This window comes from Rhipicephalus microplus, chromosome 8, assembly GCF_043290135.1.
Source record: "Rhipicephalus microplus isolate Deutch F79 chromosome 8, USDA_Rmic, whole genome shotgun sequence".
Taxonomy (NCBI): domain Eukaryota; kingdom Metazoa; phylum Arthropoda; class Arachnida; order Ixodida; family Ixodidae; genus Rhipicephalus; species Rhipicephalus microplus.
The window spans coordinates 116,154,755-116,226,843 of record NC_134707.1 but is presented as its reverse complement, the minus strand read 5'-3'; positions in this window follow the sequence as shown (position 1 = coordinate 116,226,843).

The following is a 72,089-nucleotide window of genomic DNA, read 5'->3' as shown; positions in this document are numbered from 1 at the left end:
CTAATACCCCAGTCACACGTGGCAACTCAAGTGCAGTTTAGCAAGCATATATAAGCTGACAAAGTGTCGTTCTCGCGGTTCGTTTGCAACTTGAGAAACAAAAGTGCACTTTGGAAATGAGGGCCGTGGAAATTTGCGGATTTTTAGCGCAACGCGTATTTGTTATTTTAGCGCCTGTGTCTCATTGCCTGACCACGTCGTCTCCTTAGAATTAGCACCAGTGGCATACGCCTTCGCAAATGACTGAAGAACGACTCGCCTACACGCGTGCAAGTGTGCCAGGAAGTAAACAACTCGACGGACGCATTTATTGCACACTATGTGCTGCCGCATCTCCCTTGCGGACGTGGCCACAAACTGCCTGACTGTGAAAGTAGCGAGCTTTTTGTTGTAAAACGGTTTGTTTTAATACATAGCAGTACTTTTCATAACAAAAGCAATGGGTAAACTTAGTAATAGCGCTGCTTTGGGCAACACCGTATTTCTGCAAAAGCCACTGGTGCCGAGGCTACACACTTCATCGCATGCAGCCGTCGCAGTGAAGTAGGGTGGCGGAACGCACTTGCCGGAGAGTGTACTTTGCAGCAAGTGACAAAAAAATTTCTTGTGTGACAGCGCGTAAATGACACTCCCGGAGAAGTCTACTCGCTCCAAGTGCACTTACGTTGCCATATGTGACAAGAGTGTAACAGATAACGGAAAGACAGAAGGAGGAAGGACAGGGAGGCTAGCCCTGTCCTTCCTCCTAGGGGGTGTTGATGCTCAGGTGTGCTCCGATGCCTTCGGTTGAATCATTGTTGGTTATTCCTGATTACTTTTGTGTTTAATAAAGAAAATGACCAAACTTCAGCAAAGCGATGAAAGGGGCTAGTTGATTCATGTCGGCTTAATGATGCACTTGCAATAGGAAGACGCTATAAAGGACACACTACAAAGTACGCAGGACATAGTGTTAACACAATGAGTGCGAAACTGAACTGGTTTTTTATTTGATTTCCATGAATAATAAAGAAAAATCATTCATTGCTGTGTCATAGGAATCAGTATAAAACAAAAGCAAAACGTCTCCTTAGACAAGGTTATTTTTACTGCACATCAATATAAGACAGATTATTCAATGTATCTTGGTGTTTCGCAGCTAAATCTCCGTTTAACGTAAATGCATTTATGTTGACGCTTAGTGGCACATATCTATTCCAACGACTAACGTCCTCTATTAGTGACTTATTAATGGTCAAAAATGGCCCTGTGGTTATGAATGCATGTGGTAGCTGAGGTAGCTAATGGTGAGGGCTGAACAAAAGGAAGCGGTGCGAGAATCAGAAACACGTGATCGACTGTACGCTAAACTTGTGCTTGTACTAAGGTCACCTAGTCGTGGCGTGTAAGAGATATTGAACGCAACTCTCTGATTAGAAAGAAACGCAACGCGAGTTCTTTATTCCTTGTTGGCAAGCCACTATTTTTTGTGAGGTGAGCGTAAGCTGGAAACGCTGAGCTACATTCAGGTGAAGCATGCGCGAGGCTCTGCGTTGCGTTGCTGAGCTCTCTTTGGTATGGATATATGCCATGAACCACGCCGACGCCGATGCTTTGAGTAAGGTTGCCAGCTGGGGGCGGGTGAAGGCGTCAAAAAAATTGTACATCTAGTATTGGAAGCGAACCCAATAGGACAGACGCGTAGGAAGGGCGCTCTGAAGAAAGTAATCATGGTTGTCACGGTCATGCTGCATTACTACACTTTACCAAGGGTACTGTGAGAGGGCAGTGGGAGATATAACAAGTTAGTTTTCAAAGCCTACATGGTATGTTACCATGGCGCAGTGGACACCGTGCCCAGAAGCTGCTACTGCCAACCGGGATGTCGTGGGTTCGACCCTCAGTGACGGAACTTTTGTCTGCTGATCATGCGCATTTTTTTTTCGAAGTCATTTCCGTGAGGGAAGTACGTCACTGAAGTTTTGGTGGATCCTGGCATGAAACATATTCGTGTTGAACATCCAGTTGATGTTTGCACTCGTTCTGTTAACACCACGTCCTGTGTACTTTGTATTCTGTCCTTTGAAGCATCTATATCGCTGTGTAAAGCAAGGCCGTATCGCTAGCTCAATATATACCGAATTTGGTATCTCGTGACGTGAGTAGACGACAAAGATAAATGACACATTCAAACGTGATTATTATGACATGGGGATCATGTAAAACATAACTAATGTGTATGCTCATAGCGTGCTCACGGCCGTTTCGCTAGCTCCGCATATACCAAATTTGGTATCACATGACGTGAATAGACGACGAAAGTAAATGACACGTTCAGGCATGATAGTCTCGACATGGGATTCATGAATGGATTCATTAACGTCCACCTCGTAACGTTGTGTTGATTTTAAAGTGACATATTAACCTCCCTCATTCGTGCTTCGCATATCATCAGTTTCCACTGTACGTGGATCTGCCAATTTTCGTTAGCAGCTGGATAGTGGCGTCGTTGCTTCCAGTAGTGCACAAGCACGCCGGAGTATTTGCTCGGTGTTGCTTCTTCGGCTTTTCTGGAGTCTGAGTATTGCTGCGGAGATGCCAGGAGTATATGCTCTTTGGCTGCAACATGTGCCGCTCGGTTCCCCGCCAGAGATTCGTGCCCCAGCGTCCAAAGGATACAATCATAATTGCGTCTTTGAAGTGACAGTTTAGGAGGATTTGAAGGACTGATTTGCCAATTTATTCCTTTTGAAACCAGCAACACGCTTCTTGTTATTTAGTCATGACTGTCACAGTCGAAGAACTCGAACTATATCATTGGTGGTTGCATCATTAACAAATGTCGAAGGGGCAGCCAGCTCTGTACCTATTTCATCCCCCCGCAGGTTACATATTTGTTTGTTCTTTGATGTATAGCGGCATTCGTGTATCGTATGCTCTCATTGTTGCTATAGTTCGCTAGCCTCTGTTGTAACACTGTGCCTTCTTTCTTTGTCTTCTTCCTTTATCATGTTACGGGTGCGGGCTCCTTGGTATTTGACACACAAATATTTTATCTTTCATTTCATTGGCAATAGACCGGAAAACATGGGCTTCTTTTTCGACCACATTGCCAAGGTTGTTGAAAAATGCTTGTCTCGTTTTGGTACGTTTGATTCTTACTAGTTGGTTCCCCTTCTGGGCTTCAATGAACTTTTCCCGGGTGTTATGGACCCCCATCTTGAAGATCTTTCTTGTGGACGTGGTCGGTGAAAGTCCTAAGGCTTCACCCACCACCTTGTTCATCTCATTACGCTGAGCGTTCTTTATGTCCACGTACACAATTTCGTATAATATGTTGCTTGTAATTAACACTTGCATCATAGCTATGCAGTCCTATTTTGAGTCCATGGCGTTTTCTGGCAACTCGCGTGATAGGTTTTCCGTGCTTTCAAGGTAATTACGTCTTCACTTCTGGGGTATTCCCTGAATTATATTACTTTAGTCTTTTTTCGTCAGCTTTATTCTGGTTTTGATTATTGCTAGCCCTATTTTCGGCCAATATTGATATTGAGTGGCTTGGTTTCATTGAGAGGTCTCATAATACCAAGCATGATCACGCCACAAGAGATATATGCACGGACGAGAACCTACCCAGGCAGCACGCCGCCGTTTGACCAATCTTGGACCAACATCGGCTAACATCGGCACCGACGTCGGAAGTGTAACTTCTTCCAATGTCGGGCCGACGTTCAAGCCAATGATGGGCCGACGTTTTAGCCAGTATGCAACCAACATTGGGCCGACGAAGGCCCATCGTATTGCCGACAAAGCTGCCAATGTTCGGCCAACATTGGGCCATATTTCAGCCAATCACATGCCATTTTTACGCCGATGTTTGCTGCACGACGAATATTGGCTACGGATGTACGACCGACATTAGACCAATCCAGAGCCACATTGCAGCCAATCAAATGCCGTTATTACACCGATGTTTCCTGCACGACGAATATTGGCTACTGATTGGCTTGCCATTATGTAACCATAATTAGTAGGGAATTTTTCTTACCGGCAGATTTAAACAATATGCCTCGATGACCCGCTCTTGTAGCTTTGCAGCCCTGTATACTTGGGGCAACAGAAAATTGAATGCTGATAACTGAAAGCAGTTACTCGATCTATTTCATCTTTTATACCTCATTCCCTTTGCTAACACTAGAAGTGTAGTTTATTTTTTTACCAATTTATCTTTTGCAATAGCGAGTGCTTTATTTGGTACTGGTATTTGGTACAGCAGATCGAAAAAAGTCGTTAGGAAGTAAATGTTGAAAGCGTATGTCCCCCACTTGCAATCCCCACATATGTCCCCCACATGGTAATCGAGAATATTCATAGTTTAGAGCATTTTTTTGTAACTAAAACATGGTGATGGTGCTTCCGAATCGGCATAAGCTAGCCGAACAGTGCACCACCGACAGTCTGCAGACTATTTATTCCTTGTTTTTTTTATTTATTTGGTACAAAAAAAATGTATACATTGAAAAATATATATACACAACTAAAAAAGGCCCGCTCTACTGCAGGTCAGGTTGCGTTGGGGGCACAGTGACAGTGGTGCTGTCAAGGCCCTGGCTGCTGTGGCTGGGCAGGAAGCCAGCTGCCGCGAGCAGCCGATAATCTGCACTCTGAGAGTGGGGATCATCGGGCTGCTCCACAACAAATGCTTCTCTGAAGCGCCGCTTCCTGCCCCCACAGCGATCACCAGACCCTGGCAGCCACCTCCTAATAAAGTTGAGGGCCTCCGCCTGGTCGCACCCAGCTTTTTGGCAGATGACATCGGCATACAAGAACAGAAATACCATAGTACACATGAAGCACTGCAGTACAGAGAATACACAAGGGTACACACACATAAAACAATGAACAAGTCTAACCTGTCACTAATCTACAGAGCCTCATGTTCACAAAGGCCCTTTTCCCTTTTCTGCCATGAAGGCTGTACAGCACTTGCACGTCATGTGCCAATACAGCCTTCATGGCATTCACACCAATTTCTCGGAGGCCACGTCCCCCAATCTGCAGGAGGTGCTTGCGCTGTAAAAAAATGCAAGAAGCATAGATGGGGTAAACGCAACAGCACATGGAAATGTTTTCATGATAAAAATCTGCAAGAAGAGGACACTGAAAACAACAACTTGAATTTTTGGGCATCACAACATTTCATTGTTTTTTTACGCTAACTTCAACTCACTTGACCCAAAATGGTTTCCACATCAGCCCTCTCACACTATGTGTGAGAACCTTTCAGAGTCCTTCTCTGAATGCAGTTTCGCTGTTATGAAATCAAATACAACACTGTTATAACCCTTAATAAATATTGATTCAAGCTATGAAATAGTATAATTACTTTTTTTTGTACAGTGCTCAAATTCCTTGTACAGTGCTCAAATTCCAATACACGTTTCTTCGAGGTTACAATGTCTTTGCCTGAATGTTGACCAGCAGTAGCTTCTACAGGTGAAAAACGATAAAATATGTGAAATTCAAAAAGAAGCTTGGACATGTTTTTAATCAATGCATTGTAAGCAGAGCACAACAAGATTAATGAACATGATCAAGGCATACTAAGAGGCAACCTTAGAGCGACCAAATCTTGGTCATAGATGAAACCGATAGAAAAATAAAGGTCGCACTAGATGGTCGCACCTTTTGCTGTTTATATTTTTCTGTGATAGCCAACAAAGAGGCATGTCGCTATAGAAATCTCATCACAATAAACAAAGGTGCATTTTTCTTCACACTGCGAAATTGGGTGCATGTTAGATTTTTAAACAAGTAAGAAATCGGCTAACACAAGGCAGGGTGAACTGTAGCTCAAAGTAGAGAGAGCCGCAGAGGACACGAAATAGGGTGATAAATGAACAAAATTACTGAATGTCTGTTTTAAGCAGGCTATTGCTAGTCACTGCCCATCAAACACACGATGCCGCCTACATCGTCTGCTAGCTTAGGACAGTTCACTCGGACTTCACAGACTATAGTAAATACAGCCGAATCTCATTAATTCCAACACACTTAATTCGAACTGACGCTGTGGTCCTATCAAAGCTATACCGCGCTCCGAAAATGCTCTCAGCACCCTACCCAATCCTGCGGTGGCACTTCAGACACCTCATCGCTGTGCTTGAAGAAGAAAATGAAGAAAACGAAAGAAAAGACTGCGGTGGAATGTTTGCCAAATGCCAATCTGCGACATTCCTGTGGCCCGCTTCGGCTTTTTCCGTCCCTGCCACGTAGAGACCCTTCTCCTCTTAACACTGCGCATGATGAGAAAGAGGGAAAAAAAAGCTGTCGCAGAGAGTTGGCTCTCTCATGCCGATCTGCAACGCGCCGGTGTCACGCTTCCCTGTTTTTCGTTTCTGCTATGTAGAGACTCTTCTCCTTTCAACACCGCGCATGAAGAGAGAGAAAAAAAAAAGCTGCCGTGGAGTGTTTCTCTCTCGAATGCCGATCTGGTTTTTTCCAGGTGGAGACGCTCCTCCATTCTCATCATGTGCTGGCCACGCTCCGGCTGCAGCGCAGATGGTAACAGTGGAAACACAGTTGTCTTCGAAGAGTGTCAGCACTGGACATTGCCGCGCGCAACTTCTTTTGCCAGGAGAATACTGAAGCCGAAGTACAAATGCTTTGCAAACTGCACGCAAAACTTGTTGACTCGTTGCAAGGCCAACGTGTACAGACATGTATTGACTACTTTAATTAATGACGGATGTCCTGTAATTTGTGAATAAAACTTCTCCATGAACATGCATCACTGCATGGTGAGCCCTCCGCTCGTTTACCGTATTTACTCTATTCTACCGCGCCCTCGATTGTAACGCGCGCTCGGTTTCCACGACAAAAAAAAAAAAAAACTAAGACATTGGTTGCAACGCGCACCCTTTTTTCTCGTTGGCCCGCTTTATCACACCACTCGCGAAAACGACTCTTTTTGAGAGCGTCTTCCGTTTAAATATGAAGTACAGGGGAAGCTTATGCCTATCTGACGTGCAACAGAGCATTGCTGTCACTCTAGTTTTACCGCGGCCCGATGTCAGTACACAAACTTGCTTTGCCCCCTTCTCCTAGACGGTTGTGGTGCCAGGCATGTCGAAGTAAAGAGGCATGTGATCGGCATTCCCGATTTCCCAAGCAGGTAGCCGTTGTTGTGCCGCAAGTTTAGGAGAAACCTTTGAAGACTCTGAAGCTTTTCTTCGTACTCCTCCGGCAACTTCCGGCATATGCCCGTTCGCCTTCGGAGGGAAAAGCCTTTTCTCTTCATAAAGTTCGTTAGCCAGCACCTGCTCGCTTTAAAATGGCTCTGCATTAGCCCTTTTTCTAAGGCTAACTGCATAGCCTGCACTTGGAGCAGTTCTGTCGTCACGGGCCGCTGTGCCGCTCACTGCTTAATCACATACTCGCCGAGCAGCTCTTCAATTTGTGGAAACCGACCCTGCTGCGGTCCACTGAAGCCTTTGCGTGAATCTTTGCTGTCGACAATATTCTGCTTTTGTTTCCGCCAGTCCCACACGCACGTTTCGGGAACTCCGAATGACCGCGATGCGGCCCGATTTCTGTCCGTTCCGGCACACGCGACGACTTTTTTTTTAGAAGCAGCATTGTGGTGCACTCGTCGAGTTTTTGGAGTCGGCCCTACCATGCCGTCGATGCTAATGTACTACAAGATGACGAACTCCTCAGCACACGTATGAAGTGCCGCGCATGGGAAACACATAGGCAGAAATGACCGACGCGCCATGCCGACGCACGTATGAGGCGGCCATTTTGTAAGTGGCGATGGCAATAGAATGACCATATTCATTTTTTTTTTCGTACTCGATACTAACACACATGCGATTTATGAACTCTTTTAACCGGAAAAAAGGTGCGTGTTAGATTCAAGTAATTACGGTAACTTTCATTATTTTGAACTTCTTTTAATTTGAACAAATTTTCTGGCCTCTTTGAGTACGAATTATTCATATTCGACTGTAGTACAGTGGCTCATGAGATAACCTGACTAGTTTGTTTCCCGAAACACAGTATCTTAAAGCAGTACTAAATTTCTGCATGTTACATAGGCATATTAAAAATCAAGAAATATACACCAAAGCCGCAGCCACAGCTTTACTCTGCACAGCTGCCTCTGCTGCCTCCACTTCTCCAATTGTACCAGCAGGCAGCCGGGGAAGGTCAGAGGGGCGCTGTGCTGGCTGGGCGTGCTGAGGCACGGACAAGAGCCGCACCATGTGCTTCAGCTGTCGCACCTCCTGCAGAACCTCTCTTTGTTGCTGCCGGATGCCAAGTTGGATCCGCAGGATCCGTAGCAATAGAGCTGAAACATACAAGAGTACATACCATATTTACTCGCACAATTTGCATCCTCACATAATTTGCTCACCAGTATAATTAGCCAGCCTGCTTTACTACAAGAAACTTTTTGCTCGCATACTTTGCCTTCCCCAACCAGCCCGAGCCACCTTGCCAGCACACACACAGACACATTTGACTTCATGATGCTCTGGTCAGGCACATCTCTTGTCGAGCAGGCGAGTGCAGTCTTACACAAAATGGACTGAGTGCAAGGTCCCTTCTTCCATGAACTTTTATGCTTTCCCTAGAATATCGAACTTGGAAACTGAAACCTCTTTATGTGTAGTCCGAAATGCCTAAAGGTTTGCCTCCTATCTTCCCACCTCTTCCACGGCAAGAATGTATTCCCGAGACACAGCACAGATGTTGAACGCGTGCAAGGACCTGTCACATCAACTAGATGAGGCAGGTTTTCGCACTCATTTTCTTTTCTTTTTTTTTCGGTTTCGCCATCTGGCCATTGCGTTTTTACCGTTCCTTGTGATAGGCTACAATAATTATGTATGAGGCAGATTGCTGTTATAAAGCTTACCGAAGAAAATTGAAACCATGCTACCGCTAAGCACATCAGCGTGGAGTTCTTTGACATGCAATATTCAGTATGGGAGCCAGCAGAAGAGTGCATTGAATAAGACTTAGCATAGAAGCTTGGGTGTGTTGGTTAGATATCGGAGGGAACACAACGCAATAGAAGACTGGGACAAGGAATGGACACACACACACATGAAGGGCGACACACACAGCACTGTGTTGGCATCGCGCTTCCTTGTCTGCATCTTACTTTACGTTGGGTTCCCAACAATTATTGGAGAGTACTTATGTTCTCTGGTATAACCCTGTCGTGGGAAATGGTTTTTGTGAGCACTGTTCGGAAGAACTTCAAGAAAATGGGGGCATTTGAACAGGCTTAGAAAACAAATGACAATCCGCTTTGAGACAGCTGTGACAGCGCCTGCAACATATATTCCCAGTTGAGCTTTTAGGCCAGCGATTCCTACTAGCTTCGCACATGACCGGATTGACAAAAAAAGTACACATAATACGCGAGTATATACCGCATTTGACTCTGTAGCTTTGATGAACCAGGCAGATACACAAATTTATCCAAAACTCCGTTGATGCTGTTGCAAAATTATTCAACAAACAAATGGCGATGTTATCCATGTTACTATACGATTGTGGCACTTTACCAATGCAGCTTTCCAGGAGGCACACATTGTGCAGCGTTAGTTCACCACTCGCAGTTAATTGTATGCAGTAGGTTGCTCACAGCAACTGACTGCATGCAATGGTGAACATCTTGCATGCTTGCACCACTGTTTCAGCATGCTGGCTCTTTCCCATACGGCTATCAATTGATGTTCACAAAATTGGGAAGATGAAGAAAGACTACACAGTGCCCTCTGGCCACCCTATACTCCAAACCTCCAGCCAACAAACAAACAAAAGAAACAGAAGTATGCAAATGAATATTATTTCTAATGCAGCTGGAATGGAGTGTAGTTTTCACCAATTGTGTGTGTTAAGTCAATATGGAGTGAGTTAACTCCATAAAGTAGCTTTTCTCATAACAGTGTTCACTCTATTGTAACACAAGGAGTGACTTCATAGCATCTAGAAGGAAAAATAGAATCTTCAGTATTTGATAGAAATGTGAGGCTCTACCTTAAAACAACAATAATCTGAAAAAAGAACTCATTACATTCGAAAAAAAAAAGGTAGCACAGTTGATCCCCTTTACAAGAGACACTGATGTAACAGACAAACGGGGATAAGAGGCACCAGTGTCCAGGCTGACATTTGGCCCATCATGCATCAGGCACTCCGTAGATGCGCCTGTGCAGCCGGGAGCCCTGCAGTCAAGCATGCTGAGCAAGACTGTTGACCACTGTACAATGACACATTGCCACAAAATTTCAAAACTTCATTTCACAGACTTCTGCAAAAGCTTCTTACACTCTTGCATAATTTTTGCACAAGCTACTCTCATTCTTGCGTGATTTTCGTCAGAACATATAAGTGTTGGAAGTTGTATGTCCCCAAAAACTTGCACAATACAAATAGCATACATTAAAGTCTATCACTTAATACGTGTATAGTGTAACAATGGAAGGAAACTCACGCATGGTTTGCTCCGAGCCTTCCCCGTGCGGTGCCTCCTTGAGCCTTGGAGAGCACTGTACAGCTAGAGCAAAGTAGCATCAATCCAGTGTTAATGGCAGGTTAACAAGACAACAAAACTAACCCCCATATTCATAAACGCTCCCCGACTCGACTTTCACCCTTCACTTGACAGAGTTGAGCACTGTGCCGCTGCTCGTTTGAAAGCGACACTGCGCTACTCGAGAATCACAGCAGATTATTGCTGACATGCAGCAATTTTCCCTGCTTAGAGACGGCGCTCCCATCAGCCATCTCAAGTGAAGGTGAAGCGTTGAGTGGAGGGACGTTCTAGAATACGGGGGTAAGATTGGTTGCAAGAACACTACAATAGACACTTCATCTATATTGTACAGCTACACACATTCTGCATCCTTATAATGCAACATATACATACAGGCTTATAAAGTAAACACTGTAGGCTGCTCAAATACCACCTACACAAAAAAATTACCCAAAAGTGGCCATGCGCAAAGTACTTTTATTTGAAACTCACAAAACTTTTGCGGTGATGGAGAATAAATAAGACAGGTTATGCTTGGAGGCACATGAGACCTTCGCAGCTTTCATAAAGTACAAAAAACAATATGGTATGTGTGTGTGTATGTACACATGAAGCTTCAGCCTTTACATACGGTTTCTTGAAAAAATCGACTATGAATTTTATGGCACCTGTGTCCTTCAGCGCAATTGAAAGCCTGCTGATCAGTGTGTGCAATTGTGGAATAGTTACATGGAAAATGGCGTGAAACACCTAAAATCAAATTTTTCTAGCTAGGAAATATGCAGCTGTGTATACACAACACATGTTGCAAACAGTGGGAGGTGACCACAAGAGTGATTTGAGTGCAAGCGGCAGTATTCCGCATTCATGCACCCCGCCATTTTCAACTGTTGCCCAAAAGCAGCACCACTTCAGCGTGCTACTTTTTTTTTTACATCATAAACAGCACGGAATACAGCGAGGATGAAAACAACATATGCAATTAAATTTTGAGCACTATTTATGGTGCGCATGATTGATTGATTGATATGTGGGGTTTAACGTCCCAAAACCACTATATGATTATGATAGACGCCGTAGTGGAGGGCTCCGGAAATTTAGACCACCCGGGGTTCTTTAACGTGCACCTAAATCTGAGCACACGGGCCTACAACATTCCCGCCTCCATCGGAAATGCAGCCGCCGCAGCCGGGATTCGAACCCGCACCCTGCGGGTCAGCAGCCGAGTACCTTAGCCACTAGACCACCGCGACGGGAATGGTGCGCATGAAAAAAGAAAAAAAAAGGCCTTTGTACAACGACGAATTCATAATTTGCCTTCACGGACCTTCTGTTAGGCTGCACCACATACAGATTTTTTGTGGCTTTCAAAAGAGATTTGAAAAAAAAATAATAATAATAACCGTGTTTACTCTCGTCATGAGCGCACTCACTAAGTCACCCTCATTTCAGTCGCCAAAATTTTGAATTTTTTTTTTCTTCCACATATTAAAGACACACCTTACGTTCATCCGCTGAAGTCCCACGGGCTCCCCCCCCCCTTGTCCCCTTCGCTCGCTGCCACGTGCCATTTTATTTTTGTTTCTATTTGTTCACGGAACGTCCCCTGTCTTTTTTAATTATCTCTTGTAACATATGTGGCATTATCTTGTTCCCGAGGTGCCACAGGTGCTCTGCTATGTAGATGCACCATTAAACTAGTATTTTTGATCAACTGTGCATTTCTGATGTTTACCTTGCAAGTACGTAAAACTGGCATGCTTCTCGATCTACGATACACATGTGGCTTGTCCCACTTTGAAGGAAAAGTTAGCATACAATGGTGTAAATGCTTAGAATTTGAAATATTGAGGCAGCAGCACACCGGAGATGATCATATGGTAAAGAAACAAGTGCTGCCTTATTACTGGCAAGTTGTCACTTATATGTACAAATAAATTTTGTGAGCTAAAAAAAGTACAAAAGCACAGCGAGGCTATGATGTGGTTCAACCTGTGGATTCACTTCATTTATCACGCCATATGATGAAGCTTCCTTTAGTAAAGCTGCTCAGATAAGAAAAAAGTTTGCTGTCCAATACAGCAACTATACAAAGTGTGCACGTGCATCTCGCAGCGCCTTTTCGTCACTTCCGAAATGCGCCACCAACATGCCCGGGCACCAACCGAATCTATCGCCTACAACTGCCATGTTGTCTCCTCGTGCTTGCACCCGTTTAGTTTTGCCTCACGATGCAAGTTTGAGAAATTATGAGCTGCTAGTGAGGCAAGTTGATTTAGTAGTCCACGCAGAGGGAGCAGAGGTTAGGGTGTTTCTTCGCTGAAAGTTATAACCTGAAATTGAGAACGCACATTCCGATTTTTCTAAAAGTACCAGCGTATTTGGCTGGTGCAGATTAACAAAAGCTACTTGAAGAAACTTTGCAATATTTGCATCTTCAGGTGCAACTTCATTACGGGTAAGTGCCATAGCCAAGTATTTACCTGCAAACAGATATAGCTTACCAAGATACTGTACATACAAACTTGTCCACAGTTGAAATCATGATGGCGAGAAAGGCGTTTAAAATCGTGATGGCGATCGCGGAGATTTGGTATTGCATTGAAACAAACTATAAAGAATGGGAAGCAATATTAGTTCACTTTGAAGTATAGCCGATCGGTTCAAATTGGGCGTCAGGATTTTTTTAATTAGTCAATCAATTCTATACACGGTCTCTATCATGTTCAGTGACTCCACTGTACATTAGCGTACAACAAAAGCAAAATACAAAGTGAAAAGTGTGTTAAAGCATATGCGAAAAATAAAGTGATGACTGGCATTACCGCGGCACACACCACGCAAAGTCGCTATCTGCCTTGTATAATATTTTCCTCGACTATTTCCACAAATTGCAATCAAAGAGGCTCAAGCTCAACATCAGCACTGTTTAAAACACTTGGGGGGGGGGGGGGGAGGGCATTGCTACTTTGGTGGCGTAGGCCGTGACAATATATTCATAGTATTACATCTCTTGTAAACTTGCCTAGCTCTGCACGACTAGTTTTCGATGGGAGCAGCTGCGCTTCGCACATCCACTCTTAAAATTGCGGCTCGAGAGATTTTGAGCTTTCACTTGTTTTTGGGCCAGGATATTTGTAGTGAAAGCAAGATAATAGGCCCTCATAGGTTGTGGCGGGCAGCCGGTGTACGCCGTGGCTGGTATATGTGTCGCACATCTTGATTATCTGGTCTTGTATCGAGTGAACGAGCGAGGCCTTCCTAATCCAATGAGCTCGTTAAAGTAAGACAACAAAAAACCACAATGCTTCCACATCGTTCACAGCAACAGATGACGAGCCCCCAACAAACCGCACTGCAGCACGTGAACTGCCGTAGGTACCCAGGGAGTTACCCGGGCATGGCGGGAGAGGGCGACAACGGCAGAAGTGACATCACAAGAACACTATGTATAAAGGGGACATTTAAAGACTTTTTTCCCATTTTTAAACTTCGTGCACTGTTCTGTCACAATTTATAGCTCAGAATAGTTGTATTTTGAAAAGGGCACTAATTCATAAGCCCAATGGTTCAAGGATGGGTGCATTTAGGGGGCCCATTCTACGTTTTACTTATGCCCTTCAAGAACTTGCTTACAGGGCCAAAGTCGTGTTTCAGAAAAAACACGCTAGTGCGTGGCCAGCAGTCCGTCAAGCATTAGTGCTGGTGAGATTTGGAAATGCAGCGCATGAGCATCCTCATCTGCTACTTCTCTGCTCATGCTCTCGGGGCTTACTTGCGAGGCACGGTCCTTCGCACTTTTCATTTTCACACTGTAACTCAACTGATACCAACTCTGCCTTCCATTATTTAATAAACCAATATTTCATGGTCACGAGGACGAGCTTAAAATGTTTGCTACATCAGACCTGAACAGCATTTTGAGTCATCGAAACTTGCTAGTTGCAGCGAGCATTATGCGAAAAATATGATGTGCTTTACGGTGACAACTTGCAAAACACTGCAGCAACGATTAAAATCATGCATTTTTTGTGCTCACAGGAAATCCCTGAAGCAGGAGGCACTGGGCTAGATAAATTTCGCAGCTAAAATACGGATGCGCTTTCCAATGCTGTCATACGTACAGGCGGAGAAATGGCAGACAAAACTGGGCGCACCCCGATTCTATGCGCATGCGTCCCATTCACAAGCCTCGCTGCCAGTTAGCACCACATGGCTAACTGTCCATGAGCTCGCTTGTTTCCTGTAACAGTGGACCATACGGTACACCTATTTAAAAACGAGGATAGAATGTATATAATGCAGCATCTAATGAAGCCATGACGATGTGTTGCTGATGAAATCTGGAACTCTAGTTAGTACCCTTATTGTTAACCAGCCGACCGACTAGCAAAAAGATTTGCGACTGAAATGATGGCATCTACACCTGCCCTTAAAGGGACACTGAACAAAGTTTTCGCCGAGATTTTCAGCCAAAGCAAAAAATTGGGCCATGAAATTCATAGACAATAATAATTTCAAGCAGAAACTACGAAAACATACTGAATTTAATGAGCCTTTTACAAAATGCCGCGTCTAGCTCTTAGACACGGCGTTTTCTAAAAGGTCGCGACATTTATTTTTCAAGTTTTTTTTTGTTATTCAAGACAAATCTACGGTGCATTGTTCACAGAAAACAAAATTGCCTCGGTAAGATTTCTTTGCGAGCAGCTTACTAATTTTAAAGCAGGCACGTTGATTCGTGAACTGAAGGATGCGAGTGATCGATCTTGCCTGCTAGTGGCTAGGCGACAAAGGCTTTACCTCATGTCCTGGTTTAGCTAAGTCACGCAAATGGAGCAGAAAATGTGCATTATCATTTATTTCACCTAAATATCACACGTATGTGACTTACTGCCGGTGACAGGTGATCAGGATGAAGTCGACAAGTTGCAAATCTGAACGAGAATTCACTCGAATGAAAAACCAACCTATACTCACGTGCACGGTGAAGTCGAACACGTCGTCCGTCAATGTTGTCACTGATGCCCGAAGGAAAAGAGAAGAGGACAAGCGACGGGGTCGTCTCTTTCTATAAAGCCGGCGGAACTGCCAGAACGGCCAACACAAAAGGCATCGGGTTGACATTCCTCCATCTGGGCATCAGTCGCTCCACCCGGGCATGCAGCTGCTACTGGTTCTACTACTATCCTTACAGTGTACTAGTACACTGTAACTATCCTCTTCCCCGTGCCTCTTCCCGACATTGCAGTGTTGCTGCCATACTCGCGAACCTTTTTAAATTAAAGCACGCAATCATGTATTATCGTGCGCCATACTAAACTTAAAAACAGTGCGCCGGTACATGAGATCACGAAGCGCGGTCCACGCCATCACAAGAGCAATTAAAGAAATGAAACAAAGAAAACAAAAATGTATAAAATATTTTGTCTCAATACGATCCGCAATCCAGTTTCCTGCAGCGGCTTTTGGCTCTGTATGAACGGCCAAGCCAGTGCCAAGCCAAGCTTGCGTCCCTGATCAGCTGTTTGTTTCCGTCGAGAATTCAACAGTGAACTGGCAATTTGTTTAGATGATATTGCTAAAGGGCTTGAAATTGAATATTTCTCTACGTACTACTGCTGTACTTTTCCTCTGTTTCCTGATCACAGTGATGAGATTGAGAAGGTTACAATTTAGAAAACAGCAAGTGCAGCTCAAGCATTGCTAGTATCGCTGTTTCGGTAATAAAATGTTACAAAGATTTTGCCCCGCGACCTGCTTGCCGTGTTCGAGCACCCAGTAGAAATTTACGGTGCCGCGTTTGAAAGAGTTGAATAAAATTGCAATATTACGAAAGAAAGGCTCTGAAGCAACATCGCATTCTATCAGGCCTACACCTCCCACACCTAGACGAGTAAAACTCGTCGATATTATCTTGCAAAGCTGTGTATAATATTTAAAACACATTCTTTAGCCCACGATGAATTGTTCTCTCGTGTGGCTTCTCCATTTGGCACTGTCATGTTAACTTACAAAGGCAACTTTTCATATTTAGTCTCTTTAGATGTTGCAAAAGCTTGACACGTGGTGTGTACGCCATACTGATAATTCTCCTCGTAACCTGGGTCCGCCTCTTTAAACAGCGTCGCATTTTATTGTTCGCAATTGTGTTTGTTTTATACTGTAAGCGAGCTGTGTGATTTCATCAATATTCACGAGTGTTCCCTGACTATACAAACATGTGCGTCTTATTTGGTGCGGTGCACGTTTGTATGTAGCAAAAAATGTCATTTCGTCAGCGTGTGTCTGCATACACTTGCATGCCCTGCAGTACGTGTACATAATTAATGCAGTAAGGACTGCAATGCATAGCCTTGCATGGGACATATATTCCATGCACCCTCAGAGAAATGTTTGTTATGAGCCTACTGTTTATCATTACATTTTTTTTTCGTTAAAGTTTCATCTTCATATAAAGCAGCTGTATACAGGCACGAGCTTCAGCAGCTTCCTCGTTGTTCCATTTTAAATAAAAGCACCAAGCCTACCCGAATCAATGATCTGTTTGCTATCATTACTGTTATGTGTTCTACGATGTACACAAGGACAGTAGTATACAAAAAATAGGGAGGGAATTGAATGCCCTGTCTGCATGGCTGCGCCGTTTCACAAGATCAGGTGCTGCGCTGTGAAGCTTCCTACCGGCCTGCAGAAATTCAAGGGAGCGTACAATAGCGTGGTTCAAGAGGACTTGTGGGGAATACTAGACACACTGGGTGTAAAAGATGGAGTCACTAATCGTTTAAAGGAAATCTATAAAACTAACAAGGTAGTTAAAAAGTGGGAAAAACAGGTATCCAAGCCCACAGTGGTGAAACGTGGACTTAGGCAGGCGTGCCCACTGTCACCCTTCTTATTCATGATGTACCTACAAGGATTAGAGGCTAAATTAGAGGCAAGGGGACTTGGCTTCAACCTCTCTTTAGTCAAACAAGGAAAACTCATTGATCAGGCACTACCAGCATTAATCTACGCAGATGATATAGTGCTAATAGCCGACAACAAGGAAGATTTGCAGAGGTTGATGGACATCTGCGGTAATGAGGGAGATAGGTTAGATTTTAGATTCAGTTAGGAAAAATCAGTAGTCATGATTTTTAATGATAACAAAGGTAGTGAGCTTAGAATACAGGAAGTCACGTTAGAGATAACAGATAAATACAAATAACTGGGCGTATGGATAAGCAATGGGACCGAGTACCTGAGGAAACACGAAATATGCGTGACGACTAAAGATAACAGGAATGCAGCAGTGATGAGAAATAGGGCACTGTGGAATTACAATAGGTATAATGTTGTGTGAGGAATATGGAAAGGGGTCATGGTTCCTGGGCTGACGTTCGGCAACGCGGTCTTGTGCATGAGGTCAGAAATTCAAGCAAGATTAGAAGTTAGGCAACGTGAAATATGTAGGCTTGCTTTAGGAGCTCACGCGAACACACCAAACCAGGGAGTACAAGGTGATATGGGATGGACATCATTTGATGGCAGGGAAGCTAGCAGCAAAATAAAATTTGAGAAGCGATTGAGAGAAATGGGGGAGGAGCGTTGGGCTATGAAGGTTTTCAGCTACTTGTACATGAAGAATGTCAATACAAAATGGAGGAAGCGAACCAGGAAATTGACTGGTAAATACTTAGAAAACAGCAGGTGGCCAAACCAGAAAGAACTATCAGTTAAAAAGGAACTGCAGGAAACGGAGACTGACATGTGGAGAATTGGCATGATTAAGAATTCCGCACTAGAGATCTATCGAACTTTTAAGCAGGAAATTGCCAAAGAAAAAATCTATGATAATACTCAGGGTAGTTCTCTACTGTTTGAGGCCAGGACGGGAGTATTGCGAACCAATACATATCGGGCCAAATATGAAGAGGTAGACACAATATGCAGTGCGTGCGAAGAGAAAGAAAAAACTGCCGAACACTTGACAATGCTCTGTAAAGGGTTTCACCTTATAGTTCAAGATGATGGCGCAGAGTTTTTCAAAGCACTGGTGTTTAGGGACAGGGAGGGCAAAATAGACTTTAAGCGGGTAGACTTAACTAGAAGGAGGTTATCTGATTGGTGGCTAAAGTCAAGGCACGATTGAAAATTAAACCCTTCACTTCAAAGTACCCGTCCAGCTTTACTATTTAAAGGGTAAAAAAAAATCTAGTGGTTAGTTCACTAAGCATTACGGCTAGGTGACTAATCAAGGTGGACGATTGGGCGAGTTGGTGATTCATGATCGAATCACCAACTAGGTGACGTTAGCCGCCGCCCGATCTAAAGGGTACGGCCACATCCATCCATCTATCCAGCCAAGAATATGCTCTCTGGCTTGTTGCTCCAGGCCTAGTCAGGTAGATTTTCTGGCCTCACCGTTGAATTGTTTGCTCTGGTTGTGGCTTGCAAACATTGCGGTTTTAGGCTTCGTATCATCTTGTTCCGTCATCATGTCCTCCAAGTCGAGGACATGTCGCAGTGTGAGGAGGCAGTACGACAAGGCGCTGATAGAATGAGCTATCAGTCTTACCAGGCAGGCGGTTGAGAGCGCACCGAGGCAGCTGACGCACACCAGCACTATCCGCTTCCTGTATAATACAGGCTAGGGAATTATAGAAACACAGAGCAGAAATCAACTGTTGTGCCTCTCTCATGCACTCACAAGGCGGAACCTGCTTCGAACACTGAGGACCGAGCTAAGCAACACCATGCGTGACGATAAATCATGGTCTCCTATTGCAATAATGATTAAGGCACGCATGCAACTTAAACCATTGTTACGCAAGATGAATTCACAACACCATCGAAGTGAACCCAAGGCACGTGCTGATTATTATGTACGGTACTAGCGCTAAATTCATGCAGACGTTTAGTTGGCGCTGCAGTAGGCCTAGTTGAAGGAATGGCCACAGCTACTGCTGTGATGGAGAACGGGCTCATTAACATGTTCATGTAGATTAAAACGGCTTACCCCGAAATGGCTGGGAGTGTCACGCTATCCCTAGCAGTGGCACATGCAGTTGAATATTAAACGATTACAGAAATGGCGTACCGATTTCCAAAGCACCTATCAATACTTCCGTCAAGGCGTAGCACCAAACACTTTATCGCACATTTCGGGAAACATTCCTTTTTCTCCCACTCTGGTGGCTAGGCATGACCACGCCTAAGAATAAGCATGTTATTATGTATGTCGGAGGTATTTTCATCTGATCCCTGAAAAATTATTTCCCTAAACCCATGGAAAAAAAAGAAAATGGAATTCGCACCTGTCATCACATTGCACCCCATCACAGGAATGGGATCAGATTGGCCTGGCGCTCAATACTCCCTTACGCTTAATCAGAGCTCGGTCTGGCACCAGCTCCAGACAAAACCATTTATATTCTCCTGTCTGGCACATCTGTTTTACTCTGCTCTCTCTCAACCAGAGTGCACCATGTACCTGTGGTTCACCCCTGGTGGATCTTTTTCACTGTTTGTGAATTGCACACAAAGCCCTTACTGGTAGATCCTATTCCCAATTCTTCACTATTCTCACGGGAGGCCACTCTTTGGGCAGCTTACATCACGACATGTGCGTGTCATGATGTCAGTGCCGTATTTTTCAGAGTCGGCGCCGTCTTTTCTTTCTCTTTTGCTCTTTCCCTGTCCCGTGTTTCTGGTGTTGCGCTGCAAACAAGTGAAGATGTTAAAGAACACCAGATGTTCAAAATTTGCTTCTCAATAATATATCGTGGTTTTGGGAATTAAAACCCCAGATATATTGAAAGAAGATGCATGAAAAGGGAAGGATGATATTGGAAACTGGCAAAAAAAGGATGACAGACTTCTTAAGCTATGCTGCCGTTGAGATTTTCAGCTGTTCACGCAATTCTCACACGTGGCTTTGATGCAGCTATGCACATATCACACAAGCATGCTGACTGTACAGCTAGTATAACTGCAACCTTCATGTACCCAGCCTTCATGTACCCTCTATGACATTTCAGAACATCTGAGTCAGTGTTAGCATCAAGTTATGTTCTTCATGCTGGGGAACCAGTGTGATGAGTTGCCATTTCTACAGAATGAAGCCCTGTCTACCTGGAACAAGCTGCAAGATATATAACTAAACGGCCCTTTTAAGGGCCAGTCAATCTCTGTCCGGCTTGGATGCACCAACTGATTCCCTTTATCATCAACCCTCAATAAAACTAGCAAATGTTTGTACATGTGCAAGCAGTGTCATTCAATATCTTAGGAAATGCTTGTGAAGCAATTTCAAGGAGAATCGTTTTTCTGATCTCATAGTGAGACATTAGGAACACCTTAGTCACACCAAATGCCATTATTCAATGAGAGGAACAAAAGAAATATTTCACTGGGAACTATGAAGTAAACAAAAAAACAAATGTTTTCAGATACTGCGAGATCATTTCATAAAAAAGCTCAGAAGTTGCTATGTGTGCCACATTTAATCTGTGCAAGCATCGTGTGGTTACAAAATTCTGTACCAAACATAGGTTCAGCTTTCTGGAATAGACCGCGCTGCACAAGCTAGCTCAGTGCATGCACTTCCGTACCCTGCCAGAGAATATTTTTACCACCAGTATGTTGTAACGTGAAGTGAAATGGTGATTGCATACTAGGGCGCGTCCTGCAGGACCCCAATAAAGTTGTTTCACTTGAACGGTTGGTGTGCTGTAAGCAGAACATTTCCAAGAAAAATCGTATAGTTTGGAGGAGGAGTTAAGCAAGGAAAGGTGTAGATAAAACACTAGATTCACTGGCATTATCCTCACCAAGTATAACATTGTTTTTCTGGTGAAGCTTTGTGTCTGAACAGCGAGCAGGATAAGCTGGTAAAAACATGCAAAATGGGAAGTCTAGCACAGCAATCTGTGCAGTACTGCTCATTTTATGGAGCATTAATTTCACAGGCTTTGCTCATTGTTAGCGTTAAGCCTATATTATGTCCACTGCAGGGTGGAAGCCCAATCAATGTTCCCTGTCCTGTATGAGCCAATTTCATATTATGGCTGATAATTTCTCGATCTCATTGGAACTAATCACCTGCCACCCTCTGCTACATTTCATTTGTCCTAATATAAAGTAATTGACATTACTGACCTGTCATCCATCTTTTTTTCTCATTCCCAACTAATGCATTCATTTTTGATAAACTCTGCTTTCTTCCCATGTCTTAATATTATGCTAGCCTTTTTTCATTTTTCTGAAACATTATCTTTGCTCAGAAGCTAGAAGTTATCAAAAAGAACATAACGACATTCTACCTCCTGAGCATATGGCATCATCAATACAAAAATGTAATAAAAGTGAGAAAACATCCTATCTATATAAGAGGCCCTAAAATACTGCAGGAGGCAACAAATAAACTGGTATTTGTATAAAGGCAGTGACAAAAACTTTGACTACTGTCACTTATTCTGATTCTTGGGACATCCTTTTTAGTACATCATAACACATAATTACACATTTACACAATTTACACAGAGGAATTGCCACCACGTGCATTGAGGCCACCCTTCAGAAGTCATGTGAGCACAAGGATGAGGTAAGCATTAAAAACCAGATTAAAAGACTAAAGGATGCTGGATATCCCAACACCACCATCACACCCGTGTGCTAAACTCTCCTGCAGAAAGTCAAGTTAAACAAAACAGGACCAAAATAAAAACAGAATGACCAAAGATCTTTGCATGCTATACCGTACGTACATAAGGTGTTTCACAATATAAAGAAAATAGCGAGCCGATATGATTTTATCTTGTTATTTGCCATCCCTGGCAAGTTTTCAAAAGTGTGTGTACCAAAAAGCAACAGGAATAGCCATTATTTCACCATTCGTCACGAGAATAGGTATACTGAATGCCAATATAATGTTGTGTATGAGATACTATTGACACAGGGAAACGTAAACTTAAGACAAACTGGGAAATGCCCCAATGTTTGAGCAAGACAGCATGCTTAAAATGTTAAGAATGGCTATGGTAGTCGCATGGCCATACACTGTAAAGAATGTAAGTGCAGTTCTATGTTTCATAAAACACTGTTTTTGAAAAAAGCAAGAACAAGAAATGAAAGAGAGACTGTGAAAGCATTTTCTTGTCAGGAAGGCCATGGACCAGTGCATCAGTATACCTTCACTCATCCATTCGGAGAGAGAGTATTCTTTTCTCAGTTAAGATTATATTATCATGGTCTCACATGTGTCGTTGTGCATGAGCACTGTTCTTGTACTCTGTAAAAAAGTGGGCGTAGTACCTTCAATAAAATTTAGTTGGCAGTCAGCGCTCTTTCCTGTCTTTTTGTCTCTTCCTGAACTTCTCTCACTGTTACTAGAACACAACCACGATGAACCAACTTGCCCAGATTAAGCTATTGTTGACGAAAAGTCAGAGCGTGAAAATACTTCAGGGGCTCAGAACCTCCTCACTACCCGTCTAGTTACGGCCCTGGTCTATGTGTTCCGAGAGTGAAGCACTAGTGAAGCTATCTAACTACCTACCGAACGGTGAGGAGGGTTTGTGTATACTCGAGCTTGTTTCATGACATGGTGAGAGGTGGCAGGTTGTTGAAATAATATGCTGTGTGGGAGGTCAAGATTTTGATTGAGAACGCTGAGTATGAGCCAGTGACATTAGGCGTTCAAGACTTTTTGCGATATTCACTCTAGCATAGGACCTTGGTTGGTGGTTGACGTGTGCATTTGATCACATTGTAGTCTTCCATCATAATTTTTTTGCCACTTGGGGTCGACACTCTTGAGTTGTACCAAAGTAATTAAGCATCCAGGTACAAGTATCTTCTGTCAGCGTTTCAATGAAGAGCTGAATATGAGTAATAGCTTCCATCGATACTTCTGGCATTGGTGTATGCACATTTCTTTTGAAGTTCTCTTGTAAAAAAGGCATTAAAGGTATGTTTTTGTGACTTTTTAGTGTTGGCCAGAACTGCTGGTGTGTCCGAACGGCTCTTCGATTGGTTGTGGTGTTGTCTTGTTCAGGGCCACAGAGCTTTCAGTCTTTTTTTATATTTGCCTTCACAGGAATGCTCTTTGCATGCTTCTTCAGTACTTTGTATTATTCCTAAAGCATTGACTTCCAGATTTTGATTGTGGTGCTTTAATCTAGTGTTCAACTTCACGCTAGCTTCATTTGCACGCAAAGCAAGAACTCAGGAGTATGGTAACTTTTGCTATGGGTTTTCCCTTCTTCAGTCTACTGTATTTTTGCCTGTGTTGTCTAAGCGCTGACAGCCTCGCGCGACAGCTTTTTTTTTGTGTGCACTTATTGTGTGCCAATGACTTATTTGCCTCCTCAGCTAAAGGCTTTTTGTATTATAAGAGAAAGCTCTGTCTGTATTGCTTTTGTCATTTGCTGATGGTGTATCTTCAGTATCTTTTCTCAGTGTACACTATACTTGAATGGAAGAGCAGCATGACTACCTTCAGCTGTTAGCAGGCTTTTAGCTGCTGTAATACTGATTGATGCTCCTTTCTCAGGAATTCTATTTTGGATGGTTGGCATGTCATTGCTTCTTTTAAACTTTAAAACTGCAAGTGCACCTTTTTCTGGTTACACCTGGTATATTTTTCCAGTGGTTATATATACATATATATATAATATATATTGCTAACTTGAGAAACAAGGCCTCTTTACGTTAGGTGCACATCAGGTGGGAAGAGTACTTCTATTACTTGCCAAGATTGTGGCCCCTTATGGTGGGAATCATAATGCATTGTTGATGTGTCAAATTCACATAGCATAATTCCAAGGCACTCGATCAATATCCAAGGAAGAAAATTATGTTCTTTTGCGTGAGTTTCAGCAACTCATAGTAATTTGTATGTAAATGAATACTTCATCATTCTTGGCTGTCATGTTTTATGGAAGCACATGTGCTTCGTTAATAACAAAAAAACACGCACGCTCACGCCACTGCAGTGGCGTGAGCGTGCGTGTTTTTTTTTGGTATTAATGATTTGCCCTATGCATTCACGTTTCTTCTTTTTTTGTGTGTCGTACTTCTCGTATCGCGCAGCCTACCGTTTTGGGCACACTTAAAAAAAGTACATAAAAAAGATGCGTTCCACGCTGAAATTCACGTTCGCAACGAGCTGGGCACCGACAGGGTGCCCTACGACGCCCACACACTCCGAAACACCTTACCAACCGTTCGCTGCGATGTTGTTGGGAATTCGTGTGGTCGTTGCATAAATATAGCGCGTGCGTGCGTGCGCACGCGCGTCTGTGTGTTAGATCACGGCAACTGCATATGTTGTATGATTCAGTCACCATAACGCAACTGACGACCCCCGCTCTTCCCACACGTCAAGCAGCAGCAAGTGCCGTTAACCGTACTGTGCTGTGAACGCAAAACAGATTCGAATAGGTCGCGTAGATAGCTAGCCCGACACATGATACGATAAGATTTGCGTCAGATATTCGACGTCTACATGCACGCGTAAGACAGCGGTATCCGCAGCAGCTTCGTCATACGTACGGATAGCACCGCATCGGACGTCACGTCTGACAGAGAAACTTGATCGGTAATTTTTTCTCACTTAAAAAGTCTACCTTGCACAACTTCAACCAACGATTATGCATTTCAACGAGCTGTGCATGGTTTAATGATTGATTGATTGATATGTGGGGTTTAACGTCCCAAAACCAACATATGATTATGAGAGACGCCGTAGTGGAGGGCTCCGGAAATTTCGACCACCTGGGGTTCTTTAACGTGCACCCAAATCTGAGCACCCGGGCCTACAACATTTCCGCCTCCATCGGAAATGCAGCCGCCGCAGCCGGGATTCGAACCCACGACCTGCGGGTCAGCAGCCGATTACCTTAGCCACTAGACCGCCACGGCGGGGCATGGTTTAATGACGAAAAGATAGTTCTAATATTGTGCCCGGCACATATATTACTCTCTCTCTAACTTGAAAAATCGGCGCGTGAATTGGGGGAAAGAAAAGCGCCAAAAAGCAGCACACGCAGAAATTGGCTCATATTCTAATATTATGACATCGTGATGTTGACTTTTCAGCTGACGCTGGAAATAACGTTCAAACGGCGGGCCAATAATGCCGGTCTTATTGGATGGCTCCGCCCATATTGGCTGCTACTTGTACAACCTGGCCCGATGTGTCCGTTCTAATAGGCCGGCACAGCCTATATGGGCGGAAAGTTCTGAAAGCTGGCCCAATATAACCAATCTAATAGACTGGCACAGCCATCATTGGCGGAATGTTGTTAATGCTGGTCCAACATAGCCGTTCTATTCGGCTGGCAGAACCAATATTGGGGGTACGTTGTCAACGCTGGTCCAACGTCGCCGTTCTATTTGGCTGGCATAGCCAATATTGGCGGTACGTTGTGAAAACTGGGCCGTTCATGGGCCAGGCAATGCCGATCTATCCCCAATATTGGGCCAACCTTCTGTGCTGCCTGGGTAGTCTTTTAAAGCACTACGTACCTAAAAAGTTCGGGTGGTAAAATATATTTATTGAAGTATATCGTAACTGAAAAAGCTTTCCTTACATTCGCATGCAACGTGTCGCAATCAATAGTTCCCAATCTGAATATGTCGCTGCAACTTCGGATGTCACACAGGGATCTGTGTTGGGACCTTTGCTGTTGCTAGTCTACATCAAAGATATTGCTCAGGATGTCTCATGCAAAGTGCGTCTTTATGCGGATGATTGCGTGGTGTACCATTGTATTGAATCCACCGCTGACCGTTAGTACTTGCAACGCGATTTAGACAGCATTATGTACTGGTGCGATAGGGGGTGCATGTCACTGACCCCTAGGAAGTGCCAGTGCGTCTCCTTCACTCGTAAACACGGCCCATACCCGTTTCATTATACATTAGATACCATCCAGCTAACGCCAGTCTCTGAGTGTAAATACCTTGGTGTTTACTTTTCATCAAACCTTACCTGAACTAAGCACGTTGAATACGTCACAGCCATATGCTGCACATTGTTAAACTTGTTAAACGGTACTTCCGGTCAGCTTCTCCAAAAATCAGAGAACTACTCTAGTTTTCGAAAGTGCGACCTATATCAGAGTGTGGCGTGGGACCAACAAACAAAAACTGTCAAAATTTCTCGAGATCGTACAAAACTGCGCAGTTGTGACTATCAACTATGACTTCAGTGTCAGTGTCACTGCGCTTAAGGATATGTTAAGGTGGGGATCGGTTAGTTTCCCGTAGGAAAAAACTTGAGATTAGGAATGCTATTCAAAATATTTCATGGGTTGATCAAAATAATTAAAGATTCTTACCTTTCAACTCCCCATTTTTTATCTGAGAGAACTGACTACCCTCTAAAATTAAGAGAAAGATTTTGAAAACAAACATTTACCAATACTAATTTTTCCGCTCACAATTTCCCAGGCCTTTTGGCTTCTTTCAGAGATTGCAGACTGCTGCACTGAAGCATCTTTCACGGACATACAACTACACTAATAGCTACATTTTTGTTATGATCTGTTTTTGAATAGTTCTTTTTATGTAAGCATATGTTACGCTGAGTATTTCGCTCTAGCAATAATGCCCTCTTGTGCTGCAGGTATTTTTAAATAAATAAATAAATAAATAAACACATGGCTTTGTGCCGTAATCAGTGCAAACTCGGGGTAGTAGTAAATATCGTTCTAATGCGAAGGGAGTGCGTGTAGCGTTTATTAGTTAGTCACAGTTCATTAGGTCAAAGGGTAGCCAACGGTTAATCATATTAAAGCGTAAACAAGTACAATAAAATTGAAATAGCGTAGTAAAGCACAGAATATTATGTTGTTTACGTAATCAAATGCCACTCGAACGACGAGGACTGAAAGTGATAATGCAGACTGCTTGATTCTGTATGTGTTCTACAGATGAGATGTACGAGTAATAGTTGTTCGCCCAGGTAGTTATGCCATATGTAAAATGACTATGGATAGATGAGAAGTAGAGTAATAATAATGCAGTAGTGAAGAAATGTGGCCCAGCTTTAATTATTGCACGAACACCAAAAAGCAGTCTTTTTCTTTGTGTCTATCAACTGCAGACCAAAATTAAGAGTTATCTCTATACGTACGTTGAGAAAGGAAACAGTATCGCAAGCATAGATAGTATTAGGACCCATAGTTATTACTGCGGGAGTTAACAGTTGTTTTTGAGAATATCGAAAAACAATGAAATGAGTTTTAGAGGGATTTATAGTTAGGTGATTATTGTTACACTATAACTACATCGCTAAGTACAGAGTTTAGTTTTGATATGAAAGATGGAACTGCTTTGGCTTTACATGATACATTGAAAAGACAAAAGCGGTGACCTTTTTTGAATACCAGCGTGACTGGGGCTATCTTCCAGTATTCAGAAATTCGGTCCTCTAAGAGTGCCTGGGTGAAAATATTGCGCAAAACGGCACTCGAGACGACGCTTTAGAAATTGAGATGGGATGTTGTCGGGCCCTGAGGTAGTTGGCGTTTTTACGTTGTCGATGAGTTTAGAAATTCTCTGAGCTGATATAACAATCGGTGGCGAAACGGTGAAATATTGGCGAGGGAATTGTGGTACACTCTAGGTGGACTCGAGGGTAAAATCAGAAGGAAAATAAGAATTCATAGCGTTTGATCTCTGAGCAAAAGGCACGTCAGTGCTATCTGGGAAGACGAGCATGCGATGTTGTGCGACTTGTTTTAAGGTTTCAGAATTTTTCAAAATGTTTTTTTTTAGTTACACTGGAGAATGTTCTTTCAAGTTTTCACGGTGGAACTTTCGTTTCAATTTCAACAAAAGGTCGGTGTATTTACGCTACCAAGTTAAATATTTCTTCCGCTTCCCTGCCGAAGGCAAAGTTTGAGCGCAACGAAATAGTCTACTTTTTCACGTGATAGTCTTTTCATTGCTTTAGAATAACACAGCTTACTGGGATCATCGTGAATTGCGTACCATGAGGGCGTGTTCATCTATGAGGATGTTATTCACTGTTTAAACACTAACCAGTTCTCCTTGATCGATTTTGAATGTGCCTACTAGAAAATGTGCCCATAAAAAATCCTATGTCCGAGCTAATGGCGGAAAACTCAGCCTTGTTAAAGTCGCGAACGCACTTTTTGTAGGTTGATTTTTTTATATGGGTACAGACAGGAGAAACGTGATAACTTTATGGTCACTTAGCTCAATGTGGAGTGTGATCGCCTGAAGAAGGAGAGGGTTCGAGACAAGAACGAAGTCGAGTATGCTACTTCCTCGGGTGGGCAGGTGAACAGTTTGAATCGGGTTAAACAGTAGGGTAAGTGGAGGAAATCGCTAATAAGTCTACAAGATGCTGTCAGTTTCGTCCAGTCATCATTGGGAAAGTTGAAGTCACTACAAAGTAGGCATTTGGCACTGGGGAGCCACGAGATGAGGGAGTGAAAGAGGGGTCGCTGTTAGCAAGATGGTAACGTGTAATGAGAATGCCCGTAAAGCCGCTTCTTAGTGATAAATTGATGCATAAAATTTCTTAAGTACTCCTAAAGGCAATCAGGCATGAGGTGAAAAAGGAGCGGATAAATATCAGCCTACTATCTTTCTTCATACGTGTGCTCCTATCGTACCCATAAATAAAGAAGCTGGATGTATCACGCAAAAGTTCGTGCTTGTGGACGTCATAACTAACCCATGATTCTGTGGAGATTGCGATGTCACTGTGATTATGAGAAAAGAAACCCCCAGCGACATCTTTTTGGCAAAAAAACTGCGAATGTTAGAAAAAACAACAAATAAGTGATGATGGTTTGTCTCCGCCGCTGCAGGAAAATCAATAAAAACATGCGGGAAAAGGAAGCGTGTAGGGGGTGCAGTGATGCCTTAGACAGGAGTTCGATGACAGCATCGGCATCTGAAATGTAGGTATATTGCTTGTTGCCAACGATGAGTTTGTCGAACCTCATTTCGAAAGGTAAGCTCCTGTTTTGCGCGTATTGGTATAGGCTATGCCCGGCTAGGCTCGCACGTGCGGAATAATCTTCGCGTATAGCAAAGAAAGTGTTCTCGAGTTTGCCGCTGCAAGAAATAACAGCCGAATAACCTTTCAAATGCGAGAATTTCACAATAATGGGCCAGCTTTTGTCAGTATGGCAGTGGCTATGGGCACGCTCGGTATTTGTTTGGTGTCTAGTGTTACGCCAATCATTTCATAGCAAAAGGAAAGAAACATAGCTTCGGATTGCACCCGGGATTCGTAGTCGGTGTCGGGAAGACGAAAGAAAATCAAGTTACAACGGTGCATTCGATTGTCAGTATAATCGTATTTTTCAGTGAGGACTCTTACATGGAACAAAAGTTTAAAAATTGCGGAGCCGTCCACTGGGATATCGTCGAGGTTAAAGGACTGAAGAGCCTCAATGGCTCTCTCTAACGTTTCGAAACGTGCTGCAAGACCGTTAACCAATTTGCCAATATTGGACTGCGCTGCTGGTATAAAGGCATGTTGGTTAGTACGGAATATTGCGCTTGCTCGATACGAGATAAAGCGTCACGAATAGTCTGGAAAGTGGTAGTGGACCATTAGGTCGGATGGAAGAGACCGAGGGTGAGTTTGATGTTCTTCAATAGCTTAAGCAACAAGCCGATATCATAAACGTATATGCACGCTGAATAAAGGAACATGTTAGATGCGTCACACCAATGGGCTAATAAATCAGACAGGTCGTAGGGGCACGACATTGCGATCAGGAACCGGTCACCTGTACGGGAGCAATATGCACATTGCAAGTAACTAACCTGCGTTAGAAAGGGCATTCGCATGACTGGATGTCTGACGTTTGTGTGGCCCAACTAGTTTTCCAACGTGGGCGGTATTTGTAGGTAAGACGCCGCTCCCATGTACTGTATTTCACGCAGTGAACAGACGAAAAACGCGTTGAACAACACAGGTGACTAGAGCCGAAGCGCATCGCTTTGATCGCTGTCGATAGGTGGTAGTTCCATCTGTTACTTCAAGCCGTTACTTAGGAGAGCGTCAGTGTAATCGCCGTCGGCATCAACCGCGGCTGCCCCAAGGAGGACAACCTGCTTTAGAAAGGCCATTCACGTGACTAGATTTCGGACGGTGTCGTGCCCCAAACAACTCGGTCTTCTTCTTTATGTTGCCACGTTCTAATCTGATCTTGTAATCTGAACTTTCTCATCTTATCTGCCAACATAACTTTCTGTCTCCCCCTCACCAGCTTGCCTTCTCTTGGAATCCACTCAGTTACCCTTAATGACCACCGGTTGTCCTGCCCATGCGCCACCTGCCCGGCTCATGTACATTTCTTCTTCATTTCAACTATGGTGTCTTTGTCCCTGGTTTGTTCCCTGACCAGCTCTGCTCTTAGTTCTTAAGGTTACACCCATCATTTTCCTTTCCATCGCTCGCTGCGTCATCTTCAATACAAGCTGAACCATCTTTGTAAGCCTCCAGGTTTCTGCTCCGTAGGTATGTACCGGCAAGATGCAGCTGTTATATACAGTCCTCTTGAGAGTTAGTGGTGCATTACCATTCATGATTTGAGAATGCTTGTCGAATGTGATTCATGTCATCCTTATTCTTTTAAACAAGACTTTTTTTGGGCTAGATGGCACGAGCTTACTGAACTACAAAAAGGCGCGTGTCATCGAGGATGAAAATTGAGAACACTTTCTGTTCTGTCCTCAGATATCTTATTGTGCTAGTTATTTTACTCTTACTCTCAGTGTTCGACTCCGCGGATATTACCTGGCTTAAGTAGGCATATTTCTTCACTATTTCTAGCGTCTCCCCACCTATCTCAAAGCGCTGCTTTCTGCTGAGACTGTTGCACGTTGCTTAAGTTTTATGCATATAAATTTCAGACCTACATTTCTGCTTTAAGTTTTCAGTTCAGCAACTCTCAGCTGTAATTCGTACACTGAGTTACTCATCAATGCAATGTCATCAGCAAATCGCAGGTTGCTAAGATACTCTCCATTACCTCTTATTCCTAACTCTTCCATATTAAGGACCCTAAAACCTCCTGCAAACACGCGGTGAATAGCATTGGATAGATATTGTCCCCCTGCCTTACGCTCACCTTTAATGGGATTTTATAAATTTCTTTATGAAGACCTTGTAGAGAAAAGAACGAGCCGCCACCCCATGGCGAAATCCACCGTGGACCTCCTGTTTCTTCCTTGTTCTGCTCTGAGCCTAACCTAATGATGATAGTGTCATTCGTCGTCTTCTGCACAATATTCAACATTATACGCGCCCCAACAGTGGGGAGTGACGAGATAAAACACTAACACACACAGTTTATAAGTACACACTTTTTGTTCATGTGTCCTTGCGTCAGGTCCGAGTAAATTCCTGCAGTTAAGTCGGACTCTTACCGGTGCTCGGTCTTCCAGCGGTGCTTCCGACGTTTGTTTCACTCTCGTGCCTTTAAACGTGTTCCCCTTGGTGGGCTTGTGTGGTCGATGAGCAGTTTTCGTTCGTATGAAAATTCGCGATGCCATTTTCCACGAAGGTCTGCAGGAGCTGTTACTGAGTTTTCTCGAGTTCTTGGTCTTGTCTGCAGTCGCCTTGGAATCATCGGCCTTCTTCCTTTGCCTTGATGTGGGCTTTCCCGCTTTTAACTTTGATGCTTTCTTGGTCTTTTTTCTCTTAGATGAAATAAGACGTATCATCTGCATTTCCTTCAACCCTGGCGAATGCAGATTTCTCGAAGAGCATAGGCTACGATCAGTACAACAGGCTTCCTTCAGCTTCCTTGTGGTCTTCCTTCCGTTGATTTTCGAGTGACTAGCTGGCCTTGTTTTACTATATGCAGGCCATTGTGTGCATTGCTGTGGAGACTTCTTAGAATGACTACCTGTCGTCTTCGGTGGGCACTCATTTTCAAGATGTGGTGGGTTGACTTTTAGATTTTCAAATGCTTTCAGATTTTCCTTCCTACAGGTCTCTCCCACCAGGTACACCTGAGTAGCTGATGCTATATCTTGTTCACTTCACGGGTGCAGGCAGTAGACGAGACTTCTAAAGTCGTGGAAGGGGTCTCTAGCCTCTGAAGTTGTTCTTCTGTATTGATCCTCGAGATTGTATTCTCTGCAGAGTCAATACTTGTCTGTCGGCTTTCAGTGTGTTCCTTCATTCGTCGAGAAATCGACTCATTGAGCGTCTGTGCGACAAGATCACTATTGAGGGGGCATTAGCCAGGTACTGGTGAAATAGACGAGGAGCCGATTTTTTCTTTCACCTTTGTTCTAATCCGCTCTTTTATTGATTCCAGATCAGCTTGCCGAGCCTTTACGGCCTCTTCGATCTTGTACTGTGCTCTAACTTTCACCCGAATATCCTGGTGTACATAATCGTCTGCTTCCTCCATCTCCGATTCTAAACGTTCAATGGGAACTGCATCTTCTACCTCCTTGTCAATCTCTCTGAGATTCTTATACTCGTTAGTCAATGTTCAGTGGAAACTCATCAACTGATTTATTGGTGAGTGATCCATATGCAGGAGACTTTTGACGTTGGTGATGGCTTGCATTGCGGTGCTTCGTACGTGACTCACGCCTTTCGATTAGGGCCTCCGTAATCCGGTCCAGTATCGGGAAACGTAGAAAATCACTTGCCGGCTACGCCACGAGGTGAAGAAGGCGTCACCGTGCTATCCATTACAAAGCATCGCATGATGAAGCTCCGGGCGTCATCGACATGCGACGCTTCACGGTCTGGGGAGCAGGGTTTGGCCTCGCACATGAGATTCACCTATCGGTGGCTTCAACAAAGGTCCTCCAGGCTGCAGATGCGTTCGAGAAGTCATGAAAGTCCGCTCTGTCTTACTTCTATAGGCCTTTTCTCCCGTGTTTTACGGCACCAAATGATGTGGAGAAGAGGACGTCCCCCCCCCCCTCCCTGTTTTCCGCATGGCGAAGCCCACCGTCGACTCCTTAAGTTCCCGCTGTGGCTTATCAAGTGTCATTCATTCTGATAATGCTTTAACGTTTAAGGCAGCCAGTCGCGAACGTAAGCTGTCTTATGAACTTCTACGTGATGAGCAGGTACAGAACTTTTGTGCAGATTGTATATCACGCGGAAATCCATTGCTGAGCGCGCTTTTTGGTGAGGAGACTTTTGGGAGCGGTAGAAAACTGCCCCAAGAAAACTCTAGGAAAAGGATGCTGAAGCTTCGAGCAGCTTGACACTTTACTAAAGGTAGTCGAGGCAGTGATAAATTTTAGGCCTATGACATACATTTCTGATGACACTGCCAAAGCAGAAGTACTGAATACTTCACGATTTTTTTCAGGCTAGCGATAACTTGGGAGGCCGCAGAGAGACGCTGCGCGGCTGGAGACGTAGACAACAAAAACTTAATGACTTTTGGCAACGCTGGCATAAGGAATACCTATAGCTATACTAACACCAAGAAGCAAACACAGCAGGTCTCAGAAGCTAGGAAACACTTTAAAATGTGGTGACATTGTCATAATTAGACATAACAAAGTGCCTGCTACGTTTCGAAAATTGGCTAGAGTTGTTGAAACCTTAAAGGGTAATGATGGACACGTCAGAGCATGAAAAGTCGAACTAGCACACGGTACGGAGAGCACGAGACCTGTTCAACTGTTCTGTCCACTGGAAATGAGCAAGTGACATTGTTGGCCGCGGAGGATGTTGGAGATCTTGTTCGTGCGGTGCATGGAAGACGACGACGAAGAAAGAAGTGAACATGCTGTCGAGAGCTAAGAGGGAGAGAATATTACTGCTTTAAAGATGGGTACTCATCAAATAGATATAAGCAGACACGTGGCGTACCACAGGGGGCTGTCCTGCCGCCAGTTTTATTTAACATTTTCTTAAGCTCCATTCCATCAACTAAGGATATTCAGTTATATGTGTACGCGGACGATATTGCTTTCTTCGCAAGTAATACCGACCTTCAATCATTATACGAGAGTCTACAGAATTATCTCAATATGATAGAAAGATGGCTTAAAAATATTCATATGACCCTGAACGTAAAGAAAAGTGTGCTCCTTGCATTCTCTTTTCTGCAGCCTATCAACATCTCGTTAATGTACAGTAATGAGCTCATTCCGCAGGCGAATTCCCTTAAATATTTGGGCATCATATATAATGACACATTAAATTGGAGAAGTCACATTGATGATGTGTATTCCAAGGCAACACGGGCCATGGGGTGGCTACGGAAGCTTGCAAACCGTAAAGCGGGTTTAAGAAGAGATGTGCTAATAATGATATATAAACTTTATGTGCGGCCCATCATGGAATTCGGATGTGTACTATTTTCTGGCAGCGCAGCCTATAAAATGAGACCCCTGATACTGCTGGAAAGAGAAGCGTTGCGTTTGTGTCTGGGTCTACCAAAGTTTGTTGCAAATAACGTGTTGCATATGGAAGCTCGCCTACCTTCTCTGCTAAATAGGTTTAAAATTCTTACTGTGCAAGCATTCTTAAAGATATACAGTTCACACCAAAGATTCTCATTTTACGTTTTCATTCAAGAACCGACTGTATTTTTCGAAACCCATTGGTCGCGACTACACACCCCGCAAATAGTATTTGCACAAGCGCTACTAAAGCAACTGAATGTAAAAATTAGACATATTGGTCCAATACACAACCTAAAGTCAATGCTTAGCATACAATTCGATGATATATTTCCTCATAACGCGAAACAATTGGCATATAGGTATTTAAATGACCAGTTAGCAGATTATCTAGCCCACCTAGAGATAAGCAATATCATAGCGACTGATGCATCTGTGTCAAAAGAAAAAGCTGGGGTTGGCATCTTCTCTCCTTCTTTGGACTGGTCTTTTTCGATTCGACTCCCAGATTATACCCCGGTATTCATGGCAGAATTATTGGCCATTGTTCTTGCCCTACGCAAATTACCCTCAAGCGAATCATTAGCAGTTATCATTACAGATTCGTTATCAGTTTGTAATGCACTTTCTACGGCAGTAAATTCAGAGCTGATGAATACGTTTCGGCATTTAGTACCGAAAAACGTAAAAAAACTGCATTTGCTATGGGTACCAGGTCACCGCGGATTATATTTGAACGAAATGGCGGACTCTTTAGCTGCAGTATCCTTGGGTGGGCCCACCATCCCAGTTTTGCCAGATACGGCTTACGTAACCGCGCTAAGATTCCGAAATGCTTGCCTGCAATGGGGAAAAGGTAATTTGGATAAATTTAAAGATTTCGAGCATTTGAGCTATTGCTGGAATAAACAGTGGTGTGTATCTCGCCAGTTAGAGGTCACTTATACCAGATTGCGCTGTGCAGTTCCACAACTAAATTATTATCTTAATAAAGCTCAGCTCAAGGCGTCACCGCTATGCATTTGGTGCAACGAAATTGAAACAATTGAACATTTCTTTTTATTCTGTCATCGTTATTCTTATCAGAGAAAAAGATTTTTAGTAACCCCATTACAAAAGAAGCTCGGAATACAAGTAAATTTACCAGTAATTTTATCACTTGGCGGAACTTCATTTGGTTACTGCCACAGGGATGTATGCTCCGCTGTGTTTGATTACATTAACGCAACTAAACGATTACCATGCTAGTGAACCACTACCTTTTCAAATCTTTAGTTTATGATTCGTAGTTATGTCTTTCAAAAACAAAAGATGGTTTGACCGCTTGCTCAGCACACATTTTTGTTTTTTGGTAGTATTATTTTAAGCTACTTTTTTAGATTGGCTTCATTTTCAGTTTAGTTTCATTTAAGTATCCTGCCGCCCGGTTCTTGGCCCATCCCCCGTTGTGGGTAAGCGCCATCCATAAAAGGCCATCAGCATCAGCATCAGCTAACGAGTTGCTTCTGACTGATTCGATTGCTATGTTTGGACGGCTTAGCGCTCCGCGCCAATAAGCCCGGCAGAAGTGTATTTTCCCTAGATACCTACTACGGTGGCTGTGGATCCAGTGTAGATTTTTTTCTAGTGTGTTAATGTAGCATTGGCGACCCACTGATTCCGTCGTGCCTGCACCAATGTTGGTGTTTCGATTGAGTCGAACGTCTTTTCGTAATTTATAAAGGCTATGTATGGGAGTTGATTGTATTCCGCGCATTTTTGTACCACCTGATTGATAGTATTAACGGTCTACTGTGGAGTAGCCGGTATGAAATCCTGCTTAGTCCTTCAGTTGACTGAACTCTAATAACACCTTAATTCTATTAGCTATTATTTTTGTCAATAGTTTGTAGAGAACGGAAAGTAAAATGATTGGCCCGTTTTTTGTTTTCGTTTTCAAGTCTCTGACGTCTCCTTTTTTATTTATTAAAATGACGTTGACGCCTTTCAAGATTCTGGTCCCCTTCCCGTCAAGAGACACGTTGTATATAACCTGGCCAGTTTTTCTAACAGAACTTTGTCGTATTTCAGCAGGTTCGTTGTTACTTTATCCTCCCCAGCGACTTTGCCTTTTTGCATTCATTCTAGTGCTTTCCTTATGGCTGAACCTTATTGGCGCCTTCGTTCAAAATTTACCGCAGAGTAAACGAAAATATCTGAACCACCGTGGTGACCGGAGGCGCAATGGCAATATTCATAATAGTACGAGGAGAAATTATATACGTTGCCTTCAGAGACTCCAAGCCAGATTTAGGAGATGCATAAAAATGAAAAAAAATGACTTACGCAGTCAATAAAGGTAGCAACGTTCTGACGGCACTTACGTAAGCTTTTTGCTTAATTTAGAATTATAAAGTCCGGATCAATGTACATCGCCAATTGAGAACAACCATGTGACAAATCACCGTAATTCCACTGGCACTTGACGAATTCTCGAAACTCTTGCGTCAGTGGATTTTTCAGGCAGTTTGCTGTTTTAATGATGTCGTTGGAAAAATTATCAGAGATGCCCCTTAAAGGAAACCATCAAGATCCCACTCCAGAGAGGGATCATTCAAAAAACTAAATTCCACTGCTACTAACGGCTTGTACAGAAGTATTCAAAGCGTTTGAGTTAAAAGAAATCGAAATAAAGGAGACAAATGATATATTAGCAAATTACAATGATAAATATACAGAATAGAAAAATAAAGTTGAGTTATTGTCTCAAAGAGCGACAATTCGTTAGGGGCGGCCGTAGCCTTCCATCAGTTCAACAATGCTCGCATGGGCCGAATATTCTTTTAACTTTCAACTTTATATCCAACACAAAGAGGTTGGAGGCTCCCCAGGCAAAAAAAAAAAAGCTGTTCAGAACAGCTTGAGGGGACCTGGGTGACCGTATAGGCACCCAGGTCCCCTCAAGCCACGACACCAACCGTATAGGCAGTATTTAATTTGGGCAGCTCACTCATCGTCTTCTAAAATGGACCGAAGAAATTTACTTATTTATTTATTTATTAGCGCGACCTACATCGCCCAAGTGGACATTGCTGTAGGGGTGTGAGGGAAAAAAAGCAGTATTACAGTCGAACAAAGCCCACGTTTTCGCTGTCGAAAATGGTACACATTTGCGCCGCAGCTCTTGCGTATTCACAAAAAGCACCCATCTTGTAGTGACGAACAAAAATCACCGGCTAGAAGTTCATCAACACATGCATTCAACTTGTTCCATTCGCGAATGGTACAAGGAAAAAAAAATGCAAAGGCACCAGTACGACAGCTAATCTCACAGATTTTTTTTTAGCGATCATTTTTATGGGATACGCACTGTGGACTTATCATGGTATAAATTCTATACTCATGATGGCTAACTTAAGTCAATACAGCAAAAACTTTATAACTATTGTAATTTTGCCAATTACGAAGAAGAAATCTGGACAATAACAAATATAATCACAGAAGAGTTTCTTGAAGAGCCAGTTGGTATAATACTGAGAACAGCGCAAAAACAAAACGTTTTTGCGCTGTTCGCCTCAATATGGAATCAGCCTGCGCGTGGTAGAGTGAATGGGAAATCCTCGGACTTTGCGTTAATCCTAAAGTGTATATTATACCGGTGTCACACGGGCACTTTTAATTGCGATCCGGGCAATACGGATCAGTTTTCTTGATCGCGATCAACTTTATGACCACTGCTACACGGCTCAAGCTAATCCGGTTCGAGCTTGGGTCAGATGAAAATGCCGCAGGTGTCATTCACGTGCTGTGAAACATGCCACTTACAAAACTAGGCGTTCGATATATCTATAGAGCCCTTCATCAGCAATGTTATTCATGCATGAACCGCTCGAACGTCAAAACCTTTGCATGCCACTACAATGATAATTTCATAAATCTATCATTCGATAAAATTTTCCTAGTACTTACGTGCATTGCTGTGTGAGATTCTTAACTTTCGATTTCATTTGTGATGGCCCCCGCTCTTAGTCGTGTAGCCGCAGCGAAGCGGTAATCTCGTTGTACGCACCAGTGTTTCACACCTGGCGCCTCAAGTCAGTTCCAGTCGCTCCTGCCAGCGGTCAATTGCTGTAAAGATCTATTCATTCGACCCCAGAGTGCGCGTATGCAGCGATGTAGTCGAAAGGCTTGCAACACTCATAATCATTTTGCTTCTAAGGGCTACAAACAGCACCGACGGGATGAGAGTTGAACTAAGCGCTGAAGGCTACGGTCGACTGCTTCTCGTCTGCACGTCGCCTGCTTCTCCCGTAACTACATGCGGTCGATGCGAATCCTAAAATATGCAATACTTCAGATATTGTTTCTATTGAAACAGCCTTGAATTTGCTTTTTTAAAGAAAAACTTCTACTGTTTTAAATTGTTTTTATTGAACTATGCTCGATTTTCTTGTTTATTGTGATTTCAACCAGCTCGGCTACGGGGTGCAGACGGCAGCAAAATCGCGATCTCTCAGGCAGATCGTGATGCGCGGATCGCGGTAGACTTGATTCCGATCACGCCTGATTGTGATTACAAGTGACCGTGTAGCAGCTCCTAATCTGAATCGTGGTTAATCCGGATCGACACTGATAACGATTAAAAGTGCCCGTGTGACACCGATATAAGACACCTTTATGATGATGAGGATGATGATCATGAGAATGGCGATGATGAGTTTCATGAATAATAGAAAAAAACTGTCGCAATGGAGCACCTCGTGAAATACGAACACAAATAAGTTTTAAAAAAGTGTAGGCCCATGACTTGTTTATGCCGCGATAACTTCTGTGTTGCATCACCTTGCTCAGCAACACACTCCTCCAAAAGTACAACGGTCCAGGCAGCCACTTGCAACTGTCACGTTCGCGCGTTGCAACGAAGTTGTAACTGCATATTAGTGGCAGTAATAGATCGAAGTTGGCTTATCGCATCGGAGTCCAATGTGCACGCAGCCAGGCACGGCCGCTCCAGTTGCCCCATGCAGTACTCTCCTCGTTGCAGCTTCGTGACCGTTGGCGCCTGCCTTAAGCGATACCGATTACGACACCATCGCGAATAGCCGTCGTCTCTCTCTCTCTACTCGAGCAGTTCCCTTGTATTCATGTGCGCGAGTCAGGCAAATATTGGGTCGGTTCGATCGGGTGGCGGCTCGAGAAACCGACATTCCGTGTACACTCAGCTTGGCAAGGATTTAAGGTGCGCATCGCAAACGGGAATGCTGCGCAGCGAGTGGATGCGATGACCTAGAGGTATTAGGCTTTACCCGAAATCCGCACAATCGTGCCATCGTATAACCTATGCGCCGTCGACAATTCGGCCTATGCTGGCTGGCATTGGTGTCGTGGAAACGTATGCACGGATGAATAGGTGATTGGGATGAGTGACCCTAATAAAACCGTTGGTTTCCAACCTAAGGCGGTACGGAGTGTCGTGCAATGATCGCTAGAGGGTATTTTGCACTTGAGTCATCGGGAATCTACGAGCTTGGTAATTCATCCAGCATGCGAAATATGGGCTCTGCATGGGTATGCATAAACGTAGTCCATTTGAAGTGACATTTTGTCTAAGCATATTCATTGCTTTCACAAAAAGCCGCGCTTCTATCGCAGTCGGTTGCGATGCTTTGTGCGTGTGTGTGTGTGTGTGTGTGTGTGTGTGTGTGTGTGTGTGTGCACCTCACATTTTGAAGAAGGAAATGAAGGAGATAAACCAAGCCCGAGGAACATCTCATGTCTCACGTAGAGAGATTGTCATGCGCTTTCAATACGCATTGTTCGCACTATATCACCTCGTTCGTAGCGTCGTACTTGCCTGTCATAGTTTTGTTGCTAACTTTGTTAGCGTAAGGTTTCTTTATTCAAGGGAAGAAGCACTTTGGGGTGTGGGTCGTTCCCTCCCGTGTAATAGTATGTTGTATAGCCACTTCTAGTTAGTTTTGAGAAATGCTCACTAATTGGCACTGTGCGTACATGTCCTTGGAAATAACATCACTAGATAGCGTCAGTACTTTTCGATTAGCGGACGATAAAAGTTTGTAGATGGCGCTGTTATAGGAACAAATTCACAGCATTTCTATGGAGTAAATGATGATGAGTGGGGTGAAGACTCCATCCATCCGTCCACCCGATGCCTTCTCTGGTGTGAAAGGAGCTGACGAAAGAATGCACAGACAGACAGACAGACAGTCAGTCAGACAGACAGACAGACAGACAGACAGACAGACAGACAGACAGACAGACAGACAGATGGATGAACGAACGGATGGACGGATGGATGGACGCTTCACCTCACTACTCATCATCATCACTCTGTGAATACGCTATGATACTTCACCTCAGTTGGACTGCTTCTCATAGGTTCACTTCGTTGGATTAAAGATCTAAGTACGAAAAATCCCCTGTCTCTCAATAACCATGTTATGACACGCTTAGGTTTTTAACGAGCACTCTCATTGCAAACTACACGGGCCTCTGCATTTTGCATCGACGAAGTATTTTGCCACCAACGAACCTATAACGTTCGGATCAGTTGCCGAACACCATATCCATTGTACCATCTAGCCGAACATGCTCCAGAAACCTTTCTTTCTAAGAAATGGAGGTATCAGACAAAATTCTCTCACTATTTCTGTGGTTTCTTAAGCCGTGGCTACTTCTATACGGGCAAGGGCTTTTTGACCCTTCCTTTCTCTATTTATTCAGGGAGCCGAGAGGGATGGCATCGAACATAACGTGTTTATTGGCAATAATAGAAATAGCACGCTCTTACGCTGCTTTCATTCTTATTAACCGCTAATATAAGGCCCAGCCACGCGAACACTTAATTGAAACAAATGAAAAGTACAAACAGAAAGAATTCTTGGTGACGTCACCACGCGGATGGTTGCTCTGTCACGGAGAAGCCAAATAGGACGACAATGATAAAAAAATTATGTTTGAAACAGTATAGTGCTCTAGACCCGTGCTCGATAATCTTCCAATGGCAGTAGCCTGTAGGTAAAAACGTCAATATAACAGACTTTTTATTTATTTATTTACTTATTTATTTGATACTGTCAACCCCGTGCTTGGGGTCATTACAAGGAGGGTGTCACAAAGTAAATAACGTTCGCACAAAAAAGAAAAATTCAAAAGCACATATAAATAGGAGTTGAATAACCAACACTAAAAAAATAAGAAACCAACAACAGTGACTACACACATAAAAATCAACGAATAAATGCTGGCAACAGAATTTAGCACGCATCACTGCAAAGAAAACCGTCCAATGCATTTTCAAAATCCACTGATGTCTGTTGCACAACTGCATTGGGTTAACTATTCTACATATCTATTGTGTCTGGGAAAAAGAAGTGGCGGAAAGCATTCGTGCGTGTGAAATAAGGCTGAATTGCTCTACTATTATTAAAACGATCACATCGCCTTCTAGGGGGCTGAATATATATATATATATATATATATATATATATGCTTATTAATCTTTGTTTGCCCGCCTATAATCTTAAAGAGAAATTCGAGGCGATGTTTTCGCCTGCGATATTTCAAAGACTCAAGCTCACAGGACTTTAACAAAGCTGTGACTGAGTGTGTGCGTCGGTATCTACTGCATATGAAATGGACTGTTAATTTTTGTATTCTTTCAATTTTTGTCCACAACACCTTCTGGTGAGGCGACCATAAAATACTAGCGTACTCTAAGACAGGACCTATGAATGTTTTGTAAGCAGTTAGTTTTACATCTAGTGTCGCATGTTCCAGTTTTTTTAAGAAAAACAGTTTTTTGTTTGCCTTATAAGAGATGTTATCGATATGCGAGTGCCATTTCAATGTGTGCATAATACTAACTCCTAGGTATTTGAAACAATCGGCATTATTTAAAGGGTGACTTCCGATGTGATACATGAACAACAATTCCCGCTCACTAGAGTGAACATGCGTGAATGTCGTCTTGCTATAGTTTATTTCCATGTCCCATATTATACACCACTGATCTAATGCCTGTAAGCACCTGTTCAGATTAATTTGGTCACATTCGCAAGTAACTGAGGAATAAGTCAAGCAGTCATCTGCAAAAAGTTTCATTTTAATGCGAGCCTCAACTATTGAACATAGATCAATAACAAATATCAGAAAAAAATTGGTCCTAAAACAGATCTTTGGGGAATGCCCAAGTTCAGGTTGTTCGAGGTAAAGCGCATCCAGGACGGGACAGAGAAGAAGACACAGAACACATACACGGCGTTCTGTGTCTTCTTCTCTGTCCTGTCCTGGATGCGCTACACCTCTAACAACATGAATAACCAACAAGCCCACCGTGCAGATCAAGTACACGGCCTGTGGTCTTGAAGTGTAATTTTCAATTTTTACTGCCTGTTGACGTGCGGATAAATAGGCCTCTATCCATTTTAGTACTTCTTCGCTTATTCCTGATCTCTCAAGCTTGAAAAGTAATTTACGATGAGAGACCTTCTCAAAGGCTTTCCTAAAATCGACACAAATTACATCAGTCTGCAGAAGAGATCGCTGTTCTTATCGAAATCATGGAGTGTTTCAGCTAATTGTGTCACAGTAGAAAGAACATGCCGAAACCCATGTTATCCTGCGCAAAGTAACTGGTTAGAATAAAAAAAACTAAGAATATGTTTTGCTAACACATGTTCCAGAACTTTACAGCAAACTGACGTCAAAGATACGGGCCGGTAATTGTTTACTAACGAGCACTTGCCGTTTTTAAAAATTGGAATTACCACTGCATTGCGCCAGTCTTCTGGAAGTGATCGCGTCTCAACCGATTTCACAAATATTTTTTCCAAATAAAACGAGACCAATTCTGCGTATCTCTTGAGAAACTCTGTTGGTAGGTTATCCGGACCACTTCCTGTCTTCGCATTTAGCTCAAGCAGTAACTGAAAAACACCTTCGCGGTTGATAATAACAGGTTCCATTGCGGTTGTTGCACTGTTACTGATGAAAGCCCGAACTTATCGCCCTGGTCTATTGTGAAAACGGGCTGAAATATGCGATTAAAAGTATCTGCTAAGTCTTCAACTTTTGTCAGGATACAACCCTCATGTTCGATCTGCTCAATTCTTTCCTTTCTGTCACTGAAGTAACGCCAGAATTCGGATGGCAAACTTTTAAGAAAGTTCATAAGCGTTTGGCCAAAGAACTGATTTTTGGAATTCACAAGGGCTTCTTTCAACTTAATTTTTACAGCTGCAACTTCCGTTGCTCTTTTTTTACTTTTCCTTAATCTCTTAATTCACCATTTCATACGTATAATGCTGCATGTTATCCAGGGATTTCCTATACGTGTTTTCTCAATACGAGTAGGGACAAAGCGATCAACGCAAGTTTCGACGTTGGCCTTAAATCTCTGCCACAATCGCTCCACAGATTCAACATGTGATGTTCGTTCGAAATCATCAAAGTGGCGCTCGAGAAAACCTATGATGAAAGTGTCATCTGCCGTTTTAAAGTCCTTTACTTTTACCGGAAGGAACGGTTTCTCTAAACTGCATGCACTAGTTTTAATGATTAAAGACAACATTTTGTGGTCGCGCATGCCATGAAAAATATTTAAAACATAGTCTGTTATTTTTTGAGACAAAAACACGAAGTCTAACAATGACTTCGACGAACCTGTAAGCCTCGTCGGTTCATGCACAATTTGTTCCAGGCCATGACAGAATTTAATTTCCAAATGTTTTTCGCATCTAACTGTTTCAGACTCACCAGGCAAAACATTTTGCCAATCAATGTGAGGCAAGTTGAAGTCTCCGGCCATTATCAACCTCGTGCTCCCGTTAACATGGTCACATGAAAAATCACTTAACAAATCCAGAAACGGAGCCTCACACGCAGGTGGTCTGTATACTGAGCCAATAATGTGCACTCTATTGTTGAATGTAATCTTACACCATACAGTTTCACGAACATAACATTGTATTATGCAAGTTGGGAAGGAACGTTTAACAATTATAGCAGCGCCCCCGCCTCGCAAATCTCTGTCCCACCTGAAAAGCTTGTACCCTGGAGGAACAATGCAATCACTGCGTATTTCCTCGCGTAGCCATGTTTCTGTTAGTAATACAACATGGGGACTATGTGCCAATAAAAAATTTTCTAATTCTGTAACTTTGTTTACGATGCTAAGAGCATTTTCGACAAGAATTCATAGCTATGATTGAGATTGATTTTTTGAACTATACCAGCAGAGCTGTCTCAGTCAAAAGATTTATGTCGGTCATGCGCACTCGATACTGGCGTCGCATGAACTCTGCTATCGTTGTTGTCATTCTGGTATTGAAAAAGATGGCGTTTAATTTTTTTTATCATCCCAGACATACACGCGCTTGCTTATCTTCAGTTTACCAAGCACCATTCAGACCCTCGCTCCCTTAGCTTGGTCTGGCGCTGAACTTTCCCATAGTTTCTTTCTTAGTTCGACTGTTTCTTTTGAGTAATCGTTACTGATACTGAAAGAAGTACCCTTTAGTTTCTTGCAATTACGAATTACCTTCTCTTTCTCACGGCAATCCATGAATGTCAAAATTACTGGTCTTGCTTTGCCTTGTATTTGTTTACCTAATAAATGAATTCTGTCTATCAATTTAACATCTACCGCTAGCTTGCTTTTGAAAATGTAATCAACAATGGCATCGCGCAAATCTGCTTCGTCCTCATTTCTGGCCTCGGGAACCCCAAAAACGAGTAGATTATTTTTTCGGCGTCTCTTTTCATAATCCACTAGTCGTTCTGCTTGTTGCTGGACTATCTTTTTTAACCTTTTGATTTCCTTTTGCATATCCTGCATGGCATTAGGATAGCTGTTCATTCTTTCGGACTTTTCAATAAGTTCAGCAACTTCTTTTCTAATCGCGTTTATCTTCTGATTAGATTCTTTCTGGTTATCTAAAATTACTTCAACAATTCAACAGTCTTGGGACCCGGATTTCTTCTACATCCCTGAAGTTAACAAAAGTAGTAATGACAACCAGCACTCCACCGCAATGGATCAACTTTACAGCTAAAGCGATAATACCCACTGGGTTGTAACGTCTAAAAACCAGCATATTGTTATTGGGAGAATTCTTTGAAAATTTAGACCCCCTGCCGTTCTGCAACGTGCACGCAAACAATAGTTACGAAACATACACGGGCGTAAAGCATTTTCGCCTTCATTGTAACGTCCATGGCCTCCTCGGCCGAGATTCAGCAATAACCACTAAGCCACCGTGGCACGTCACCGGTAAAGCGAGTTACCTCCCTAATGAACACACAAAATTTACCAATACACCTGTAATGGGTGGCTTTCGTAGCGATGTGGACGTTGATCGTAGTGAACTAAAAGCATGTACTGGATGGACGACGAATGCCTTGTGTATTCTTCTAAGAGGCAGAAAGAGGCTTGGGGAAAGAGGAAGAGAAACAAAATCACAGCATATCCACGGAGTGTATGTGGATGAGGGGGGCGAAGCGTCCGTGCGTCCGGACGGATGGACGAACCAAGTTACGTAAGCACGGACGGACTCATAGACGGACGCAAGAACGGACGGACGGGAGCACGCACAGGCGGACGAACCGAAGCACGGACAGACGGACCAATGCACTGATGGATTCATGGACGGATGGACAGAGAGGACTTGCGACACCGCGCAGTGACTTGTAGGGGGTGAGAGAAGAGGGACAACCCGCCGAGAGGAGGTTAGATTGAGGAGGCCTTGTGTTGGAATTGGGCTTACACCATCCATGACCACCCTTTGGACGCAAAAGTACCGAGGCCAGTATGGCACATCTTGCCCATTTTTCGACGCCCCAATTCAAGATGTTACTGCCTCCCACTTACTGTGGACCTGCACTGGTCGACAATTAAGTCGTCGCCGCCACCTCCGTGCAAAAGGTCCCAGGCCTGGCCGACCACCCGAATTTGACTGCTGGCTTCGTGGACCATACCACCGTTCTCTATACATGAAGAAAGATTGTATGTCTTTTATTGAACGAAAAATATTATGCCTAGTGGCAGACTCTTGAAATAAAAAAAAGAAAGAAGATAAAAAGAATAGCAGAAAGATAAAGAATAGGGTATACTCGCCACACAAGAGCGACAGAAAGAGGAGAGAAGCGATATGAGAGATAAGGGACATGGTTGAAGGAGTCCGAGGATGAGGTACCACTCGGCAAGAGCTACGCGCCAACCGGCCCGCCTACCAGTGAGAGCTACGCTGGCGTCGGAGATGCTGGCCGAAACAACCGTTCAACCCGGAATCCCGCAAGTGCGTCCTGCCGCTACAGTCGCATTCATTACGTAATTGGCAATGCAGTCGAGGCCCTCCTTGTTCGCCATTCTTGTTTTTAACTTCTTTCTGTTATGGCGGGCACTCCTTGAGTTCCGCTGGCTTAATCTCTCGCATCACACTGCACTCGGCATTTGCTCTGTTTACTCAACCTTGTCTTCCTGTCGGCAGTTGCTCCTGCTTCTATTTGTCAAAATGTGTAGCGTCATGCTCGCATGTTAGAGTTGTATACGTTTGGATCCTTCAAGTTATCGTTTTCAATTGCAGTATACTTCACTCTCTTGAAAGCCCTTCCGCAACGTCGAGGCAATTCTTCTTGTGCACGCCAAGCAAGCACGCCACAGAATTTGAACGCCATTTTTCTCGTGCACATGCTGGGGACACGGTAGCGCAGTGGTGTTTGGTTCTTCCATGTGGCGTTCCGCTTGCCCGTCCCGAGTTCATCGTAGTTTCAATCCATCATTTTAGAGCTTGGCCTCAGTTTCAAGCAGCACAACTAAACAGGCTGCAATTAGACTTATCGGAGCATTCGATTGCGGAACATTCTGTTTGCATTTCAAGTTCACTCACATGTGGGTATGTGGTGAAAACACCAAAATAAGCAAGTAAGTTTAACATGGTGTACGCAGTCGGATGGTTGCATTAACCAAGCGTTAGATTATACTTATGCGTTCGGCCCCGCCGCGGTGGTCTAGTGGCCTAGGTACTCGGCTGCTGACCTGCAGGTCACGGGATAAAATCCCGGCTGTGGCGGCTGCATTTCCCATGGAGGCGGAAATGTTGTAGGCACGTGTGCTCAGATTTGGGTGCGCGTCAAAGAACCCCAGGTGGTCGAAATTTCCGGAGCTCTCCACTACGGCGTCTCTCATAATCATATGGTGGTTTTGGGGCATTAAACCTCACAAATCAATTACTTATGCGTTGGAAAGGGTCGCATGCTGTTGCGTGTGACCCTTTCGAACTTGCCGCTGTGTGCCTTGTTTTGCGAAGTGGCGTCGTCAGTGCAAGAAGCTTCGGTTATTCTTTTTGCATTTTTCTGTGTTTGTGATTGCGTTTGCATGGCGACATCACTTTGGTTCAGTATAGAAGGGTATTCATAAATCCAGTTGGCGCCGGTAAATTTGTTCAGATGCCTCTATGGCATTTCGCGATTGTACAGTTTACTTGCATAGCATCGCATGCGACGCCTATACGCTTATACAAAAGTGAGGATGTCTTTTAAGAAGTCACTTTCAGGGCAAGAACGAAGCAATGAATTCGATAGTAACAAATGGGGACGTCAGGCGAAGAACGCCAAGCAGATCGAAACTTGGAACGCGTTTCTTGAGCACTAAAAACCCACACAAAGAACACATGCAAGAAGAGCAGAACTAACAAAGTTTACAGTTCGGCACTTAACGCGCTGCTCCAACGCCGATGGCACCATCGTACGCACAGGCACACACAGGGCGAGCACGAACCAACAAGTGTGACATTGAATATTTCCCTGTATTTGACCAGTGCGCGTTTACCGCAAATGCGGCCTGTGCAGCGAGTAAACAGACTTTTGTGTGCTCCGTAACCTAACCGTAATCGTTCCTGCGAAAGAAAACGATATACAAACTGCCCCCGTAACAAGATAAGCGCACGCGCGCGCGCGCGCAGACACGGGCACTGGCGACTACGCTCAGTGGTGTGAAGTGCAGGTTTACAAGCCGACCCATTACATTGAGTGGGGCGCGAGCATGCACTTCGCGCTAACTCGGTGGTTCTCTGGTAAAGAATGGAACACGCATGTCTTATCCCGAGATCGGCGCACCGCGAGGGGTAATTGATGTATATACTAGCTTTCCATTGGTAAATTGAACGATGTGCGTGGCTATTGGCTGAGCGGCTAACAAAAGCGGCCACCCGAAGCTAGAGGTCTGCTGTTTGACTCCATGTGTCGGCAATCTTATTTTTCTGAAATAATTTTCTTCATCATTTATACATGGGGTATGACGGTGACAGTGACGGCGAGAAGCATCCTAGGGTGTCCATATAACCAAAAAAAATCACAGATCTATGGAGTGAATGATGACGAGTGGGGCAAAGCTTCGAAAGTTTTTATCGGCAGACCGTGAATCATCCGCTGGCCGTGTCCGTCCGTCCATTCGTCTGTCTGTCTGTCTGTCTGTCTGTCTGTCTGTCTGTCTGTCTGTCTGTCTGTCTGTCGTCCGTCTGTCCACTTATCTAACTGTGTCTGTTTTTGTATGTATGTCCATCCGTCCAACCATCTTTTTGCCTGCCTGCATGCCGTCCGTCTGTCCATCTGTTTGTCTGTGTCTGTCTGTCTGTGTCTATATATGTATGTATTTATGTGCATCCGTCCATCCGTCGGTCTATCTGTCGTTTGTCTGTCTGTTTGTCCGTCCATCTCTCTGTATATCTGTCTGTACATCTAGTGAACACTCCAAGTACCACCATCTCTCATCTTTCCATCATACATTCATCATGTACAAGTACTGCCATCCAGTGTGCATTCCAAAGACTAAAATGAGAGGTGGCTACATTATACAGGAAACGCACGACCCACGCCTTAAGGAGCTTCACCCCTAAAACATGTATGTGTGCACGCGGAATTACCCTAACATACGCGAAATCTACGTAATGCATTGGACAAGTGAGAATGTTTTCCATCTTCATTGCCACTGTTGCTCTCTATTATGGCAATAGTCACTATGTGAGCCCTCTAAGCGAGACTTCACCGTCGCTGAGATGTTCTGTAATGATAGGTGGCACTGCGATTGTGTGGTTAAGTTGGATGAAGATAAGTGCCTGTGGTACCTGTGGTCGGGTAGCCTGATCGCCGGACTCCAAAGCAAAAGGTATTTTGTTCGACTCCCAGTGCAGCCTGGCACCCAACATTACGTATAGCGGGAAGGCAAGGAACCCCCTCCCCCTGGCGCGGGGCATTGCGGGTAGTCATTTCTCGAGTTAGTGCCTTCTATTTTTGCATCTCTTCTTTCACTCCCTTCTCTAAGCACGCTGTGCCATGCTCCCTTATGGGAAGAAATAAGACACTGAAGTGTCTTATTTCTTCTCCTCAAAAGCACCGTTACTACAACTGAGCGCCTTTATTATTACGCGTCGCAGATTGGAGGTTGCATGATAACCATGAATTCTGATTGAACATTCGGTGCAGCTGACGAACTATGTGCCATAACACTCCGCTTCGATGAAGGCAAAGCAAAGAAAGTCTGCCACTGGAACACAGGCGCTTCAGCCAGAGACACGGGGTGCTAGCACATGTCTGCTTCCAGAACCGACTAGCATTCTTCACGAACGCGCAGGTTGATGTTATTATGCACAATTTAATATTGCTTCTTAGCCGCAACTTGCTTTCACGTGCGTGCACGGCGAGAATGGTACCTATGCCCATGTCCATGCCCTCTGGGAGTGCGTTGAGTCGGTCACGTGATACACCACACTCAGCGCTTTTTTTCTACACTATTGAAAATATTGGCAGCCGATCCACGACGTGACGGCTGATGATGGAGCGAAGCTTCTTGGACGATTGTAAAGTGTTATGAAATGTTTATTTAATATATATGACAGCGACAGGTGGCTGTCCGGGCGTGCCAACGAATGCCGGTCACTCCAGTCGCACCTCACGTCTTACTCTACAGCCCTCGCGCTTTACTTGCGAAGCGCTGCTGTGCCCAGTGCGCGAGGACGAAATATTTGGGAGGTGAAACTCTCGTTAGAACGGCCGTCCATGAGCGTCCAGATAACGTCACATAAATAATGCCGCCCGCATCTTCCCACGAGGGGAACTCGGGCCAATATGTCGCAGATTGGATTGGATAAACATTTATTTGGTCCTCCAAAACACAGATCACTGTGTTGCGGGCAGCTCCCACGTGGGGACTGAGATGCCAAGCTGCTCAGCCACCTCGCGGGCTTGGTGGACAGCCCAGAGCTGATCTGCCAAGAACGAGCTGCTGATTGCCGCCTCCCATCTGGCAGAGGCAACGTTCGATAAATGAGTGAATTTGGTACACTGACAGAGCATATTGGTATCAATAGCTTGGTATCATTGGTTTTAAGGTCGCCATCCTCCTTTGTGATGTCCTGCTGTGAACTTTCAAAGATGTTGTACGATCCGAATGCAATGATATGCCAGTTGACATGTTTTTGTTCATACGCATGCCCAGACAAGGGAAAACTCGTGCATTAAACAGGCACGCGGAACTAATAGGGCTTTTGTGGTCACATTTCGTACAAATGGTCCTACAGTTGAAAGACTTGTGAACGACTTTTATTCTAGCAGGCCTGGTATGCAGTGTTCATATATTGTACTGCTTAAATGTCCTTTTAGAACAAAGTGCTGTATGGAATTTCTTTTCTTTTACTGCACATTGTACTGTTTGTTGTATTGTTTATTGTAAGGCCTATTTGTCGAGGTGACCTCAAGTATTTTCTATTCTATTTGTATACGTAAGCTTCATTTGTAATAAGTACTATGTAAAAAATAAAGACGTGAGACTGTGTGATAGACCAACTGCTTGCCATGTGAGGAACAGCCGCGCAAAAGAGCATGAGTGCAATTGTGTCTAGGACCCAGCAACGATTACTATTTATTCTCCTTGCATCTTACTCACTTTTTTGGTCACGGACATGGCGATGATTTTTTGCTCACAACAATGCCGACACCGACGCCGACCCCGGAATTTTCGCGAAACGAGTTCATTAACGCTATCGCGCTGAAGAATCCGGCCAGCTTCACTTCGCGAACAATGTCGAAACAGCGAAACTATTGCCTGTCTTTAGATGATATGGTACTTCAATAGTATTGCGATAGCATTGATACAGACACTTACTGCCAGCAGATTATTGCCATTGTTGTCTCCATAATGTCCCGGATATCTTAAACACTTATATATGAGGCTCAAGGAAATATAAAATGAGGAAGAAAATTCAGAAGCACCTGACCGGGGCGATTCGAACCTGTGACCCCTCTCGGTACGGCCCCCTGCGTTAGACCACTAAACCACACCCCATGCATTGCAAAACGTAATAATGACCAGCTATTTATTAGTGCCATTTACCACCAGTGGCACGTAGTTATCAGTGGAGCCTGACCGTTTTTTTATCAAGCAACTTTCCCATATTTTTTCCGTTTCTTAAACTGCCCTTGAGAAAGTGCACGCAAAAGCCTTTCTTTACCCACTCGTGACGTTGAACGCCAGAAAAAAAATAATAATAACGTTGCGTGCTTTTTGCATCAGATGCCACCGCGGTGAGGAGACGCGCAGCGGTCACTCCATGCAAAAAAGTCCGCCGATGCCACTGCCAACGCACTCACTCTCCGGTTGCCACCCTCGTCCACTGACGATTCGGACCTCGTACCTACATCCACTTATAAATTCAAACATCAATTTCGCATCAATTCGGTTATCACATCTATCCCAAACCCCGTGAATGCCTCACAAAGGAGGAGGTGTGAACCCTCCTTCACCTTTACGCAAAAGCTTTATTGTATCCGGCAATCTGGAAATACGTCAACCCCGCTTGCTCGGGGAAGTGCCCGCACTGTAAGGAAAATTCCTCTGATACTTTCCACACGGTGTGGTCGTGTCTAAAAGTAACCACGGAATGAATTAACTAGAAGAGCTTATTGCCTCACGGAATCAACGAGCAATAATTTTAAGAATGCGTCCAGTGGGAGTGGAGTTACAAAGGTTTGTCGCATGCTGAAATTGCATTCTCTCTTTTCTCGTCCCGCCGAAAGCGCTGGAAGCTAAGCAGGGATGGGTCGTAGGGGCAAAGAAGCTACCACGCCTCGTGACCTTGATTGACAGACAGTGAACCTTGAGAACTTTTTTCTTTGAATGCGCCGCTTTTTTAGTGTGATTGCGCGTGCACGCGTGGACTAGTAGCAGCTTCCCGCGGCGATCTCGGTAACTTCATTTTTCGATCACAGACGCACAGACAATTTTTCCCTCACAACCAACAACGCCGACAACACCGGCGGGATTTCTGCGACACGAGCTCTCCAACGCCATCGCATTAAAACATCTCAGCCTCACCCCTCGTCCCAACCTTTCTCGGGAGCACTGGAAGGCAGCCCTGCTCAGCTGCTCTGACCTGACAACCCAACGGGCCTCGGTTGAGCAGGCCCGGGTCATGGCTGACGACAATGGGCCCCCCGGAAAGGGGTGCCCAAGTAGTGTTTGTACGGGAGAACCCTTTAAGAACCACTCCCCATCCTCCCTGTACACGACTTACAGAATTAAACTTTTTCAACATCCGCATCATTTACACTTGCACTGTGTATAGATGTTATTTTCGAGTGTCTTTCTGTGTACTTCAGCGGTACGCTGCAAGTATGGAGCTGCTTGTCGTGTTCCGTGTGGCATTGTCATTTCTTCCTATCACAATCACTGCTTCGCCATAACGGCGAAACTTAGATTTCTAAAGACGACAGTCTGTCTTGGAATACTTTAACACATAGAGTTTGGCCTGCCTGCCTGCCTGCCTGCCTGCCTGCCTGCCTGCCTGCCTGTCTGTCTGTCTGTCTGTCTGTCTGTCTGTCTGTCTGTCTGTCTGTCTGTCTGTCTTGAACCGATAGGCTGTGTTCATACTTGTGAACATTACCAATCAAAACGCAAATATTACGCATATCTGAGACTCAACATGAATACGCAAGTAAGGAGTGGCGTATTCTTTTTCTAGAAAATACATAGACACGCAATTTTAAATTTTCCAGTGTCTCCTACGCGGCGCATAGTATGTGACGCTATGCCTGGAAAAGACGGCCGGCGGCACACTATCGTCTTTCAACATTTGCAGCAAAGCACTATGATAGCAGCGACCTTTTTTTTCTCAAGTATGCGCTTAGACTCAGCCTCTCTTGGGCGAACATCTCCGTTGGATCGGTGACGACATCCCCATTGCAAGTAAACTCTCACTAACGCTCACGTAATGCGGCTCCTTCATCGAAAAATGAGAAACATATTCGCCTTCTTGAAGGTGCAATCTTCCCAACCCTAAAACATAGTGCCTATTATAGAGAGTTTGGGAGTTGGAGCCCCAAGGAGCTTGGAGACCCAAGAATTTCGCGACCCACTGAGGGTGCATGCGCAGAACCCAAGTGAATCTGGGGCTCTTGCGTTCATGTTGACCCCAGGTATTAAAATCGAAAACTAGCGTAGGCCCCCAAGGCGTCTTGTGTCGCCGGTGATATGAAGCAGACGCAACGCCAGCCGTGGGGGCATACGGCCCAAATCTCGCACACGCTTAATTTAGCCACGCATGGCCTACCCCATTCTCAAACGCTACTGATCCTCCGAATGCAACAGCAGCCTTCTCAATGCCACTTGGGAGCTCATGGTCTTTGGTCCCCAATTCTGAGACAGTTTATTATTTTTGGCGCTGACACGCTATTTTAAGCTCCCCTCCCGACACCAAATCTTGGCTCATTTCTCGAAGGTTCGCCCTTCGATATTCTTTGCCATCACCTCTCAAAGCACATACAGCCCTCCCCTTCCTATCGAGGCTACTGTTGCCAAATTCTTGACTCAATCCGAGGCCGCGTGATTGGTATTATATACCACAGCCCTGGGCATGAGAGTGTTGCCTAAATACAGTCTTGCCGTTTAAAAAAAACCAAGAGAACTACAAACAAGTGTATTCCTCTTTGTTGTTCGAGCGTCTGGGACGTCGAAGTTGATGTGTGAAAGCGAGATCTGGCTGCTACTCGAAGAGAAGAAATCCCACTCAATCCGGTCTTTCCCGCTTCGAGCATGCCAGCATCTCTTGGCATCCCGGGCGAGCGGCCAGCTAACGCTTCAATGACTCGGCAAATGAAAACCGCCATACTTTTTATTTGTGTTTTTTTCTTTTATTTCCCTCAAGTACTTTGTGTTTCTTTGTCTGTTATATGGTTTGCCCTTTTATCGTTTCTTTTTGCCCTCCTGTTTTTCGTAACAGTAGCGGGGCGTTCGCTCTGGGGACCTGGAAACAACAAGGGTGGGAATGTCAAACTATCTGGGAAAAAGAATTCAAGTGGCATGAGGACGAGAAACACAAATAACTGAAGTGTTGAGCAACGAAAAGCAGTCACGAAAAATAAAAAAAAATAGCTGGGGAATAAAGTGGGACATTCATTTTCTTTTTTTGGGGGGCTTTTCTTGGGTCGTCGGCTGTCAGCCTTGTGAAAAGTTTAGTAATAGTTATATCTCGGTTTTACGTCCAAGAACCTTGATATGAGTATGGGGGACGTTGAAGCGAAGGGCTGTGGAAATGGGTGTTCTTTTACGGGTGTTGTTGATGTCGCACAGTACATGTGTCGCCAGTGTTTCCCCTGCATTGATTTTGATCCCGGCCAGGGATCGAAATCGCGACATTCGGTTCAGTAGCCGAGCATTTTGGCTTCAACATCCCCGCGGTAGACCACGAAAATGTTTTGGGATTCACTTAGAAGTGTGGAAGTGTTATCTTTACAAATGTTACTGTCATGAACATACCTAAACATTCTCGCATAATTCCTTCTTTCTGCTTTGAATGCGGGTACATCTCTGGCTTCATATTGATACAATCTACCATTAACATCAAGGAATGGACCATAAAGGCGACGAAGATGATGATTGAACAAAAGCTCGTGTTGTGGTCGCTACTCCGCCATCTTGGTTCAAAGATACTGTGTACTCCATGTAGAATCTGTAAAAATATTTCTACCCTCGGCCTACTCTCACCTCTTGACTTTTTGGTGGAGGTACGGGAATAGGCTTGCTTCAGCTTGACCTACCTTACTACTATGACACTCCAACTACACCTCAACCACGTTTGTGTTCGGTCGAGTAGGTTCGCCTAGCGCCCCAAGCCGTTACCTATGTAACCATGAGGTCTTTTGCTCCGGTACCTGACGGTGATTATGTGCTGGCACAGATTTCGGACGTGTTACTAGACAGAAATGTTGCCCTTCCCTCCCGCAAGGGCGCCTACGCAAGTAGGCGTTTGGTGTGTAGCGACACCATGGACCCGAGCTAACGGGGGAGTTTTTACTGCTCCCACGCCTAGCCGTGCGTGGCTTTGCCATGTCCGGGGAAAAAGGGATCCTGGGGGTTGAGCCGACGCTGGGTGATTGGACCTTTAAGGCCCCCCGGCAGAGGCAACACACCCCTTTGGCCCTGGCTTCACGTAGACGGCACCCCCAGATTTACCCGCCTGGGGGGAATCGGCAGTCGCCTTTTCCTGTCTCCCCCTCACATCTTCGTCTTTTCTCTTACTTTAAATCTTTCCTGTCCTCTACTCTCTTCCGTTGACTTCTGTGTTTCCTGACGGCAAGGGTTAACCCGGTGTGGCTATCCTACCTTAGATACACCATATTCGGTTAGAGTGGTGGTGTACAGCTGGCGTCTGCAGGGCCTGTGCTTACAGACCCTGCAGTGTCCTCTTGTAGGACTCCATGGTGGGTGGCTGGCGCCGCTGCCGAAAATAAACCTTCTAATATGACTAGTTCTTTCCCCCCACTCCCTGATCGCCCTCAGAAAAGAGGGCGCACCGATTAAGTATTCCAGTTTTTTGGTCACCAGAGAGTATCCTTTCCCCGATTCCACGTTATCCACGCTGACACACCCGGCAAACCAGTGAGAAAAATTTCACCTTTTCTTGTTACGAAGTCTTTGACAAAAATCTTTGGCCCAGGATATTGTCACGAGGTTGTGATACACGCAGCACTTGAGAGAAAGCACGCAGGAGTCAGGGCGGTGTCAGGCGAACTGTTTATTGGGCGAACTTGTGCCCAGCAAAACAAGGCCAAACACAACTCACAGCAACAGCGGCGTGAACGGTCGTCGGCCGACGGAAAAAAAAGACTCCCCAGTGGCGCACTGCGCCGGCTTTTATACACGCGTCGTAACGCGTTCCAGAGTGGCATACAAGATAAACGCGGCCTGCGTTGCGCTTAACAGAAAGTGATAGCGGCTTCCTTCGTAAACCAAAAGAACCGCACGTGTCAGTCTTTTATACACGCGTCATAACGCGTTCCAGAGTGGCATACAAGATAAACGCGGCCTGCGTTGCGCTTAACAGAAAGTGATAGCGGCTTTCTTCGTAAACCAAAAGAACCGCACGTGTCAATATAAAGCATCAATAATGGCAAGTGGTGACCTCCTGTTGGAGCTCCGCGACCAGAAACAGTATGAAAAATTGTCTAATCTAGAGAAATTTGGAGATACCAAATTAATAGTAACCCCACACCGAACCATGAACACCACCCGTGGCGTTGTCTCAGATGATGACCTGTTAGGGCTGACGGAGGCTGAACTCCTGAAGGGTTTCAGCGAACAGATTGTCATTAACGTAAAACGAATTAGGATGAGGCGTGATGGCAAAGAAGTCCAGACTAAACACCTGATACTTACCTTCAATTCAAGTGTACTGCCCGACTCCGTTGAGGCTGGGTATATTAAGCTTTGAGTGAGGTCATATATACCAAACCCTCTCCGATGTTTCAAATGCCAGCGGTTCGGCCACAGTTCACAGAACTGCCGAGGCCGCCTAACTTGCGCGAAATGCAGTGGTGAAGAGCACACATCAGATGCCTGTGAGAACTCTCTTCACTGTGCAAACTGTAATGGGGAGCATGCCGCATACTCGCGGTCATGCCCGTGCTGGAAAAAGAAATAGGAAATTGTCACAATTAAAGTAAAACAAAATATTTCATTTAAGGAGGCACGAAGGCAGGCGTCCTGCCTACCAGAAACTAGCTTTGCCGAAGTGGCGCGTCAGGGGGCAGCGCCACGACGGCCTCCGGCGGCTGTCTGTCCCACGCGTAGTGAGCCGGCGGTGACGCCATCCACCCCCTCGGCGGTTGCAGCCAGTGCTGCTCCGCTTTCCAAGAAGGACCCACCAACCTCCGGGCTGGGGGCCGCGAAGGCCTTGTCTTTAGAGGCGAGGCCCTAAAAACAACTGCAGCGCTCGCAAGAGCGCTTGTCCAGTGCCTCACTAGAGGCAATGGACACAACTCCGAGCGTGAGGGCGCAGCAAGCGCCTAAGGATCGGCGCGACTCCATCGACCGATCCAAAAAAGAAAATTCTCGTGTCACGGCCCCTGGAAAGGGTCCGTGAGCTAATTTTCTATCCTTGAGCACACAGCACAAAACACGTCAAAAATGGACACGCAGACTTTACAGTGGAATGTGAGAGGACTTCTCCATAACCTCGATGATATTAGAGAACTCCTTAATAAACATACTCTAAAGGTGCTGTGTGTTCAGGAAACACATTTCAAGTCCACACAAACAAATTTTCTAAAGCAATATGCCATCTTCCGCAAAGACCGTGACGATGCTGCCGCCTCGTCGGGCGGTGTTGCTATAATGGTTGATAAAAGTGTTGCCTGTAAGCCATTAAACCTCCGAACTTCTATTGAGGCAGTTGCTGTCCGAGCAGTGCTGTTCGGGAAGCTACTAACAATTACTCCTATTTACATTTTTCCGTGCTATCAACTTTCGAAGACAGAATTTCAAAGCTTCATGGATGAACTTCCTCTGCCAAATATAGTCGTTGGTGATCTAAATGCACATAATCCTCTATGGGGCGACTCCCGTTTGGATGCACGAGGACGCCTAATAGAACACTTTCTGTTTTCGTCAGGTGCATGTTTACTTAACAAAAAGTAATCAACATATTATAGCACTACGCACAACACATACTCTTCTATGGACCTGAGTATCGTCTCGAGTACACTAATTCCTTATCTGGAGTGGTCTGTTCTCAAAAACCCCTTTGGAAGTCACCACTTCCCGATAATTTTGAAGCTAACTAAAGAAGATACATGCTCACCTGACTTTCCTCTTTGAACACCAAGTCAGCCAACTGGGAACTGTTCTGAGAAAACACATTTTTAGATGGAAAGGACATTGCTGATTTTATTTTATTATAGACGATGCTGTGGCATACCTAACAGATTTTATTATTGACGCTGCAGTGAAATGTATTAAGCAAACTAACGGAATGACTAATAAGCATCGCATCCCATGGTGGAATGACGATTGTCGGAAAGCACGAAATAGTCAAAATAAAGCTTGGAGATTACTCCGAAATCACCCAACGGCTGAAAACCTCGTCAATTTCACACAGGTGAAGCCACAAGCTAGAAGAACGCGTCGTCTTGCAAAGAAAAAAAGTTGGCATAGGTACATCTCTAGTATCAATTCTTACACCGACGAAACGAAGGTTTGGAATAGGGTAAACAAGTTAATAGGTCGGGAGTCGCACCTCCTAACGTTGGTAAATAGCCGAGAGGAGAGCCTAGAGGAGCAGGCGGACTGCCTAGGCGAACACTTTGAATACGTCTCAAGTGCATTAAACTATACAGAAACGTTCTTAAAATTCAAAGAACGCGAAGAGCGGCAGCCCCTTAAATGTAAACGCCCACCCAGTGAGACTTACAACTGCCCATTTACATTAACTGAACTTAAGGCATCTCTTGCATGCTGCGACAAGTCGGCGCCAGGTGTCGATCGTATAACATACGAAATGGTCAAGTACCTTCACCCCGAAGCACTAAAAACACTCCTAACCACTTTAATATCATGTGGGCAGCTGGGTATATTCCATTGTCATGGATAGAAGCTATAGTCATCCCAGTACACAAACAAGGCAAAGATCCGTTCTTGGCCGCCAGCTGCAGGCCAATAGCGCTAACAAGCTGTCTATGCAAACTTTATGAGAAAATGATAAACCCGCGCCTAATCCACTTTTTAGAAAGTAACAGTATACTGACCCCCTTCAGTGTGGTTTCAGAGAGGGGAGGTCCACAACAGACCACCTTGTCCGCATAGAGACATACATCAGAGATGCATTTATTCATGGACAGTTTGTACTTTCGGTATTCCTAGACTTAGAGAAGGCGTACGACACCACATGGCGATTCGGGATTCTCCGCGATCTTGTCACCATGGGCATCCGTGGGAACATGCTAAACACAATTAAAAGTTATCTGTCTAAACGAAACTTTCGCGTAAAAGTGGGAAATTCTCTCTCTAGAACTTTTACCCAAGAGATTGGTGTTCCGCAAGGGGGCGTGCTTAGTTGCACACTCTTTCTTGTAAAAATGAACTCCCTGCAGTCGGCCGTTTCAAGCGCGATCTTTTATTCCGTGTATGTTGATGATGTGCAGATGAGTTTCAAATCATGCAATATGTCTATCTGCGAACGACAAGTGCGGCTTGGAATGAATAAATTATCTAAATGGGCGGATAAAAATGGTTTTAAAATAAACACGAAGAAAAGTACTTGCATACTTCTCTCCAACAAACGCGGGGTAATGCCACTACCAAATGTCACGATCAAGGTAGACCAACTCTCTGCGAGCAGCGAGCATAAATTCCTTGGAACCTCTTTAGATTCTAAGCTGACGTTTATTCCCCATAATAAATATGTCAAAATGAAATGTTTGAAAGCGATGAACGTCCTAAAACTCCTGTCACGTACAACATAGGGTAGTGATCGAAAGTGCCTCTTGAAGTTATACAAAAGCCTTGTCGGGTTGCGTCTTGATTATGCCTCTATAATTTATCATTCCGCAACGCCAAGTGCACTAAAAATTCTAGACCCCGATCACCATCGGGGTATCCGACTTGCAACCGGTGCTTTCAGGACAAGTCCAATCCAGAGCCTCTATGTAGAGTCGAATCAGTGGTCACTTCAACTGCAGCGATCCTATAGCAGTTTCACATATTTTATAAAGGTACACGCAAACATCAAGCATCCATCTTATTCAACTATAAACGATATGACCGCTGCCACCCTCTTCCATAATCGACCCACAGTGAGAAAGCCGTTCTCTTTGCGTGTGAGAAACTTAATTGAGGAAATGGGTGTTCCACTGCTAGAAATTTGTCCTACGCCCACAGCGATACTTTTACCGCCGTTGCAGTGGCAGCTTATACACTGTGACACCTCATTTGTCGCGATCACTAAACACGCACCAGAAGCACATATTAAAATGCATTTCCGAGAACTCCAGTCCAACTACTTATGCGTAGAGTTTTATACCGACGCTTCTAAGTCGCATGCAGGGGTGGCTTATGCAGCCGTCGGACCATCCTTCTCGGAATCTGGTGTGCTGCACCATGAAACAAGTATATTTACGGCTGAGGGTTATGCACTATTGTCGGCTGTGAAGCATATACGGAAATCAAACATAGAAAAATCAATTATATTTACAGACTCATTAAGCATCGTAAATGCATGAAGATCATTTTTAAGATTAAGCAATCCGCTAATAATTGAGTTGTATTCCGTCCTATGTACTGCGTGCATGTCCAACCAGCATGTTACTATTTGCTGGGTACCTGGCCATAGAAGTATCGAGGGCAATGTGTTAGCTGACCGAATGGCCACGTCAATTATATTGCGGGCTATTAACCCTTCTGCTACTGTTCCTGCAACAGACCTAAAAACCTTCCTATGTAAGAAACTGCGACGCCACTGGCAACGCTTGTGGGACACAGAAATAAATAATAAGCTACACTTGATTAAGCCGCAGTTAGGTTACTGGCCCTCCGCTACGAGAACACGGCGAACTGATGTCCTATTCTGTCTCCTCAGAATAGGACACACTTATGGTACCCATAGCTTTCTGCTGACTGGCGATGAACCTCCTACTTGTAGTATATGTGCGAGAGGCTAACCGTCCTCCACCTCCTCTTGGAGTGTCCGGAAGCTGAAAGAGAAAGAAAGAAATATTTTCCTTTAGCATACCGCTATCATCTTCCCTTACATCCGATTATGTTTCTCGGCGAAGAGCCGCTTTTTGATGCAAAATCAGTTCTAAGCTTTTTTAAGGATGCAGTATTGAATGTTTTTAGTCCAACACTGAATGTTTTAGCCCAACAAATTCATAGCGCATTCTCTGTTCAGAGGATGCCGCTGTGATAGCAGCTTTCGATGAGCCCAGGCCTCCATGCTCTTGTTTTAAGGGCTCTGTCGAGGCACTGGTGCTCCATGCCAAGTTTTTAGTTCACATACATACTACTTTTAAACCATTTTTATGCCTCCATAGCACACAACAATTGTCATTGCCATAATTTTACTATATGTATATTTTACGCACCTACAGTGACTGCTTTTTAGGCCCATTTACAGCCACGTCACATCTGTTTTATCCACACTGCACATCGCACAGTTCATTATCATCGCTCTGGCGCTCTTTGGCCATATCTCACCCTCTCGCCAATAAACTCCACTAATCATTGCCCTTCCTCATGCTCTGTTGACGATTAGAATAATGTGGCGTCACTACCGATACTGTGCTGGTGCGCTCAAGTTCTTACAGATGGCATGACTCTAGCCTATGTCTCTTCCATCAGTGAACATTCTGTTTCTGCATTCATTGCAGACGCTCCTTTGCCCACTACTGCATCCTCTTCACAGAGCTCCACTGATGCCTACTTTGATAAGATGATCGCGCCAGACCTCGTTACAGCACAGGCAGCCGATCTCCGGCATATCTTGGCATCATTCAGGGACATCTTACACTTTAGCGACAGCCCTTTAGGCCAGACGTCAGTTGTTACTCACAAGATTAACACTGGAGACGCCAGCCCAATTCGACGACGTCCTTATCGTGTGTCACATGCAGAGCGACAAGTCATCCAGCGTAAAGTTGATAAAATGCTCACAAAAGACGTCATTGAACCATCTTGCTGTCCATGGGCCTCACCAGTCGTTCTAGCAAAAAAGAAGCATGACAGCTGGCGCTAGTGCGTCGACTACCATCACTTAAGGAAGGTCACGCGCAAGGACGTCTACCCACTGCCACAAATTGACGATACCCTTGACTGCCTGCACGGGTCTGTCTACTTTTCCTCTATCGACCGGCGTTCAGGATACTGGGAGATTTCCGTCGACAAACTAGACCGTGAAAAGACTGCATTTATTACACCGGATGGACTTTTCCAGTTTAAGGTAATACCCTTTGGCTTATGCAATGCTCCCGCTACATTTGAGAGAATGATGAACTCCGTGCTACAGGGTTACAAATGGTCAACGTACCTCTGTTATCTCGATGGCGTCATTGTATTCTCGCCGTCATTTGACAGTCATATTAGCTGTCTGGCAGCTGTTCTGAAAGTTTTTAGAAGGGCGGGCCTATGGCTCAACTTCTCCAAGTGCCGTTTCGGCCACCAAACAGTCATTGTGCTAGGCCATCTTCTCGGTGCTAAAGGTGTGCCACGCGACCCCGAGAAAATTTGCGTCGTGAAAGATTTCCCCACACCACGTTCCACGAATGATGTACGGAGCTTTGTAGGCCTCTGTTCCTATTTCCGGCGTTTCATCCATAACTTTGCCGACATTGCTCATCCTTTACATAGCTACTGAAGAAGGACACGCCGTTTTCTGGGGTCCGCAGCAAGCCGATTCGTTTCGCCGACTTACTGCGTTGGTCACTTCCCTGCCCATCTTGGGTCATTTTTTCACCCCGATGTCAGCGGACATGGTATTGGCACTGTCCTTGCCCAGTGGCAACACGGTCAAAATTGTGTAATCGCCTACGCAAGTCGCCACCTCTCCCCATCCGAGTGCAAGTTTTCCATCACTGAGCTCGAGTGCTTCGCTCTTGTATGAGCAGTTAGAAAATTCCGACCATACTTGTTCGGCCACCACTTTTCGGTTATCACGGATCCCCACGCCCTGTGCTGGTTGTCCTCTCTCAAAGATTCTTCTGGACGCCTGGGTCATTGGGCTTTAATTTAAGGCTACAGGAATATAGCTTTGACGTGACCTACAGATCTGGCCAAATGCACCAAGATGCCTGCTGTCTGTCTCGCCATCCCGTCGATCCCCCTGACCTGTCAGCGCACGATTATGATGCCTGCGTCTTCGCCATTTCTGATTTCACGGACATACGTAGAGAACAACTCAGTGAAGCCAATATTAGGGCGTTCATTTCTCTCCAAGGTTTTATTGAATGATATGTCGTGTTTAACGTCCCAAAACCACCATATAATTATGAAAGACGCCGTAGTGGAGGGCTCCGGAAATTTCGACCACCTGGGGTTCTTTAACATGCACCTAAATCTGAGCACACGGGCCTACAACATTTCCGCCTCCATCGGAAATGCAGCCACCGCACCCGGGATACGAACCCGTGACCTGCGGGTAAGCAGCCGAATACCTTAGCCACTAGACCACCGCGGCGGGGCTTCTCTCCAAGGTCGTGGACGACATTCTTCGCTCGTGTTCCACACGTCATAAGCTCACCACTGCCTACCACACGCAAACAAATGCACTCACTGAGCGCCTTAACCGCACACTGACGACAATGCTATATATGTATGTCTCCGCACATCATTGTGATTCGGGTGCCACTTTGTCTTACGTGACGTTTGCCTGCAACTCGTCACGACACGACACCGCTGGCTTTTTTCCCTTCTATCTCTTGTATGGCCATCATTCTACTTTTCCTTTTGACACTCTTCTGTCGTCGCATACTGACACTCCCACCAAGTACGCTCGCGATGCAACTATTTGGGCTCGAGCGGCCCGCCAAATTGCCCGGAATCGCCTTTCTGCCTCGCAGTTCTCTCAAAAGGATCGCTACGACAGTCGTCACAGAGCTGTCTCTTACTCCGAAGGATCGTTGGTCTCGGTCTGGACTCCATCCCGTCCCGTTGGTCTGTCCTCGAAGTTCCTCGCTCGTTACAACAGGCCTTACAAAGTCTTGCGCCAACTGACCTAGGTCACCTATGCGATCGCCCCCTTGGACACTCCATCCTCATCTTCTCTGCCGTCCACTGATATTGTATACGTTTCCCGCCTTAAGCTGTATTTCTCTGCACAGGATCGCACGCTTTCATAAGCGCCAAGACGGCGTTTTCACCGGCATTGGCTATATCATACAAGCCATCAATAACATCAAGAAATGGACCATAAAGGCGACGAAGATGATGATTGAACAAAAGCTCGTGTTGTTGTGGCCACTCCACCAACTTGTTTCAAGGGCACTGTGTACTCCGTGTACAAGCTGTAAATATATTTCTACCTTCTGCCTACTCTCACCCCTTGACAATATTATTACGCGCACTCAAGATGTTAACTGATGATGGGCCAGGTAACCTTTGACTTTTTGCTTGCATCTTGACAATTTATTAGACTACAAGAAATTTTGTCTCCCCGTTGTCAATTTTATGGTGCTACAATCATGACCAGTGCGCTCAAGGATCTGATCATGTTAAACGCGATTGAATCTCCATGAGAAAAACAAAAGTATTGCAACGCTAATTTGCAAAGTATATATGGCACCACGGTTCTTGTGAAACCTGATTTTATGCGCCCGTTTGGAACAAAAATATGATCTATACGTATTCTTTTTGAACGCACTTGTCTGTTTTGGCCCTAGGGTGATATTTTATTATTTTCTGTGTTATGACTCACGGCTTGTCTTTAAGAATATGTAAGCAAGCTTCATCAGATAGGGTTCACCTATCTTTTATTTCTTAAATCGTTTTCATCAATTCTTGATGAAATCGCGCCTGCATTTGAGATGATTCTTTCGTTCATATGTGTTGCCACTTTTCTACGTGGTGTCCACCACTTTTCTAATTGCTTACTTTAATGTTTCTATCTGAATTTGCATGTATGTTGCTATTGTATGTATTTTTTCCGAATCGCCCCCTTGCAATATTCGCTCTGTGGCATTGCAGATACTTGCGTAAATTGTTGTGAAGAATGCGAGACCACGACGAAGCCACCCAGAAGGCAACCCACAGCGTTGGTAATATTCACGCATGAGCCAATCTTCCGCTTGTTTGGATTTTGGCCTGGTGACGTTTTTTTTGGTCTGTTGACGTTCCTCGACTTCCAGTACATTTGTACGTAGATAAATCACGGAACATTTAGTAGAGGTGAAGGGTGGAGGAGCGAACTGAATTGATAACTATGAGGCTGACCATCTAGCGTGTTCTGAAGTCAAGACTGTTATCACGGGCCTGTTTGAATGACCTACAGCTCGCAAGCTTTACTCCAAGCAGCGTTCACGCCAACATGCGCGCAACAACCAGGCAAGAACTACACGGGCTGTAGCGTGGAGGATGTCTTCAATCTACGCAACCGCGTCAACTATTCTATGCCTGAATAAGAGAAAAATCAGGCACATCTTGAAGGGTATCGAGGATGGCGCCTTTCAGATATTGCTCGCGAAAAATCCCCCCACGATTGCTTCACTCGTCTCCGTCTGTCAGAGCTTCGACGAGTTGCGTAGGCAGCGCACGATGGCTGGTCAAGTCCAGACGCTGTCAGACCAACTAGGAAGCTTGCAGCTAGCTTCATGTCCTAAAGAGCAGCAGCCGCTCCTTTCGACAATCAAGGGCTTCGTCCGGAAATGGGTAGCGCGCCAGGTGTCACTGCGGCCGCTGACACATGAGCCTACGCGTGCCTTGGCTCTGCATCTTCAACGCGTCATTTGAACCCAAGTCGCTGCGGCCCTCCGATTGATGCATCAGCAACCACCTGTCGCTGTGCCCCTGCACGTATGCTGACATCGCTGCTCAGCCCACGCAACAGCCTATGTCTTATGCTCAACCTGCTCTGCCACCCCATGCCATGCCCACAACTACGACCGCTGCGTCGTCTCGCATTGTTCAGAACACAACAAATAGGTAGATAAATAAAAACAGTGGAAATCTGATTTTGGCTTGGCGGTGCTATTTCCCTGGTCTCCTCGTCTTTCGCATCAAATTGCGAGTACGCACACTTGCGACGATTCATTTCTGTGATAACTATTGCCACTTCATAGGATATCTCCTTCAAGATATCCATAGCTTGCATGCTAGCTCTCCCGTTTGCTCAAAGTGAATTTGATTTCGGTTAACGAATATTCCATGACTATGTGTTTTTGATACCTCCAACTTCGCACCTCTAAACATATGGCTATCTCAGCAACTAACACGATTATTTAGCGTTTGTATTGCTATCAGTAAATCTTGTAGCTGGACGAGTTGGTTCATATCTTAAATCAGATGGGGAAGGAGAGAAAAGGGGGAAAAGAAAAAAAAATTGCCCGCAGCTTCCCTCGGGGGAACACTGAGGAGGATTCGGAGCATATAATTGGTTAACGGGGTGTTAAAGTGCGACTTACTTGGGTCGATGGCTAAATTGGTTAACGTGGTTGTGAAATGGGGTGTTAAATTGCGACTTACTTGGGTCGATGGCTAAATTGGTTAACGTGGTTGTAGGAGGGGGTGTTAAATGAGTGAACACGTACACACGTATGCGAAAGGGCGGCGCTGGTCGAAGGGACGTCGATCATTGTGTTTGTGGATTCGTTGGAATTCATTTCACGCGACCTTGGACGTCGATGCGCCGTACAAACCAACCGACGAACGGCAACTGAGCGAGCGAGCGCCGACCTTGAGTATATATACAGCGCGACGGCGCATGCACTGTCAGCTGTTGAATGTTCTCGAAGCGCGACGCCACATGCGCGTCCACTGGAGAATCAGGAGAATTGTAGATGTCGAACGCGGTGTGTAGAGGAGGAAGGGTGCACAGATGGTGGAGGAGTGAAGCGCGCGCGGTGTGTAGAGGAGGAAGGAATGCACAGATGGTGGAAGAGTGGGCGACGGCACGACGGCGCATGCGCGCGCGTCAGCTGTCGAATGTTTGAGAAGCGGTGCGGACGGCGCGGACGGCGCGGACGGCGCACTACAAGGCGCGAGTATAAGATGCTTCCGCATCTAAAAAGCAGAATATAAGGTGGACTCCCCTGTGCACCCCTTTCCCTTCCCCGTCCATCTCTCTCCCTTTTCTCCTTTTCACCTCTAGAATGTCTGCGGTCTGTGTATCCTTCCTTTCACTAACGCATTGTTTCCGACCAGACAGCACCTCCTGGCTCTGGCGGTTCGGTGTGGGGGAAAAAGAGCTTTTTTAAGAAGTTTAAACCTTTAACTACTCAGCGCCCCATCGACATTTTGCCGTAAAAAGAGGGGCGCCTCGTATTGCTGCAGAGGCTGACACGCGGGTGCAATGGCAATTCTTGCCCGCTTCTAGATTACGCGTGCAGTAGGCCTCCCGACTGTGCACAGGGTTGCTGTTGGGCATATCATGTTTGGCACAATTGATTGGATAGTGAGGTAAAAACAAAAACAGGCGATAGCTGAACATAAGAAGAATAGTTACACATGAAATTATTTTGAGTTGTCCAGTGCCCTTCGCAGCTGCAGTGCCGTGCACTGAAATATTTTTTCACTATTGCCGTTATTGTTTTCTAATGCTTTAATTGCTGCAAGTGTACCCGGATTATCATTTATTCCTCTATCGAGGGTGTTAAATCGGTGGATAAGGTATGACTCTCGCAGTTCACGTTCTCGGTTTGATTCAAATGCCGTCTCCAAGAGCGTTACTGATAGTTTGTCGAATGCAATGTCGGGAAGATTAAGATGTTTTGATAGGGGTAAATTTGGGGCCCCAAATCTACCCGTATTAAAACATCTAAACCTTCCCAACCATGCATTCGACAAACTATCAGTAACGCTCTTGGAGACGGGATTTAAACCGAACCAAACTCACGAAGCCTTGCCGCTCATATTGGATTTTATTGCGATAGCAATTATCTGGACACTTTCGGTTGGATTTCGCCGCCGGCGTCGACGTGGACGTCGGCGTCGATGTCATGCATCGTATACGTATACGTATCTACATTTTTTTCTTTCGGTTTCGAGCAGAATCGTTTTGTCCGCCCTGTGTCACAAAGAAATATTTCTAAATATGCATCACCATATGCAGCGCCTGCTTGCCTAGAGACCTCCAGTAGACAATTGCGAGACACATTGGCGAAAAGTCGCAATGGTGGGCCACGATTGAGACTGGGAGGCGGGAACTTCAGCAAGACTTGCATAGGGTCTAGTTGGTACAACGCACAAAAAAAATGCCCACAGCTTCCCTCGGGGGAACACTGAGGAGGATGCGGACCATATAATTGGTTAACGGGGTGTTAAAGTGCGACTTACTTGGGTCGATGGCTAAATTGGTTAACGTGGTTGTGAAATGGGGTGTTAAATTGCGACTTACTTGGGTCGATGGCTAAATTGGTTAACGTGGTTGTAGGAGGGGGTGTTAAATGAGTGCACATGTACACACGTATGCGAAAGGGCGGCGCTGGTCGAAGGGACGTCGATCATTGTGTTTGTGGATTCGTTGGAATTCATTTCAGCGCGACCTTGGACGTCGACGCGCCGTACAAACCAACCGACGAGCGGCAACTGAGCGAGCGAGCGCCGACCTTGAGTATATATACAGCACGACGGCGCATGCACTGTCAGCTGTTGAATGTTCTCGAAGCGCGACGCCACATGCGCGTCCACTGGAGAATCAGGAGAATTGTAGATGTCGAACGCGGTGTGTAGAGGAGGAAGGGTGCACAGATGGTGGAGGAGTGAAGCGCGCGCGGTGTGTAGAGGAGGAAGGGATGCACAGATGGTGGAAGAGTGGGCGACGGCGCGACGGCGCATGCGCGCGCGTCAGCTGTCGAATGTTCGAGAAGCGGTGCGGACGGCGCGGACGGCGCGGACGGCGCGGACGGCGCACTACAAGGCGCGAGTATAAGATGCTCCGCATCTAAAAGAAGAGAATTTCTTTGGCGCGAACGATACAGAAAAAGAAAAAAATAGGTGAGAAAAAACATGTTACCCAACCTCCTTGGTCTTTTTATTTCATTTCACCATTTCACCGTATTACTTACGTGGGGACGTAACAGCAATCTGTGGATCTAGTGCGATCCACGTCCGATCCACATCTCTCTCTCTCTCTTTATATATATATATATATATATATATATATATATATATATATATATATATATATATATATATATATATATATATATATATATACATATATATATATATATATATATGATGACGACTCGGTTGTAACAAGGTTTATTGGTCGTGAACTCGGGAACTAACAAGCGCCACGGACCCGACAAAGAAGCGCACCTTCCAAGAAGATGATGATTGTCAGCCAAAACATATGATGATGATTGACTGCTGTTCAGATGAGAATGAAGCACATAATAGATGCCTACACTGATTCCCCCCCCCCCCCGTGGAAGCGGCCAGTCTGGCCGCTGCGGGCGGGTTGTCAAGGTGGCGAGGAACGTCGTGTGAAAAGCTTCATGCGGGAAACGTGTACAATTTCGGTGCTGCGGTAACGGCGGTCAGTTGGCACGACAAGAGGCGTCACACGATAGTTGACAGGTGAAGTCTGCTCTAAAACAACATATGGGCCGATGAATCGAGGCTGGAACTTGTCGCAAAGACCAGGTGTGCAAATTGGTGTCAATAGCAGCACCTCGTCACCCGGTGGGATAGATACCACACAATGAGAGGTGTCGTAGACGGCCTTCCTTGCTTGTTGCGTAGCTTCCGTGTTCATACGAGCGTGCTGGCGGCACTGGGAAAGGCGAGAAATATATTCTTCGCAAGAAGATGGTGATGAAGGGCCATTGCTGGTGAAGAAGGAAACATCAATAAAGAAAGTAGGTGAACGTCCGTAAACGAGATAAAACGGTGAGTAGCCGGTTGTGTGCTGAACAGCGGTGTTGTAGGCGAAAGTGAGGAACGGTAGAAGTTTATCCCAGTTTCTGTGATCCGGTTGAATGTATACGGCGATCATGTCAGCAAGGGTTCGATGAAATCTCTCGGTCAGACCGTTTGTTTGAGGATGGTAGCTAGACGCCATCTTGTGTGTGGTACCAGAAAGGCGAAGAACTTCACCTAAAAGCTGTAATAAGAACACCTTTCCACGGTCACTTAGAAGTACACGAGGAGCACCATGACGTAGTATTATGGCCTGAAGGACGAAGTCAGCAACTTCCGATGCTGAACCAGTAGCTACTGAAGTTGTCTCGGCGTAGCGTGTCATATGGTCTACGGTAGTGAATATCCATCTATTTCCAGCACCAGTAACAGGAAGGGGCCCATAAAGATCGACACCGACGACCTCGAAAGGTGTTGTAGGGCACGTCATTGGCTGTAACTGACCAGCCGGGGGAGATGTCGAAAGTTTGCGAAGTTGGCATGGAGAGCAGGAACCCACGTACTTTGCTACGCTGGTAGAAATCCCAGGCCAATGGAAGCGGCTTCGAATGCGGTCGTAGGTTTTGTGAAAGCCTAGGTGGCCAGCAGTCAAATCGTCATGAAAGGCGTTAAGTACATGATGTTGAAGAGCGCGTGGCAGAACAGGTACCCAGCGTTGGCCGTCAGGATGATATATGTGACGATACAGCACACCGTCCTGAAATTTGAAGTGCTCGAGTTGTCGACGAAGTCGTGCATTGGGTGGACGCGTAGCTCCTGAGAGGTGGTCTATAATGCGCCGACAAAACGGGTCAGCCTGCTGGCGAGAACTGAAGGGTTGTTCATCGTCGATTGACGGTTGGTACAGCGAGGCGAGCAAGGCAACAGAAGTGGGAGTCACGTCTGCACTGGTGTCGTTAGAGGTGGCAGCTGGAGTGTCGAACGACGCCGTAGGTAGTGGGCAACGAGAAAGAGCGTCGGCGTCTTGATGTTTTTGCCCGATTTATGAATAATCTCAAACTGATACTCCTGTAGGCGTAAAATCCAACGACCCAAGCATCCGGACAAGTTCTTCATTGTAGAAAGCCAGCATAAGGCGTGGTGGTCTGTTACGATGGTGAATTGACGGCCGTACCGATAAGGACGGAACTTTTGTATGGATCAAACCACAGCGAGGCACTCCTGCTCAGTGATGGTATAGTTTTTTTGGTAGAAGTGAGCACTCGGCTAGCATATGCGATGACCCTTTCCCGTCCAGAGTTATCGCGTTGGAGGAGAACAGCACCTATACCGCAACCACTGGCGTCGGTA